We start from the raw sequence: 60,948 nt of genomic DNA on the forward strand, positions 1-60,948 counted from the left end.
AAAAAAATTCATGTACAATATTAAAATGGTAAGTAACAATAAAATGTATCTATTTGTAACTCTCGCTTCGAGCATAAACATAATCTTAATTATAATAATTTTATGCGCTCCGAGCGTAAACATTATATTTATATACTAATATCTACATTTATTTTTTCAAAAACTCAAAATTTTAAATATTAAAATTAATTAATTTCATATTTACAATAAATATTTAACACTTTCAATCCTAAATTAAATAAAATTTACATTTAACTTACAATATAATATTCTCTTCAAGAAATATAATTTATATGTGATATATATCTCTACAATTATTATTGTAAAACAAATATTAATTTTTCCTGTTAGATATTTTATTTTTTAACTTTTTATTTAAAAAATATTATTTTTAATTTACTGAGGGATTTTTCCTCGGTAATATTACCAAAGGATTATAAAGGGATATTTTCCTAGGTAAATTATTTTTTAAAAAAAATTTAAAAAATTTTACAGATGGAAAAATCCCGCGGTAAATTATTTCCTCAGTAAAATCTCTCAGTAATTTTTTAAATTTTTTTTATTTTACTGAGGGACGCAATCCCAATATTTTTAGTAGGGATATATGTGGAACTTAAGTAATAGTTGATGGTTTTTGATGTTAAGAGTTGAAGTTCGTGGTAGATTTCAAATTTCATGCAAAGTTCATGATTTTTAATGCAATTTGCCCTAATATTTTTTTTTTATCAAAATGTCACTATAAAATTTTAATACCTTCTCATTTTACTCTTCATTTTTCCCCCTTTAAAGTCCCATATTTTTAGGCATTCTACTTCCAAGCCCAAAATTCTCGCATATTTGTCTCTATCTCCTCCAAGATATATCTACCACTTTTTTGCTTCGAAAATTAAAATTATCTTTGCTTCCCTACCGAAAAAGAAAAATATATTTGTGCTAGATTACAATATTTATTCAGTTATTTCATCATCATGTTTATTGATAGTCTAGCATATGCAATTTGGCATCTGTATATTACCTTCTTGCGTTTTCCATTATTCGACGAAAAGTTTTATCGGATTTCAACTTCGTAATAATGAAATCTCTTTTGCAACCCTACTTTGAGATATCGAAGTATATAGTTCAATTATTGTTACTTGTTGGAAACATGTGGGGGTGGGTTGGTAGGGTGAGCAGGTCCAAAGAAAAAAAAAAACCACGTGCTCCCTTTTTTTGTGGTAGAAATGTATGAGCTATTTTTTTTATGTGAACCATGATATTCGGAAATTTAATTGAGTACCGACTAATCCAGTCAAGTCGGGTCGGCCTACTATGGGATAAAGCTATCTCAGTATGGATTTTCTCTATTCACAAGACTCTAACTCGAGACCTTACTTCAAAGGAACAAGCGTCGAACCGCTTGAGTCAATCCGCGTTGGTAAATGCATGAGCTAATTTAACGAGCCAAGATATATCATAGCGTTTGGTAACGAAGTTAAGTATGATTTAATTTGATCTAGTTTGATTTGAGAAGATGAAAACAAAAGTAGTTGGGAAAAATATGTGAGAGAATTTGAAAAAAAAATTAAAAAAAGTAATAATTGTATTGTTGGATTGAGAAAAAGTGTTGAATAGTTGAGAGAATTTAATATTAAAAATTAATTATAATAATAGACAAGAAAAAGTACGAGGGAAAATTTAAATGATAAAAAAATAATGATTGTGTTGTTAAATTAAAGGAAATTAAAGTTAAGTTAAGTAAAATCAAACATACCAAACATAGCAATTAATCGAGACTATAGAACAATTTAGCCAAAGATAAATTAAGTAAATTCGGTTTTTTTTTTGTTTCAAATTAAGAAAATTTCATAAAGTGTGTCAAATTCCACTAATAAATAGTTACATTGACCCTCAAGAAATTAAAGATACGCAGAACTACAGACTAAAAGTTTAAAAAGTAATGTAACCCAAAAAAATTTTAAAAATAATGAAAAATCGGATGTAGTGCAGTACTCACACCTATTAGTAGAGGTTCCATATTCTATTCTCGTGATAGGTTTAACCTTATTCTTTATTAGATTTTTTTATTTCTATATACTAAATGCATTAGCTTCCTCTGTAACAAAAAGAATTTTGAAAAATTAATGCAATTATTTCTAAATTTCTATTTTTTTAATTCCTAATTGAACAGGCAATTTGATTTAATGGCTAAGGTTGACCCCGGAGTTCTAGCTAAAATAAAAATACTATCAAGCGCTTATATTAGAGAAAACACAAGTTGGGCAGACAATTTCTAAAATTATAACAAGTGCTTCTTACAATCTATGTATGTACCACAACTCAATCGAGGAAAGTCAACCAATTTCCTCTGCTAATTAAGCATGGATCGCAATTTTGTAAACCCTAAAATTTTTCACATAAAATATAATTTTGCAAGAATGTAATAGAAGAATAAGATAAAATGCCAGAAGAAAACAAAATTATGTGCATTGCAAGATCCTAATAAGAGAAAAAAACACCTTGTGTGTCTGTCTTCTTTATATCTTTAGGTTTTCTGATGATATTATGTTTGATTAGCGGAAGGTAATTAATTAATTAATAGGAATTAGTTTCGGCCCTAAAAAATGGAATTACGCTAATTCTCTGAGCTATTGGACAGAAATCAATTAGTAACTCTCTTTTTTGTTGATAACTCATATAAAATCTCATTAAAAGGTTCAATGAAGTAAAAATCAATTAGTAACTAAGAGTTGATATACCAACAATAGTCTTGTTGACCGGGGCGAGCTCGGTTATTTTAATTTGAAAACACCCAAACTCTAAACAATAGTTTGAGATGGATCAATAGTATTAATTTGAATTTTAAGGCAGATCTAGTAAAAATCTTGTTAGATTTTTCTTTGAGTTTTATTTTTACAATTTTTATTTCTTTTAATTTAAGTTATATGATTTCTTTTCTTTTTTATCTTTTCCCTTTTTTTTTGCTTAAGGAATTTTATTTTTTTATCTTTTACATAAAGCAATATAAAAAATAAAATTTCCTTAAGCAAAAAAAAAGATAAAAGAAAGGAAATTAAAGAGCTTAAATTAAAAGAAATAAAAATTGTGATATTTCGATTTTACATATATAAAGTAATGCCCTTGAAATGAATTCCAATTCGATTTATTGGTTGTCAACATAAATAGTTTTAAAATTCAGTTTTGAAGATTACAACAAAAATTGGGAAGAAACAATTTTAATTTGTTAACTTTGAGTGCGCTTGGTTTCATTTAATAGTATATATCTGCTGGCCACATTGATCATTCTTCCCTTCGATTCTAAAAAATGTTGGAAACAATGCTCATTTATGTACTTCTTATATAAATTCTTTCTTGATATCTGATTTGGTTTCATGAGGTCCCGAGTTTCCTGTACGTTGCCGCTTCATGCTATATATACTTTGTTATCCCAAATAATTTGAATCTTTGCATGTAACACATGCATGCCAACATATGCATGGCATGGTTATGTTCTTTATATGACATGATTGCATATATGTAGATATAATGTGCTTCAATATTTTCGTAGAGAGGACAATGATTAAATACAAAACTAAAATTATACTAAAAGGTTCTTTTCTTATATTATTTTAATCGAATCAAATAACGATTTGGCAATGATTGGGCTTTCAAGGGAAGTGTGCACGTCACCACAAATTGGGATGTGTAATTAAATATTGATTCATCTAATCATTCACACGTACATTACGCTACTTTTGTCTATTATATTTCATAATTTGAAAATGACCGAGAAATTATTGGACACTTAAAAAGGAAACAATTGGGATTAAGAAGAAAAACGAAAGGAATGGCTAAGACAAGTTCTACGAAGTTTGAGTTGAAGTTTCTATCCATCAAGGAAAAGGATATATAACACTTTTCAATAGGGATCGAACCAAATGAGACATTTTTGTTGTACTATTAATTATTTGATGGCTAATATATAATAATAGATAGAACAATAATAAATGGTCTTGTGAAAACATAATATAAGGGAAAGTCTTAACAAACATTTGTGAGGACAGGAGGACCCCACATATGTTGGCCAGTCTTCTTGAAAATATCTTTGTAAACGTCATTAATTTGTAAGGTTTAGACGACTCAATTAAGGTCAATTATTTTAGAATGATTAAATATCAGTTGGAAAAGATTATAAAATGAAGTACTAAAAATAAATACTCTTCTGCATAATTTTCATCCTTATATGTTAGTTGAAGTTAACTTTTTAATTCTTCTAGGACAAAAGTTCAACTGGTATATTTGAGAATAAGGTAAATTGCACTAGTGGTTCAAAAAGTTTTACAAATGTTTCAATATGGTACAAAAAGTTTTTTTTGCTACTTGATGGTACAAAATGTTTCAAAATTGTTTCAGTATAGTACAAACCGTCATCTTGCCATTGACGCCGTCAAATCGACGCTGCCGGTGCAAAATCAATTTTTTTGGGACGTTACATGATGGTGTAAAATGTTTTGAAATTGTAACTTATTAATACAAAATGTTTTACGTAAGTTACATGATGGTGCAAAATTTACAGATATTGTAAAGGACGGCTTGACTGCATCAATAGCGAGATGACAGTTTGTACTATACTGAAATAATTTCGAAACAATTTGTACCTTCAAGTAGCAAAAAAAAATTTTGTACCACATTTAAACATTTGTAAAAAATTTTGGACTAGCAGTGCAATTTACCATTTGAGAATATGCCGTGATAAATTTCTTTTTTACTTATAAAACTTGATAATTCCTTTCGGTGAAACATAAAATTGAAGCGCCTTACTTCTTAATAATAAGATTATTAGAACAGCATGGGTTCCCTCTTCTATATATATATTGCTTGGAATGGTTCCCTCTTCTATGAATACGTAGTTGTTACAAAAGAGTATGTAAAATAAGTTGGCAAGCCAATCAACTCTATGATGACTTTTTATACCATTCACCGCCTATGAAAATCAGTTTTCCATAGGCGGCTCCTAGAATAACGACAATTGTCCTTCTAGAACTTTAACTTTAACGCTGTTAACTTTCATTTGAGGTTATATATTCTCAATTACAAATGTCGTAAATGTGAAATATTAATTTCCTAAAATAATTTAAACTTATTTGAAAAATTATCCATATCATTATGTACAAAAGCCACAATTTGGTTGAATAATGTTGTTGTTATTGTTATTATTATTACTAGTATTGTTGCCCGCACGTTGCATGGGGCAATTCTATATTTTAGTTATTTTTTTGTGAGAAATACTTTTTGGGTACACTGTGAGATATATTTTAGAAATGTACTGAAATGATAACTTGAAATATCATTAGTTTACTTTTTTTATTATAAATTATATCAAAAAATGTATTATTGATGATGAAGATCGTGAGATATATATTATTGACGGTGAAGTCTTCTAATTAGCAAGTTGTGCGAGTGCTTATATATTTCTCTGTATTTACTTTAATTTTTTAAAAATTGAATTTATGAATGTTATTTGAAGAGGTATATAAAATTTTTGAAATTCGACAATTTGTATATATTATGTGTACATTTTACATATAGCTTTTTATTTTATTATATTTCTGATTAATTAATGTGCCATGGTTTCCTAATTAGTTTACTTGTGAAGCAATGTTGAGTTGAGTGTTATTGAGAGAAATAACTAAGAGACAGCAACTATCGTGCTAATTATGTAGTGTATGTCAGTTAATGGAATGAAGTATTTGTAAAATTTTATGTATTTTTATCGATGGTATTGATTCAAAATGCACAATTCATTGCGAGCTAATAAATTGTCTGTGAAGTCTTCTATTGCAAGAAATAAAGGAGAGTTTTTATTGAGGAGTCAGAATTAACATATGGAATTAAGTCAAAACCTTAATATACTATGGGTAACCATATCAAATATATATATACCGGATACATTTCAATAACACCCCTATAATTTAGAAAATAACCAATGACATCCATTTCTTTTCAAATTAGCCACTCAGCACCCCCTCCTTCCACTGATGTGGCAACATGAATACTTAATCGTTGCCATGTGGATGTGTTGTTGTGCTTTTATAAACTGACATGATATATATGATTTTATGAACCAACCCCTAATTTGACCCCAAAAAGAAAAAGAAACTAACAAACAAGAACAACATCCAGAAACACCCAATTTGGTTTTGCAATCGAGTTTTTAAAATTTTAACTATAACTTTAATTCTACTCACTACACAATAAAAATCAACTACACAATTATTACTTTTCTCTTTTTCTTCAATTTTTTTAACCATTTAATTTAATTTTTAATACTAAATTCTCTCCATTATTCAACAACACAATCATTATTTTCTCTCTAGTATTTATTACTTTTTCACATGTTTTCTTATAATTCAACAACACAATCATTACAACTCAGTAAAAATCAAAATTCAATTCTAATTAACTCTAAAACCAAACACACCAAGCACGACACAAACGCTCATCTTCTAGTGATTGTGTGGTTTTTCTTTCTGATCCTTCATCCCGAGCTAAACTTGGTTCAATATGCTCGCTATAACATCAGTAACGTCACTGCTCCAACTTGGGTGAAAACCAGTTGGTAATATGGGATCGAAATTGTCCCAACCACTAAATCGAAAACTTTCAAATCATCAGTATGCTGATGTATTCTTAAACCAAGAAACCAGAAGACATCACCATAATTAAATCCTTCACATATGTCATGGAAAAGGCAAAACAATCAAAGGAAACAAAAGACACAAAGAAGGGAGCAGAATAAGGAAATGGGACGAATCGTTAGAAGACGAGGGTTTGTGTCGTGCTTTACTTTATGGAGATTTGGGTTTTCTTATTCGGGTCAAATCGAGGTCGGTTCATGAATTGGATAAATCATGTATATTTATGGAGCACAATCACACTGCATGCACGTGGCGACAATTCAGCAATCCTGGTGCTACATTAGCGGAATGAGGGTGGTGTGTGGCTAATTTTAAAATAAGGGGGTGTCGTTAGCTATTTATTAAATTATAGGGGGTGTCGGCAAAATTTACGATATATATATTGATTATAATATTCCTCAATTGTGGCCTAAAATTTATGGTCCTAAGTCCAAGCATTTTTTTTTTCGGTGGGCTAATTAATTTCTCTTCTCATAAAAGAAGATGCATAAAGAATAAAAAAATAATTATTTCAACAATTTGAGAAATTAGTTAAGAAATATTTTTTACGACTTATTCAAAAAAAAGAAGTAGTAAAGCATCTAATATAAATAGTTTATATTGAAATTTCTAATATTAATCATAAGTCTATCACATAATTATAAAGTAGAATAATTATTTTACTCCATGTAAGCTGAGAAAGTGAGGAATTAATGAAATAAAAATTTACACATACAAAAAAATTATTTAAAAATAATAGGATTCGAATATTTCTGAATTGTTTTTCTAGTTGAACTTACTTTTGTGCGAATCATATTCAATGTTTTCATATTCCAGCGTTTTTGTTGTTTTCGTATCTCCGTAAATGGAAACACTCATGCATGGTTTGCAGGGAAATTGATTCATTTTCTTTTATAATTATTACATTCATTATTTGTTATTTATGTACATTATTATATTAAAAAAAGTGAGTGAAGAGACACTCAACTAGGAGTCAAGGAAATAGTTTCATTATATGAGCCTTAGAAGTCAAAATTAAATACCTATAATAGATTGTTATTATTATAGATTCCTTAACTGATTGAATTACATCTTATCAATTTATTGTTTGAAGCTGTCAAAATGTTGATGCTCTTCGATGAAATAATTTGAAGAAATCAAATTTTTTGAGTATGAATAACATATTTTAATTTATATACTTTTAGCTTAACAATTATGTAGTATTTTTATTTAGTTATGATCTTATAGGAAATAACTAATAAATCATGTTTTTAATGTTAATAATCTTGTACCTTGTTTTAAACTTTTATATCCGTACGTTTCTTAGCATTAAGATACTGTTATTACTTATCAATAAAAAAATCATATCTTAAAGGGGGGAAATTTATAATAGAAAAATTATTATTGCTAGAAAGTATAAATATAAAAGGACAATCAAGGAGTGCAAGGTGATCAAAGACATATATATACATTATGAAATTCTCTTACGCCTCATAAAATTTGACCGGTTTTTTTGAACTCGGTGGATAATCATTTCTATAATACAACCATTAAAAAAATTAAAGGTAAATTATACTGGTGGTCCAAAAAATTTTATAAATATTTTAATATGGTACAAAAAGTTTTTTTTTGCTACTTGATGGTAAAAATATTTCAAAGTTGTTTTAGTATAGTACAAACCGTCATCTCGCCATTGACGCCGTCAAGCCGACGATGATAGTGCAAAATGTTTTGAAGTTGTAACTTAATAGTACAAAATGTTTTACGTAAATTACATGATGGTGCAAAATTTATAGTCTTGTAAAGGACGGCTTGACAGCGTCAATGACGAGATGACGGACTGAAACAACTTTGAAATATTTTGTACCATTAAGTAGCAAAAAAAACTTGTTGTACCATATTGAAACATTTGTAAAACTCTTTGGACCGCTAGTGCAATTTATCCAAAAATTAATCATAAGTTGCGTTATATTAATATACACTTCAATAAATTCATAAGTTGCCTTTTTAAGTTTTGTATCTTTGACATTTCTTGAATAATGAATAGAATATCATGAGATGTGGAGGCGATATAAACGATAAGTACTCAATAAGTGGAAATTGTTTAGGAACTCAATTATATATATGGCAATCTTTTATTAATTAAAAGGATATCACTAAAAATAAAAGTTAATGGTATTAGAAAAAGAATTACATACTTACACTAATTGCTATTTCAGGAGTCGTTTGTTGAAAATTAATTATCTTTTTTTTTGGTAAATAAAGTCAAAGGAGAGATGGAAAATTTATTTTTATAGGTGGTGGAAGGTATAAAAATTCTGTTATGATTGTATTCTTTGCTATGAACTCGCTGAATTTTTTTTTTCCTAAACTATGAGCGGCTAAAACACATGCATTTTTATTCTCCTTTGGAAAATATATACCTTATTTCTCTAAATAATTTTAATGAACAAAAAGAAAATAGATTCGATACAGGTACATTAAAATCTTGAAGGGACAAAAATCCTTGCATAATCCAATTGAATCATCCAAATATATATATATCATGAAATTGCCTAGAGAATGAATAGATCACATAGATTTTTCGTAATTGCATTTCTACTGTATCAGTTATCAATTACATTCGCATATTAGTTTATTTTATTTTATTTTTTTTGTATCAAGTGGCTATGAAGGTATGATTCATATGAATTGGATTAATAATGATGCTAATTAAAATTATGAGTGTTCACGAGTACATTTGGACTGCTTATAATCAAAATTAAGAGGAAATAAAAGGACAAATATCAAATTCTACAATCAATTTAATGGTTACTTTGCATTTCCTCGATGGATCAGCAAAATCAGACTAAATTCTCTTGCAAAAATTATTTTATAAACAAGACTCGAGATAATTAACTCGTAACAAGTTTGGAATTTTGATATAATTCTCTTGGTCTGGGCTGTTCAAACTCAAGCAGCAAATAATTGAAGCTTGGATAGTTCGTCCAGCTACAAATTGTGCTTTGGTTTGTTCTCCTCTTCGGGTAGCAAATTCCCTTGAGAGCCAACATGTTGTAAATGCATACATTTCCGAGCCACCCATTGATTGGCTTAACCTTCTCTGAATTAAAAAGCTAAAAGCCCCTTTTCTGTTGCTAAATTTCAGTGCAAGCTTATTAGAATTCATCTTGAATGTCACCATTCTTCAGGAGCATCAAACTACTAATTTCTATACATTTGTCCAAGAAAAGGACTTTTTAATTAATTCTAGACCGTGTACCATCTGAAGAGAGATGTGGAACTCAATCACCACGGAAAAAAAAAGGTTTTTGAAAATGCTTTTTTTTCCCTTTGAAAGAGATTTTCTTTCTTCTTCTTTTTTTCCTTTGTGAGGATTTTCATTCTTTTATTTTCTCGCTATTGATGATTAGTTCAAGATATTAACCTCCACGAGTGTTCTTGTATTAATATTGAATAATGAAACTCAAGGGTGATACCTAACAATGAAATTTATATATAGGCTTTAATAAACTCATATAAACCCCAAACCATAATTTTCTTGGCCCAAAAACCTAAACCATAATTGGATGGACCAAACTTGTCCATCTCACAAATCGAAAATTTGAAATATATAAAAACACCAACAAAGTGTTAATTGAGTGATAAACAACTTCAATCCTCATAAGGAGTAGAACATAAGTTCGAATCACAGAAAGAACACTTGTTGGGAGGGAGAATAATATTTAACGCTCAATAATCCCGAAATTGCAAGTAATGTCTCCCATAATTTCTCTACCCAATATATATATATATATATAAGAAATGTAATGTCACTATAATAAGAAGTCTTTATAATGAACCATTATAGTACATCTAGAAATAAACCTCTGTTAACATGATTCATAAATTTATTGGGTAATCGTTATTTTCAGCAATAACATAATTAATTATAACCCATAAAAGCCAAACTTTCTTCGATGTCTATATATAATTATATTTGAGTTGAATAGTTCCAGTGTCGGCATATAGTTTAAACAACAAAATAAAAAAGGAAAAAAAAACTAGATTGATATGATGTACATCATCAGAGAATTATTATATGATAATTACTTGCTTTTTTAAATGCTGTTGTATTATACCTATTATGTCACACTATGTTGTTTTTATATATGCAATATTATTTCAACTTTGAAATGCCAACTTTATCAAAAAGGAGCTTGTCTAATTCTTTTTAGAGAATACTTACACTCTCTACAAACTGTTGAGTCAATTTTTTATAGTGATGAATTTCATATCACAATAAGTTTTTTTTTGGGGGTGAATTCACATAAGTTAATTTGACAACCTAATTGCGAGCATCAAAACACTGAATTCTTAAAGGGAATAGATATTTTTGCTTTTTAGAGCATCACAATTGGTTGTGGTTGAAACTTTTATACACATCGCACACTGACAACAGCAAAGACAATTATTAGCATATAGAAACCTTTAAAATAAAAACGAAAAATCCAAGTTTCAGGGTAACAGTATAAAAAATAATAGGGTTCATAGGAGAGGAAAATGACTAACACTTATTTAGTGATATGATGATAATGAAATGATGACTGAAACAGTGCTTGGTGAAAGTTACAGTTGAATAATGATGGTGCTGATGATGATGGTAATGATGTTTAGTTAATACCATAATGTATTAAATAAATGTGGCATCTATGCATATGCACTATACTACTTCCGGAATATAATAAATTCCAAATAAACCCATTCTTTAGGCTTTAATTGGCAAATTTTCTTTTACAAATGATTGATAGTAAAACATATATATAGAAAAATATAGAGAATATTACACAATATAATTCTTCATCACTTCACTATATAGTACAAAAGGGATTTTAATATGGGATTTGAATTAGAATAAAGGGGCATAGAAACAATTCACGAACGAGATTCTTGCATTCAATTTTTTTTTAAATAAGAATAACTCTTATTCGCTTGGGTTGATCCTGAGAATCCAAACACACTTTTTTGATCAATATTATTCTCTGTCTGGACGATTGTCAAGGCTCCATAAGATTTGGGATCGCGGAAGATATTGTAGACTTTGATTTCTTAAATCATACTTATAATTATTAAAGCCAAATATATATATATATACCCACCTTTTATTCTTATTTATTGACCGGAATTTATCTGATGAAAGCACATGCCGAAAGCTTTTCATTGAGGATATGATTCGGAACCTAGATTTATTTCACGAGATACCAATTATAACATTGGACGAACAATTAAAGATTTATAGATGCTCAATTCATTTAATTAATTGACATGATGATGAGCACAATAATCTTAACGAAAACACATGATTCTCGCGAAGCTTTCGGCTTTTGCTCACAATTATTTTCTTCCCATTGAGCATGGCTTTATTTAAATATATGGATTGATTAAACGAATGATGGATTCTTATTAAGATTTGTTTTCGACATTATCAAAACGCTCAAGCTCAACCAATCAATAAGTAAGGTAGGAGCAAGCCTTTTCGGAAAAAGATACAGGATTGGAATGGGACCACAAGGTAATCTGAACACTATATTCTGCAATATTTATATTTTACATGCAAATATCACGTATGATGTCAAAGGATGAAATTTAAGATTTAAATATCGGTTTGGTCGAGAAACAAGGTATAGACATTCGACACGTATCGCATGAGAAAACTCACCATATGATAAAAAAAGAAACAACATGGGACAAAAGCAAGGACAAATGCCTCGACCCGATGGAGAGAGGGATCTTGTTCCCTTCCTTTGTAATCTATAGCTCAAACTCCGTACTAGCCCTCTAACGCCAAACCTTATTACAAATATGTCCTCACAAATAAGGTATGTCTCTTTCTTGGATTTATCACTGGGGATAAATTTTTTTTCTTTTTTGGTTTTTATATATGTGGAGATGGAGAGAGGAATCCCAACATTGAAGGGTTAAACAAAGGGCAAATGGGGCAAACATGTCCACAATGATCGTGCGACTTTGTCTTGTCTCATTGGAACTTAGAAATCCTAACATAAAGATTGTTAATTATTGGAGTAGCGTTTTCTTCTTTTGACCAAAATGGGGATGTTCTTTGAAAAGTCTCTCCTCAGAAGGAAGGGTAAACGCTTGATAAACTATATGATGAATATATAACTATATATTGTAATATATTAATTATCGTTACCCGGTTATCTGAATGCCTAGATCTCAGGGTAGCTAGCTAGCTTGCTATACCTAATAACGAGAAAGTTAAATGATAAATGCAACATTTAGTTCGTAACTGATTTTCTAAGAAGCGAGATATACTAATTGTTTATTATAATCTATTCTCATTATATAATTTCATTTGTAGTAGGTGCCAATAAAGAATTAGTTTTGTCAATGCGTGTATGTATATGTATTTTATATATATATATCATTATGATTTTTCATCTTGATAATCATTTGGTTATAGTTGTGATCCACATTATCTATATAAATAAAGTAGGGTTTTTTGAGCAAGTCGCCCCAAAGATTAGAGAAATGATGAGTGGCTCGAGGAATGATATGTGGTATTAGTTGAGAGATGTGCATGATGACCTTTTCGCACTCTTCATTATTAAGGCTTTTTTTGTGGTTTATATATTATATTCTCTGCGTGCTTTCTAGCATAATAATTAGAATTACAAAAGGGGTTCTGTCAATTTGCAAAATTGACTAATTGGGAGGGCTCCACCTATGTTTTCTTTTCAAACATTGAGACCTTCAATAAAATGTGCACTTTTTTTCTTTTTTTTTTGTTTTATGCACAAAAAGAAATGAAATTTTGCGAAGCTCAAAACGGACCCTTGTTCCCTTCTCGTTCTCCGTTACCCATTTTAAGGGTCGGTGGCACTAAAAGAGAAGAAAATCTAACCTTGACCTAAGTAAGACCCTACAAGCCCTATTTCATACATATTTTTATATATTATATACATATCGTGTCATTCCATTTTTCTTTCTCAATAGTTTATCCTATTCTATATTGCAAGCGTAAACATTTGTTTATAAACCTTTGGAAGTAATTTATTTTACATATGCAATAACGGATAATTTTTCTTAGCCATGTATTGCGTAGAAATTACTTACGGGAAAATTTTTAAAAAAAAATCTCATAATTTGTAAAATAATAACCGCGTCCTGATTCTCTTTAGCAAATTCTTTCCCATGTCAAAAACAGTCTTATTTCTCAATATGCACTTGCAGTTAACCTAGCGAGCAAATGTGTTAGTCGGGTTTCTCGAGTAACGAGATCTTAATATCTCGATGAAAATATAACATATCTATATGGTAGAATAATTGGATGAGAGTGGGGGACCAAGTTAGACACGCAGAGCTTCACATATTTATGGGGCGATTTGTTTAGGAAGGGTTACAGCTTTGAATGTTGGAGTTTGGCAGAGAGGGTTGGGTTGGGGGGATGTACGTAATTCGGGGAGAGGGCTAACCTAAGGAGCTGTCATGTCTTCGCAATATATATTGTTTTTATTTTTGTTTGGTTTCGGGGCATTTGTATGCTAAGTGTCCGACACCTATGAGAAGCCAAATCCCCAAGATTATGCTCCCATGTTCCCTCCCCCTTCTCTCTCTCTCTCTCTCTCTCTCTCTCTCTCTCGCATTATCGATATACATCGAGCATTTCATCAGATAACACATGATGCGAATATAGGACATGTCAATCATAGGCCCATGAATATATCTGGTTAATAAACAACTTATTATATATATTGCTCGAGTTGATATAGATATGTTCGGCCATCGTTTAGTGCTCATATTCATTCCAAATGAAGTTGAGGAATGATGTTCACTGTTTAGTGCTATAAAATGGCTAGATTAATTATCTCCATTTTCATTTGAAATGAAGTTGAGACGTGACATGATTCTTCAAGTAGCTACTCGTATTATATTTGATGTTAATGACACATTTCTAGTGCCATGAAAATGGAACCATCTTCTCTTTTTTTCGTGCTTCATAACAAGTTTCTTCTTCCATATGATCATGACTAGACCACTTTATTAATATGCAAGTCGGGAAGATAAATCATTCCGAACAAGTGATTGTCCCAAATTGTTCATGGACTTGATAAAGTGAAATTTAATTGCAATGGCACTGATTACCAACAGCAGCTGTATGCTCCTTTCTATGCAATACAAAGTTTACGAGGGAGCCATACTAAGCCAAAAAAAATGAAAGAGATTTTTTTTGTTGCTGAAGTAATTACGTATATACCTTTCATGCGGTCCGGATTATTCTCTATTTTTTTTAATGGATAAGTACAAGTATCAGTTCATCAACTGAACATGGATGTAATAGTCGTCTGTGATGTTTTTCTATCTATCTATCTATCTAATGACTCTTTCGATCGGTTCTATATCTATCTAATAAGGTTGCACGGTTACCTAGCTACTTGAATACATGATCACACGGACTCGGACACATCAGATATATACATAGACATGTATATGCAGAGAAGAGACAATCGAGTTAGGGTTCATGGACCCTTTGAAATGACCTATCACGCGGTCACGTTATCTAAGACAAGTGGAGAACATGCATTAAATAGAGAGTCTAGCTGATTTTGCAGTATGAAGGGCCATTCCGTTTTCCTGCAAATTCAGCTGGTGAATAGCTGTTAGACAACTTTTTAGTACTGTGGACACTCATCATATATATATATATATATATATGTATATATATATGTATGTATTACCTTCTCCCAAAATATACAAAAACCTCATTCTATATATAAATATATGTATACATATAAGGAAGAGAAAATTACTCTACATTTTTTTTTGGATACTATATATATTACCATATGAATTCTGGAACTCTCTGATTTGGGACTATGGATTGCATATGGTCTTCATAACATGTTATTTTTAATGTACTTACTTATGCATGTGCAGATGTTTGACCATGCATTAACATGTAATTAAATGCCTTTTGACCACAATAAGAGAGATGTTTGGACACCGAATCACGTTGAAGCTACTGTGCTTTGTGTATGTCTCCATACAGATTACGGTTGTTATGCTTATATCTATGGCTACATATTAAATATTCATCTCCATGTAGCCATGTTATACATGCCGCGATGCCCGCTCTTCCTCAGCTCGCATAAGTCTTTATGTATCAATGTAGCTCGAGTGCCAGCTGTAGATTAGGACAATCGTTTGTTTCCGTTCCGTTATCACTGATACCACTCATGTCTCATTTCCTAGCTTTACGATGTTATTACTTGGGATAACTGAAATTACAATGACATATATGTGATAGTCATGGCAGAAAATGTTATTTTCTTCAAATATACTTGAGCAAATGCAAATGCAAAACCAAAAAAGAAAAAAAGTAAAAGAAAAACAGAGAGAGAGATAAAAGGAAAGGCAGCCCTCTGGACTGGAGAAAAGGAAAACAAGACCATTGAGCTGATGAGAAAGAGGAATCGTGAGTTATCTTTTCAGGAGTTTTGGAATTATTAGCAGACAAAGGGACTCGTTTTGCATGTTTGACCTTTTGTGGTAGACATAGACGCACCATATTTAGAACTGTACTATGTGTGTATGGCCCCCTGCAGTGTGTGGTTTCATCTCTGCTAGTATTTTCTTTTCAAATTGGTTCTGTGCAAGGAAAAAAAAAATCACATTACCTGATACAGTGAAACCTCCTTTTCAATTCTGTTTGAATGCCAATTTTACCCCCTCCATCAACGCACAATATCGAGCATGAGCTTTCGCCCAAATTAGATCTCTTTTACAAAATATTTTCCATGATAGACTTCTTTGCAAACTAATTCCCAAAATAGACTTATGTTATTTTATTCATTTATTTAAATACCGCAAAACATTTTGATTTGTTTGATTTAAGTCATTGGCTCAATACAATATAGGTAACATTATTCTTTTATCTACACATATTCCCCGGAATATTTGTTTGATTTAAGTCATTGACCCAATAGAGGATAAGTGGGAAAAAAAACACCATTATCATTCATCCTTAATTAAAACCTTAAATGTTTGCTCTTCCTCAAATTCTCAACGGTGGATATTTTCGGGCAAAAAAAAATCGAGAATGTAGATTGAGGATCAATCTTACTTTAATTCAGTGTGTAGCCAACAACCATTATGATAAGTGTCTTACTACAATCCGTTTACTCACAGTTTATCGCCTTGTACTGCTTTGATTATAACTAGTTTTAAAAAATACATAATACTGGAGTAACTTAATCAAATTCAATAAATCATTAAAATAACTAAAATAATTGAAAATTAAATTGACAAAACTAAAACATCCACAAAAATCAGCTTCAATTTACATTTGACACTTAAAGATTATAGTTGAACCGGATGAAATTTTTATGTAGATTTCTGTTAAACGAATCAAAAAAATGAGTATAGTAAATAAGACATAGGAGTATCTTTAGGGGTACAGAAATTGGCTTCAAGTCACGCTAGACTACTAAAAATTATATTCAAAGTAGCCGAACCGGTTAATTTCGATATAGATTTTATTATTTTTTAAAATCTCGATGACTAGTTAACGGAATTGGCAAAATGACTAATTTTTTTTAATATTTATTTGGATATACATTTTTAGGGTATTTTTAAAAGAGCATAAAAGATAGGGATTTAATTGAAATGATTTCACATAAAGAAGTCTAGATTGAGAATTATCTTCAAACTAAGTCTAGTTTGAAAATAAGTTTCAAAATGAAGTGTAATCTGGGGAAAAACTCTATCGAACACCTCTCTCACTTCAGTCGCTATATATATACTCTGTCAGCTTACTTTTTCCCAATTATCTTCGAGAATTAACATACAAAAGAATGCAAAATTAATTGCTAACGAAGATTTTACTCCCTAGCTCGAGAGTGGAAGACTCTCACATCTCTTAATAAACTGTTAAATGACAATAAATTTGGAAACACATTTCACACAAGATTTTGTATTAAGAATCTAATGATAAAATTGTCATTTACGCGTAACTACATATCAAGAAATTTAAAAAGTTAATGTAAGATTATTATATTAGAAACAACCCCGACTATATAAAATGACACTGCCCTTTGATGTCCTTTATTAACCTAAAATTTTTTGATATGGAATAACAATATTGCGCATGAGATGAGATTATGCATGGTTGAGGAGTTCCACTTTTTCGTTGGTTGTTGTGATTTTGTTATTTGGGCTTTGATGCGGATTGGAAAGAGAAGTCATATCTAAAGAAAAGAGCAAGTGGTAGGTAAGCTTTGGGTTTGGGGACCCTCAGCTTTTAGCTTTAATTGAAAGTTTAAGAGCACAAGTTTTCATTTTCCTTGATTTTCTTACGTCAACCCTTAGATTTTCTTTTTTTAATTGGAAAATTAGTCGGTCGTGTAACCTGTTCTGGCCTATCATATAGGTATAGATGAAAGCTACTACACATAATTTCTTTTATTGCTGAAAAATTAATTTCTATATTAATTTCCTTAGCTACTTAATTGGTTAATACTATGATATTTCGATAATATTACTGGTATCCCTTCCTAGAAAAGTTATTACACAGAACAAAGCGCAAAGGGAAATGCGTATTACGGCATTTTGACAATATAATGGATATATCATTCCATTTCATTTTATGATGTCTCATCATACTTGAACATACCACGAGGCAAGTACCTTACCCTATCTCCATTGTTGCATGAGATACTATTATTCTAACTCAATGATTGAGTGAACCCATCTGCATTCAAAATCATCAAGACTGGTGCGTTTGATTTTAGAGTTAAGTAAAATTGAGTTCTAAATTTAATTGTATTGTAATGATTATATTATTGAATTATGAGAAAAAGTACAAAAAAAAATAAAGAATAGTTAAAAGAAAGTAATGATTGTGTTATTGAATTGTGAAAAAAAATAATGAATAGTTAAAAAAATTTAATATTAAAAATTACATTGAATGATTAAAAAAATTAAAGAAAAAATAAAAAAATAATAATTATGTTGATTTTTGTTCTGTAGTGAGTAGAGTTAAAATTCTAAAAATTTGATTACAAAACTAAACGGCAATTCTCCTTTGTTCGGATAATTTACCGACTCTTCTATAAGATCTTCTTAAATTCCACCTCGTATAAATTCACCATCAAGTTTGAGATTCTAGCTACCTATCTCTTAACAAGGAAATTTTACATTAAACAAGAAAAAGTAGCCCATGTTTCCAAATATTTGCAAACATATATATGAAACTAATGATTTTAAGGTTGTACCGACAATGGAAGAATATTAAATAGTATGATTCTGTGTCATCGTGATACGAGTCTCTCAATCGTTGAATATATGTGCGTTTTATGGCTCACTATACCATAAAGATAAAGAGATTCCGTGTCAGGAGGGGATAATATTAGAATTTTCATAAATTTGGAAAATGTAAATTATATATATTTATGCGGGTTCATCGGCTGAGGAAAGCAAAGAGAAGACGGAATGAAAAAAGTATGAATGTATATCATAATAATGTAATGTAAAACAGACAGAAAACAAATGGGGGTAGTGAAGATCGGAAGGGGCCAGGGCGATATGGGGAAATTGTCCGAATTGAAAGGGGATAAGAACAAACTCAGAAACCACTTTATGTACGTACTCTCCCCCTTTCCCCTCCACCAACTCATCATTGTGTCCTGTCCCATCAAATCAACTTGTAGTCATATACATATATACACATATAGTAGTTATATATATATATATCAACATTATATATATGTCCCCGCAGCCCATATAGCTTTCCATTTTATGTACCAATCAAGGTTGTCAGAATCGTAATTCTATCTAGCATCGGTCGAGAGTCGTGAAATCGTGAATCGTAGAATCAAATCATGAATCGTAGAATTGAATCATGAATCGTAAGATTCTACCTATAATTAAAAATATATATATATATATATATATCAAATACCTTGTCAAAAATAGTAGAAATAAACATCAAATGATAAATATTGTTACTTCCTATATCATTTGTCAAAATTAGATGGTATTTAGTCTTTACAAGAGAGCGCTCCCACTATAATAACCTCAAATGAAAATTGATATAGTATCGTGGTCACGGATCCTGTAGACGAAGCTGCTTTTCCTCCATAACTTCTTCTTGGTCTGTCACTTCTTGGAATCATCTTTGCACATAAAAAAGTTGAAAAAATTTCAGCCTAAATCATCTCAAACAAGACGGCAATAAGGAATCGGTCGGAACCCAATTCGAAGCAGTTCCAGAAACTTTACAAATCCCTATCACTAACAGTTAAGAGACAAGTTTCAAACGTTTCATAAAATAAGAGAATCGATCAACAATACTGTTGCACAATGAGAGAGATGAGGAGGGAGAGAGAGGAGCATATGACTTTGGGTTGAAATTAGAATTGTAGAATCGGTCCGATTCTACCATTCTACAATTCGAATCGCGATTCAGTCATGATTCTACTTTCCCGATTCATGTCATGAAATCAGAATCGGTAGATACCCTCGAATCGCGATTCTAACAACCATGGTACCGATTCATTCATATGCATATATGCATGCCTGTCATGGGGTTGAATTAGATGATTGACTTATCATCGACATCCATCCCTCGGCTTCTTAAGTACTCTACTTATATATCTCCGGCTAGCAAGGTACTCTTTGTTCACGTAATGATGAATTTACTATGATATAAATTATTCACTACTTAGACAAATCTTTTTTGACCGAAAGTAGTTACTCTGTGTTACGAATGATGACGTCGAGGGGAGACTGTCTCTTCCTCTAATGGCGGCGATTGACGGCGTGGAGGGAATGGTTTGATGAACCTCGAGTGGGAAAGGTCGTATATGAGAGCCAATTCCGACATTCATTGGCCGAAAATGATCAGTTGCAGAAGGAGGATCTCATTTGACTTTTGAAAGTTACGAGCGATCAACTCTGCTAATTAGTAGGGAGGGGAACAACTTCAGTAGTGCAATGACTGCATATGGATCTTCAATTTCACGATCTCGATTGTTATTAACACATTAACCGTTAAAGTTAACTGTTATTATTAGATGAACTCCATTGGTGGCAATTGGTATGATCCCAATTTACATCAAGTTGAGCACTTAGATTTCATCCAATAGGTCAATTCCTCAACTTGTCATGGAAAACACATTACTCTATGTACCAAAGAACCAAAATTCCAGTAAAAGAATAATTTGATTTAATATGAATCCATATGCAATTTGAATATTCATTATGACATTGCTTTATACAAAATCGCATGCCAAAATCAGTTTTTCTTTTCTTTTCTTTTCTTTTTCCAAAGAGCATGCTTTCTATGTTAATGGACCCGTCTTTTTACCTGGTGAATACACTAATTTTTCAAATTTAATCTCAGCCCGCCAGCAATATATGGAAAACAGTGAATTTAATGAAAAAGAGAGCGTCTTGTTCTCCTTCCATTGTAAAATCTCTTTTCTCTTGTGCTAATCTTATGATATATACTTCCATCAATAGTAATTTTTCTCGGGAATTTGCTGAATTATTGAACTTTATAAAGTCTTTCCTGGCCCACGGTTTTTAAGAATGAGACCGGTTTTAAAAGTTGAGCGTCCAAAAATTTAGCGACATGGATTATGAGAACATTATTCAGGTTAAATTTGGAAGCGATCGATCCCAACAATTCGTTGTGCATTTTAATTGAACTTGCCAAAGCCCAACGGTTTACCTATTGTATAATGCATTGTGAAGTTTGCCATTCACTGGATAAGTCGTGCTCCGAACAGGGTGCTAGAAAGGCCTAAAGCATCAATGTTTTTGCAGCAATTTTAAAAGTTGCATCCTAAAGCTTTTTGGTGTGCACCCTAATATCTAAAAGTTCAATTGAACTTGACTAATTTATTCGAGCCGGATCGACGTACTAAGGGATAGAGCTCTCATAGTATGAATTTTCTGCATTCATAAAAATTCAAACTCGAGACATTATTTAAACGGAATAAGTGCCGAATCATTTAAATCAACTCATGTTGATGGCGTCCTCAAGCTTTAATTCTCCGGTGGGTAGTGTTCTTAAGTTTCTTTTCTTGATTGATGAACCAATTGGCCTAAGATGACAACCTAAGTGGGATTGCTTGATGTTATTTGGCAAGCTTGTTTGGTTTCGAGATTTTATTTTAAAATCACAATTCTAATTTAATTCTATTCACTACAAAACAAAATAACTCATATAAAATCAAAGAGTGGGTCCCATTTATAACACTTTTTTTCACAACAAAACAACATAATTCATACAAAGTCAAAGGGTGTGCTCCATTTTTTCCACTCAAAATCAAAATCAAAATCTGATTTTAAAATCCTATTATGAAACCAAACGCAACCTAACTCTCTCTCTTTTCCCGCTCTTTTTTATTAGCCCCCATGAATATATGAGGGACCACCTGATTGGCTCAAGAATCTACCATTAAATTCGTAGATATTGGTTCCGCTTGCATTTAAAAAACAATAATAATAGTGCAATTAGAAGATTAGTTTTTGTAAAGTGCTCACATCATCTTTCATGATGAACACCGGTTTTGAATTTTATGTACAGTATGATTGCTTCGTATGAGATTGCTTTTTCGAATATAATTTTATGAGATTCCCCCGCTTTTTCTTTTTCAAAAGATCGATTCCCCCGATTCCTGCAAGTTTTCTCAATTTCTTTTCGCGCCTGCTCTCCTCGAGTCGAGTCAAGTCAAGTGCTTACTTCAGCAGCCAAAGTGACCGGCTTTGTCTGGAAATGAATTATATTTTAACTACAAATAATTATATTTATTTAAAATTATAATAATTAAATTGTTAAATTACGAAAAAAAAAGTAATGAATATTTAAAAGAAAGTAATGATATTGTTGTTGAATTGTGAAAAAAATAATGAATAGTTAAGAGAATTTAGTATTAAAAATTAAATTGAATGATTAAAAAATTTTAAGAAAATGAAAAAAAATAATTGTGTTGTTAAATTGAATATAAGTGAAGTAAAGTTAAAAAAAAATCTAACAACAATGTTTTTGGGACATCTATATATTCACAAGCTAACAACATCACATCCGAATTTAATTTAGTCACAGTAATTTCATTCTTGATGTTCTTACAAATCCTGACGATATGAAACTGGTACCGATTTAAACACATACCTGTACCAGAAGAGAGGTTTCTGAATTACAGTGTTCAAACTAGTCACCAAATTTCTAACTTATTGACTGGTACAGTCTAATATTAAAAGAAAGGTACGTGCGCGACACTCCATTTTAAATGGATATTTTATCACTATTCGAATTCTTCACTCTGGAAGGAGCATCTATGTATATGAGTGTAAGTGATTGGTTTAGTACATTAATCTTCAAATCTGAGTAGTCAAATCGAATGCTCATTAGAATCTTTGAACATATAGAGTAGCATATAACATCATCTGTCCAGGTCTATCCGTAGGATAACGTGCATGTACCCTAAAAGACTTTAAACCGAGAACTCAAGACTGCCCTTCTTAAGTTGCCACTTGCTAGTAATTGCCCGAGCAGAAGTGATCGGTTCATCAGGTCGGGCCCTTTCCAGGGTATTGAAATTTTATTTAAGACTCAGTAAAATTGACAACTCACTCACAATTGAACCGAGTTTGTGGTGTTGAGTTGCAATTACGGGCGAGTTTACTCACATGTCCGATTTTGAGCCAAGCCAACTCGGTTTCCAAGTTGTAAGTGTAGAAGTGTCCATTTTTAACAAGTTAAAAGTAGGGGTGATCGGTTCCGGATATCCTGTATTTTTCATGATACCCGGACCCTACCTTGTAAGGGACAGGTTCCAAGATTTTGAAACCGGACCCTACCCTGTTGAATCATGGAATCGGAACCTACCCGGAACCTGTATTATACCATAGGTTTCGGGTACCCTATTGGAACCTGTAAATTTTTTCTTCTCGCTAAATAAAATCGAAAATATCACATACATAATCAGTAATCATGCCAAATAGAATATCAACAAAATTTAGATTAATCAACAACAATGAAATAATAATATGTCTCATTAATCCATCAATAAAATTGAACATCCATAATACGATCTCACACAACAAAGTGCTTATATTCTTATTCATTAGAGGAGATAGTAACTTTACTCTTTCCTCTTTTTTCTGTTAATAAATAATCGGTTCCGAATACCCTGTAGGCGGGAACCGGAACCGGAACCGATTTTCACAGGTTCCTAATTTTAATACCCGGAACCTACCCTATTTTCAATACCAGTTACCCGGACCCTACCCGTTAGGGTAAGTTCCAACCGGTTTCGGGTATACCCGGTACCCGTACACACCCCTAGTTAAAAGTGCGAATTCAAAGAAAGTGGATGCAATACAGTAGCGCACGTCTTCATCTATTAATCAAAATGTTGCAGATTCGATTTTTATTGTAGGACTATCTGTGTCCTATATTAATTAATTGGGTTTATATAGTACTCAACACATTGGCCTCCTTTGTAAGAAAGACAAAAGAAAAGCGCCCATTTGACAATCTAGAGTGGAAGGTAGTTGGCAGCTTTGGGCACCCTTAACTTTTAGCTTTAATTGAAAGTTTAAAGCACAAGCTTTTCGTGAAATCTACTTTGCATAAATTTTATATTTCCTTTTCATTACTGGCTACTAATAAGCAATATATGCTGATCACAATAATATCATTTCTTGTGCTACATGGTATTATGTATACAAAATGCATATCTCGGCATTTTGATTGTCTGCCTTTTTGCGTATGTCATTAGATGATGTAGGTTCATTATATCAAAAAACATACCACAAAGGGAAGTACCTGACCTGCCACATGAGAGCAAAATCGACTGATTGCCAGTCGAAGTAGATAATCTATGATCAACTGCGTAACGTAAGGGGCTTTTTATTTCCTTTTTGATGCTTTCTTTTTCTGCATGGACTTCATAAAAAGGTTAGGGCCACTGCTCATGCTAGGCGACCATTGGGCCGCTCAGAAGGAATTGGATTTGGGCCTGACTTCTGCCCCATCCCGGCCCATGATCTGGTTCTGCTTTGCCCTGAAGGAACAATTAATTACACGTCCGGTTTTTTTTTTTTCCTAGTTTCTGTTTTATCCTGTTCTACTACTTCTTTTTCCGGTTACAAAAGTCCCGTAGTCACAATAAAAAGATGGAATAAGAGAAGGAATTTAAAAAAAAAAAAAAAAACATACGGAAAAGTCTTACAGGTGAAAATCAAAGTCAGAAGTTTTTGATTTGAGGCAAGGCTTCGTGCACACAACCTTTCTCGATCTTTCCATTCTGCTACACTTATTCATCATTTTTTCATTTGTACAATGATGAGAGACTTCTTTTCCGTTAAACCACGAGTATCCTTAGTCTAATGTCATTTTGGTATTGCCTAACCACGAGATATTTTATGTATTTTGAAACTCTACATTGCAAGTAAAGTCGTCCACTAAGAGTTCAATTTGTCATTGAATCGCATTCTCGTGTTGTGACGAGAGACTTCTTAATCATTTAAAATTGAAACTAATTAGTTTCATGCATGCCGTAGCGCTACGAAGGCCGGTTCCTCGCAGCTTTCATAGAAGCCAAACAGACAACACTAGATGTCTTGGACCAAGCTAAAGAACAGACGAGGAAAGATTCCAACTGGCAAATTATAAAGGCCTATTAAATCCAGAGCGACGTCTTCCAGTTGCTTGAATTGAGTAATTTTTGCTAATGAATTCGAATATTTTTTCCTTGGTGACTTGGTCTTTACCCTCAAAATCAAACAAAGACCACATTGACGAGTAGAACGAGTCCACACTTGAGGGGCCACATTCAATCATGTCGGACGGCCAAACACCCAACTAGCTAGGAACTCACTTTGTCTGTCAACCACTCAATGGTATGAACATGACGTATTACATCGGAGAGAAACTCGTCTCAGTCGTCACGGCAGCACGCTTAATCTACTAAAGAGTTTCATTTTCAAGGTCCTCAAATTCCATGTATAGACTAATTTAAGAGGGCGATAGACACGATCAGAACGCCTCTGTAGACCGCGCATTATTACGAGAAATTAAAGTGAACCGGACCGACCAGTGGAGGCAGACAATTAAAGCAAAAGAGAGAATTAATGGAGTTCAGATGATGAGGGAAGGTAGGATTGAGGTTTGCTTTTTTTTTTTTTTTTTTTTTTTCCTTTTCCAGGGTCCAAGGTTATAAGAGAGAATTAATGGAGTTCTCTTTGCAACGCTACTAATTGAAAGTTCAGCGGGATCTTCTCTTAACTACCGAAGCATCTAAATATACGATGAGCTGTAAGGGGATACCGTGCACGTCTTAGACTTGGTTGGGCCCCCATCAATGCTGCCACTCGCCCTACTCGGTTGGTATGTATTGACATCTTGATTTCGATTATAAAAGAGGTTCAGGCCGGGTAAAGGAATTATAAAAGAAACAAATAGATAGATACGAAAAGTTTTACTAGAAATGACTGAATTCAGAACTTTTATTTTGGAGAAGGATATGTGATACTATATTACACGCCTTTCTTGTATTGACATCTGTTTTCAAGATGGTCCAAATTGACATTAACAAGGGTCACTCCACATTCGAATATAAAATAACACTCTTGTTGTAAAGAATTAACTACGACCAGATCAGAGCATTAAATGAACTCGAATTTTTATTGGAATACACTATCATAATATCCGTATTTACAGACGGAAAATACCGACGGCATTCATCAGTAAATTTCCATTGAAAAGCCGCCGCTAATAATCAGTGATTAATTTCCCGAACTACCTATGATTTTTCGATGGTAATTACCGTAGGAAAATTTTGTTGCAAAGCTGTCGGTGACTTTAAAAATAAAAAATAAAAAGATAGAGATGGAAAATTTTCCCTCACTAAATCATCGGTAAGCTCAGAAAAATAAAAAAGATGTAATTAATTAATTTATTTTATTTTTATAAATTAATTAAAAAATTTAGGATGTAATTAATTAAAAAATGTCGCTGAGCTCAAAATAAAATTAATTAATTAAGTACATAACAAATGTAATTAGAATGTATGACGAAAATTTAGGATTAATTAATTTGCTGAATTTATAATTTATTGATAAAAATTAATGAGTTAATTTTATGAAAATTAGAATGTAATCAATAATTCGATGAAAATTTAGCAGATAATGAATTAATTTCACAAAAATTATAATTATAATGTATGATGAAAATAAGAAATAATTAATTTGATGAAAAATAATAAGTTTATTTGATGAAAATTAGAATGTAATCAATACAAATATATATATATGTATGTAAAAAGAATAGAAGAAGTTTTATTGGAAAGAATAGAAGAAATGAAATAAATAAATACAATAAGTTTTATTGGAAAGAACTGAATTTGGAACTTCTATTTTGAAGAAGTGCGTATGATATTATATGACATGCTTTTTTCGTATTGACATCTTTTTTTCAATTATGATGGTCCAAATTGTCATTAAGAAGGGTCACTCCACACTTGAATATGGAGTGGCATCGTGGTTGTAAAGAATTAACTACGGCTAGATCTGAACTTAAAATGAAATCGAAATTTTTTTGGGTAAATAAATGAAGTCGAATTCCGATTGGAATAGTTCATCCACTTGCTAGATCATATGATAAGAAAGATATCAATGGATCCAAATCTTTCTATATTGCCAACTTGATGAATTGTAGTTCACGATTAAACAAAAATCGATATTTGTCTGTCGCCAACTTGATGAACTGTAGTTCATAATTAAACAAAAATCGATACTTATCTGTACAGACAAATTATGGACCAATGATTAATGGAAACACACGACCTGATCAAACAAACTAAAGATTTAATGAGAAGTCTTATAGCCCAAAAAAGAAAAAGTCCAGTGCCAAGTCTCTCCACAACTAATCTCGATCATCTAACTGCAAGAATAGATCATTCCTCTGGGCATCGGTGATCACCGGCAGTCGCTCTCGACGACATCTTCGTCACCGGAAAGTTGACTTTTCCTAACGAAGTCAACGTCATTCGCTTCTTGTGAGTGCTCCGAGGAAGCAGGCAAGTTCAAGTCAAAACCATGGTGATGGCTGTGGCCTGAATCCACGTCTTCAGTCAGTGGCATCAAACTGCTGCCAGTTCCACCGCCCGCACTGCCGCCCTCGAAGTGGCGGCGCTTGTGGCCACCTAGGGCCTGGCCCGAAGCGAAAGTCTTGAGACAAACCGAACACTGGTGTGTCCTAGTACTATTGCTCATCGAATTCATCGAACCCAGTTTCTTTGTCGCAGAGTTGTTGTGAGAGGAGGTGGCTGGGCCAGGGGCGGTGGTGCCTGGAGATTGGTGGTCTTCCATCACAGCCTTATTCTTGTGGCTGGACTTGTGTCCCCCTAGAGCTTGGTAAGAGTGGAATTCTCGGTGGCAGACGGAGCACTTGTAACCGTTATTGGTGGCGGAAGGTGGCGGTGGAGACAGAGATGGGCGATGAGTCGTAACTGGCCTGCCTCTTCCACCGCCTTGGGCGAGCATGAGGAGGCAAAGAGCGAGGTATTCTTCTTCGGATGGGGGCATATCGGTGTCAAGATGAGACCGCTTCGTTCGCTTCCTCTTGGTCCATGTTTGGTGATCAACCATGTCTTCATGGTGCAAGAGAGGACCTGCTGAGGAAGGAGAATTGAGAGCTTCAAGAGCCATTAGAGAGAGAGGGAGAGAGGGAGAGAGAGAGAGAGAGAAGTGAGTGATGTAAGTGAGAGAGAAGTTATATATATTAGCTTGGTCTGATGGGCAGTCGCTTGATGAGGGGAAAGAAGTGGGAAGGAGGGGAGAGAGGGAGTGAGAGTGGACTAAGTCGAGATATTAGTTAGTCCACAAAGTACGACATATTTCCATTCATATATGATGACAACAATTTCGAGTAGATAAGCTCCCTATTTCGACTAACGCAATCATTTAATGATATGTTCACATTTTATTTTATTTTTATACGTTCAATTTTCAGTAATCACACCACGTATAATATGGTAATTCAGAGGTCTTTGTATCGGATACAAACCTTTTGTAATACTTGTTTCACCTTGATAAAGGGTCTTTATTGCACTACATCAACCGAATCTCACGGTCAGAAACTTTTCTATATTAAAAGTGAGACATAACTTCCTATCAAAAAAAAAAGTGATATATAACTAAATACGCCTAAAAATATCAATCGACGGGTTCAGTACGTGATAGCAGGTGAACGCGGGATCGGACTTATATTAGTCCAAAAGCATTTGGGAGGGGGGAGGTGGAGGATGAAACGGTGGGTGCACGTCTATTGTTAGGTCGTTGGGGGTGGGAGTGAAGTGTGGGCAAATACAAAAGGAGAGGGTTTGGCCATGTGGTGGGGTGTGGCTGAGACCTGGAAGAACGACATCTTCCAAGTCAACACATACCATTACTAATAAGCAGCCAGCCGCGCTGAGATCAGTGAGAAGACAATTACTTCATATTCTTCCAAGGAAAGACCGACTTGCATTATCCCTCCTTTACTTCAACCAGATTTGGACCCGCCCGAACTAAAATATTATCTCCTTTTGCTATCTCACTTTTTCAACTTCGATACAATATCGAACCGTCTTGTGGATCCCTCGCCTGCATAATACGACATAAAATATGGTGCAATACGTACGAATTTACCGGAACTCGATCAGGGTATGGATGATTGTTTATTTGTGACTCAGACACCCATTTGGCTGTTCACTTGGTTACGAGGAAGAATTCTTCACCTCTCTAGGTTGTGGAAATTTCCATGAAGACACTTTCTTTATGGAAAGACACTTTCAAGGAAAAAACTTTGCTTCTTTCAGACTGAACACGGATTCCGGATAAGATGCGACTCTCGGAAAATTCTATGATGCATTGGTTTTAAAATATATATATATATATATATATGTATTTAATGACTGAGATTTAATTTTGAAATTTTGAATGTATGGTGTGTATACATTAAATTGCATGTATTGTAGACCAATCCGTGACTCTTACCTCATTACATGTAAAAATGAGTATCTTTCAATTGCAGAAAGGCTGAAGGTGTATGTTCATGTTCACCCTCTCTCCGCCTTTTACGGCTCGAAATAAGATCGATTAAAGTCTCATTGGCTTTGGGATCGAAATGAAGATATGTATTGACATCGTCTCAATGAAGAGATGCACCGGGCGATCCTAAATCTTAGTTTCACCTTTTGTTATGACTAAATCGAGATGTACAATCGGGCTTCGGCCCCCATTTGCACCCAAAAAAGAGAGAGAAAGAGATATAAACAAGGTATCTCAGTGTCGGGTGATATTAACTGCACAGCATGTGTTACTGAGATCAGTATGTGTCTCATGGCACATCTTAAATTAATGTTTTGTCTGACTTTTTTTTATCACTGAGAAAAGCTAAAAATGAATTTATGAAATTGTCTTGTTTGGCTTACTTTGGATTAAAAAAAAGATTAATTACCTGAAAATGCACCACCTTTACGCATTTTTTTAGTTCTAACACAAACTTTTTTCATTGACCTAAAGATGCATAAACTATTCATTTGATATTAATTCTAGTACAAGATCAAATTTTCCATTAATTTAAACAAAAATTGCTATTGTATATTACTAATGACACGTGGCTAAAGATGATAGGTCGAGTGGCACTCTCTGTGGTCATCGGCGACCCCAATCGAGGGGAAGGAGCCCTTGGTTGAGATCGAGGCCCCCACTGCTGGCCGCCGACTCTTCCCTGATTTTTCTTTTTTTATTTTTTATTTGTTTCTGGAAAAATTTTTATTAAGGAATGTTCGTGGATTTCACTGGACCTATCATCTTTAGCCACGTGTCATCGGTATCATATGTTAGTAATTTCCATTCAAACGAACGGAAAATTTGACTTCGTGCTAAAATTAACATCAAATAGATAATTTGTATAGAGGTTAAGGAAAAAAGTTCGCGTTAGAATTGAAAAAAGTGTAAAGTTTGTGTATTTTTATGTAATTAACTCCTTAAAAAAAAGAGGGTAATTAGTAAAGAAATGGAATCCTTACACACCGAAAAAAATAAAAGGAATCATTTTTCATGCAGATATTAATAGCTTTTCACACACCAAGCAAAGTGATACGATCTTAAGGCTACAGGATTTAATCATGTGGCCGACCAACATTAATAGTTCTAAGAGACCCTTGACCTAATTAGATCTAGTTGGCTCATAATATTACTATAACCTAACACGACTTAATTTCATTGAATTAAGAACAAAAAAAAAGTACCACACCTATTCTTTAGATAAACGTGGGAATGTTTACCTTCCCAACTGAATAAGGGAAGACTCGTCAAACGGTGATAAGGCCACAGACACCATCCATCAACGAGACGGCATAATTTCTCGAATAAACAAGCATCGTACTCTTGTTTTCAAACTAAGGTTTTGCCATCTTTTATTAAAATCCATTAGCAAGTTCTTTTTTCTCTTCAATTTTTAAGAGAGTACATAAATGTACAGTTTCATGTTTAATTTTATCCCCAAAAAAATTCCACCGAAAATATATATATAGTAAGTTTCGCCAATGATTTTGTCTCGTTTTGATCCAAAAAGAGAAAAATAGAAAAGTCAAGCGATGAATAAAATCAAGAATTGCGAAAACAAAGAGTCAGCTTACGCTGGGTCCGTATTACAGCCACTTTGTACCCCAAATTCACCGGAGAAAAACCAACTACAGTCTCCATTGACCTAAACTTCTAAACACAGGAAAACATCATCATTAAAGCCGTATTCTCACCATGAAAATCGAACTCCCGTTCCGTCAAGAAACCGGTCCGTGTGCCACCCTCTATTATGGAGTTCCTCCAGAAATGAGGTGAACACCTGATTCACCTTCTCATAAGCTTCTTGCACAATTTCGGGTCTTAAATCAGGTGACGAATTCCCCATGCGCACCGAATAAGCAGCAACAAGCCAGCCCTTCAATGCATCTGCACCCGTTGCATCTTGCTCTAAGACCATGTCGACCCATTTCTCACCTTGACTCAGGACAAACTTTTCATCGGGAAGAATTTCTTTCCACTTGTAAAGTTTCGAAGGTCTAAGAACGTCCCGCAAAGGTCTTCCAACTTTAACGTTCCCAGCATCGGCTAACACTCGCCCCGGGAATAGAAGATCTTCATGGTATCGTAGGTCAGCCGGGCTTGCTACCTTTCCCGTCTACATTTGCAGGAAATAGATATGAAGCAAACCTTGAGAAAATACTTGGGAATTAGTTCGACAAATTAGCAGCTTTTTTTTATTAGTTCTTGAAGCAAACCTTGAGAAAATCCTCTACAATCATAGCAGTTCTCTGAGGGTTTAACGTGTTGACAGGGACAGCCCTCATCTCTTTCACAACGCAGTACACATGCATGACCGAAAGAAGAGGCCCGGCAACTAACTGCAAGAAAAGTATTAGACCTTGTAAAATTTGAATTGTAGAAACTCGGAAGAGGAAAACAGAAAGAGCTAACTATTTGGGAAGTGATTAATGCATTGTTAGTCACTGTTTTCTGTCTAGCAAATGTCATAAATCAAACCCAAGTTAATGCATACTACGTGCTGGATTGGAGTAATTACTAATACATGTACGATTTTGTCATACCCTCCCCTGCATGGATGAACAGACTGTTGACGCCAGCTGAATCCCGACACCAATACCGAGAACATTGAAGAGAGTGGAAATGGCTTCCCCTTTTGCAAATAGGTCACTAAGATTGCCCTCTTTGGCAAATGAAGAATATATTGGTAATCTCGTTGCTCTTGCCGCAACAACTGCCATTCCCTGTCAAATGTGAAAGCTGAAAAAAGTGATCTTCAACTGGAACTTTACTTGCTTTCTTTATCTTTTTTTTTAATAATATTAGTTCAGTTGAATCTCATCTGCACTATGATGTCAAAGGGTAAGATGGGAAGAAACAAATACCTTCGCGAAATTGCCAATCCCTGCCATTTCAAGAAATAGTTGTGGACACAAGGGGGAAAGGACTTCCAAGCCAGTTCCCAAATCATAAAGCACATCCGCTGAAGAAAGAAGGGGGGAAAGCAAAATTTTCAGCTGTCTCTAATGCAATCTAAGAAATATTTAAGAGAGATGGCCGCATGAAGAAGCTCAAATCAGTTGTGCTACCAATAAAGTCAAATCATAATAATGAAACCAGGGAAGAGCAAAAGTATGAAAGAGTAAAAATGCTACATCATAGATGCAAACCTATAATTCTCCACCTCTTAGGTTCGGAATCCATTCTAGCACCTAAATTGCTGCAGATGATCTTTCCTACATGCTGCATTCCATCTTTCAAAATCTGCACAGCACAAGTACAAGGGGGGAATCTTTTAAAAAGGAACTCAATGGGGCAAAATGAGTGGATTTGGAACCCAATTATAACTTACCCAACTAACAACTGTCGCCTGTGCAGGTGTAGGTCGTAAGCCTGCAGCAGATAGTAAGGACTGCAAAGGAGTAAGCATGCAGAAAAAGTGCCACCACTCAAGGATATCAATTTAAAAGGAACATATTCATTGAACCTGCTTTTTGCATTCAAGGAACCCTCTATCTATAACCCACTCCTTTATACCCCTCTGTCCCCACAATCCAAATAAACAAAAGGAAAACACCAATAACCTACTATGTCCAACCGGTTATATTTTGCAAAATTACATTTTAGATTGGGAGGGAGGTGGCATGGAGTTTTTAAAAATGAAATGCGTAGGTTTAAGAAGGAGACCTGAGTTGATAATACAGAGAGTGTAGCACTAGTAAAGTGTTGCATTGCCCGAAATTGTGTATATGTTAGATAACCCTCGTGCACACTGTATCAATGAAGAATCACATGACAATCATGGAAGACATAATTAGCTTGATGCAAAACTGAATGATTCATGGATTTGAAGCAGCCAGATAGACCCGAGCAATGTACCCTGAAGTCCAAACTTTTCTGTGGTGAATAAACATGTAAGAAAAGGTCATATTACCTATAGGGATATCCCGAAGGGAAAAATTTATTGAGGAAGGAATCAACCACCCTATGAACTACAGGTCTCGAGTCATCAAGTACCTTCATCTGCAAATAACAATAACCACACAACTAAGGTCAAATTCACATCCATTACGCATTTATAAACCACTTGATAATTTCTCTAGAAGTAGAAATTCTTAGCTGGATGCTTGTTCTTGTGTTCATAATTTAACACACTCTCTCACATCACAGTCATATGATCAAGTCCCAACACATATAACCAAACTAAACTGGGAAGAAACCGGAGAAACACTGGACATTTAAACATGGACATTTGTATCACGATCAAGCGTGAGTGGCATTGACTGCAAACTTTAAAATGCTGCAAAAACTTAACAATAGCTAATCGAACAGAGAAGCGAGTTAACCTGATTGATGAAAAACTACCAGTTAACATATTGATCATGCTATATTATATAGACCGAATCGATTCCACTTGTGCCTCAGATTTCTACCAATTTTATGATACACAATTTTGCGCACTCTTCATGTTGTTCAAATACTTCTAGGCAGATCAAAAACAGGTTTTTTCTATGCCATCAGAGCCTTAAGTTCGATTCCCCTTAGAGCCTCATTTGCAATTCCATCGACCTCAAGCTCAGTCATTCCTCCAGTCCACAGGCAATGGAAGCATCAGATATGTATATACTGAAGTAACAGAACTACTCATTCAACCCACGTGATGCAACACTACTCATTCATGATATGAACATAACCGAGAGGAAGAAGAGAGAACAATAGATGGGATAACAGCAAACTTACTGAGAGAAGACCATCGGATTCGAACTGGAACTGACGGGAGACGGAGTTAGAGGTCTCGACCCACTGAAATGGCCCTTCATAGGGTTTGGAATCGAGTTGAGCCGCCGCCTCCTCCTTCCTCTTCATCCCCAACATCCTCATCCTCTCCTGATCAATTTCCGAACATGCAAAGATCAACACTGAGCTCAGAACGAGCACAAATTTCAGCAGTGGGAACCGAAACTCGGAGATCGTACGTGGAAATTCATGGCGTATCGCCTTCCCACGCCCAACCCGTCGTTACAGAGTCATTGGAATTGACTTGTGCGCGAAAATGGAGCGAAAAGACCAGGAAGGGGGAAGGAGGAGGAGGAGGAGGGGCTCGTTGAAGGCGAAGGTTAAGAAATTCATAATTTCTGTCAGGATCGGGTCGGGCCGGCCCAGGCCATTTTCTGGCCCAATAATAACCCTACGGGCCTTAGCTCTTTCGGGCTCGGCCGGTTTTTTAGGAGTCTCGTCTGGTCAGTCTGTTTCTTCGGCCCGAGTATAGGCAAGCTCGAGCTCGGCTCGTGATATAAACAAGCATCTCCAAACCCGAGCTCGACATGCTCGGTTTGTAGCTTCTTAATGGAGCAAGCTGGAGCTCAAGATCGAGTAGTGCTAGAGGAAGCCAGAGCTCGAGATCGAACTTGAATGGGGAGCATATTTATTTCAAATCTTTTGTATTTGTTTAGTTTCGTTGTTAGACTACTGCAGTGTGATCCAAGGCATTAGTTTAGCTCTAGTAGGCTGGAGCGAGCCGGAGCCCGAGATCGAGCTTAAAATGGTGAGAGCATATTACCTTTATGCAGCTGAGTGTAATTATTTATTTCGTTGTTAGACTATTGTAGCGTGATCGAAGGTTTCGGTTAAAGTCGTATAGGTTGGAACAGCAAGCACCCATTACGATGCAAAGAAAGATAATCGACCTTTTGGGATCGGAAACACGGAGCTAGAGCCGGGGAACCTTTAGCTAGGGCGAGCGAGCTAAAGGCAGCAGAGAGGCTAGCCAAATTCACACATTCGCTGGCTCGACTCAGTTGCATCCCCGGTCTCATGGCACAAATTAATAATTGATTAGTGAACCTGAGCCGCTGTTCGAGCCAAAACGATTTGTCGAGGAGGGCGAACAAAAATATTGTTTGTCAAGAATGGGATTCGAACCCATGCCCTTTCGGACCAGTACCTGAAACTGGCGCCTTAGACCAACTCGGCCATCTTGACCTTGGTAGCACCAAACTTTCTACAAGAATCCTTTAGCAAGGCACACTTACACAAAGGGAACGGTACAAAAGGCTGCCACATGATATGGACATAACGGAAGGAAAAACAAGAACAATAAAAAAGACCGGAAAATGCGCAATTCACAAGGGAAAAAGAAACAAAGATGAAAAGAACTTGTCCCTGCACAAAAGCAGAAGGGAGTGTCAACATTTTACTAGATCAAGAGTCTTCTCATCAGCTCACAGATGTCTAAAAGTGGGTTGAATTAACAAAGCAATTTTAACGTCCTTGCCTTCTACATTTTTGCATGCCTACCGTTAATCTCCTAATAGCAGAAATTAAATTTAAGCAGATGAACCACTAGTACTCTCATCCCACGCCCAAAAGAGACGGCCATCCACCATTCTCGATCTCGATGCCATTCCAGGTGATCAGCTAAGCACAAACCTACAGTGAAGGAAACCTGCCCAAACAAAGAAGAGCATTCCCTGGTCAGTACATCAGCATTCCAAGAACACGGCCATCTATTCGTTCTGTAATCGCTGTATTGAAATCGTATCTAGCTCCGACATTAGAAGAAGATTTGATTTTTCCTAACCAGAGGAGCAATGCGATCCATTTTTCTGCTGAGGTTGTCCTTTCTACTTGTTCATAGATAAATATCCATATTGACAAGACGCAAAACATCACATATAGACTAGCATTGTGGTCCTAGATTAAATATAAACCGACTGTTAAAGCTGCCACTTTTTCCCCCCCTTGGTGAAATGTTCGATATGGTATCACAAACAATCCACACTTACCAGTAAACCATATGAGATCAACACATGATACCGCCTCTCCAAATGTTTCGGATTTAGTAAGTTCAAAAGGAAAGGACAAATGAAAGGGAATTCCAAAGAAATGATCAGTAAATGGACTGATGTCCGATGAAGAAGAGAACAAGAAAGACTCACTCGGGTCGGCATTGATCAACATTGCGGTCCCACCAAAGGAGCAGGTCCCGCCGTTCCCCTTGTTCTTCTGCCAGTAGCTGTTGAAAGCATAGGACGCATGAGCAATCACAGTGTTGGGGTAGTAACAGCTCCCACTTGGCATAATCTCCCCACAGTCCCCTCCTCCCTCCCCGCAGGCGTAGTCCATCGCCTCCTGCAGCGTGTCCTCGGGGACGGTCGGCTTAGCGACGCACCACAGCCTCTGCCTGCCCCTCTCAGCCGTCCCTGACGACGGGGCAGACCCAAATCGACCATCATCAGCTGGTGGAGCGCAGGGTGGCAGTGTGAAAGCGAGGGGTGGCATCACGGGCACGAACACCGGGGGCTGCTCCGGAGCGAAAGGGAAGGTTAAAGGAGGCAGGGGAGGTAGAGGAGGAGGGGAAGTCAGTCTCGAACCCGAGGGTGCTGGGTGAGGGCTTTTGGCTATGTGGGCAGGGATGGAGAAGCCAACTGAGGAGTGGAGAGGGGTTCCCCGCGGTATTTCCGGCAACGGACTCGGTCTTGCCGGGTACGGCTTCACAAGCTTGGAGTCGGACTCCACAGAGGAAAGCTTCCTGCTCATGGTCATGGGTTTCCCTCCCAACAGCCAACTTAAACTTAAAGATCCAAACTTGCTCGTCTCCACCGGTAAAGGTGACGACTTTAAGGGTGCAGAGTCCACAATGTGGGTGGAATTTACGCTTTCAAGGAACTTCAGCACTGATCTCACAGCACCCACATCAGAACCAGAGGTCAAGCAGTCCTGAGAGAGTGAAACCGAGACCTTGATGTCTCTCTCTAGGCCCCACCTCGTGAGAGAGTGGTGGATGTTCTTCAGAGAGGGAAGGACCAGACCCAACTTGGGCTCTTGATCTCCGGTGCAAGAAATGGTGTCCCCCACGACTATGGTGGAGGTTCCAGAAGCAGGATAGCGTGACAGGACATGGGCTCTGAGCCAAGCTTCGGCCTTTAGAACATTGCCGGAGACGTCTCCGAGGTAGGAGTCGGAGAGGGTAGCCGTCTCACGGGAACTCGGTAGCCCTCCTTGACCTGCAGCTGAAGAAACAGGAGAGAAGGAGGCGTACGTAAGTGATATGGAAAAAGTGAAATGAAGAAACTCAAGAAGCGTCCCGACAGTCTTCCAATTACCAGCAAGACCTTGAATGTGGAAGCAATGGAGAGCGAGAAGGAGAAGCAGGAGCTTCAGCATTGTGGCGGAGAGGAGAGAAAATTTGAAGAAGGGAACCGTGGGAGAAGTGAACAGAGGAGCAAGAGCTGAGCTGCTGGTTCAGTCTGCCCCTTGCATGGAGCCGATAAAAAGCCCTCTTCTTTTCCTTCTCCCTCTCTGAGTCTGAGAGTGCAAAAGTGACAGAACAGTACAGTAAGAAGAGGAAGAGAGAGGGGTTTGGGCCCTTTGGGGTTAGGTTTAGTTTAGTGTGCAAGACAAGCCACTGGGTGGTACTAAGCGATCCTCAGGGAAATTCGTAATAGATTTCGTGACTGAATTTTTAATCACGGACTAAATACAAAATAAAACTCTTATTATAAAAAAAAAAAAAAATTGGATTTTGTACAGCTGATACAAATAGTTCTTGTACGAAATTTAAAATTTTTATATAACAAGAGTAAGTGTTTTTATATATAGTCTATGACTGAAAATACAGCCACGAGACCCCAAGCATCGTGCATCGTGGAAATCTAATAAACCAATTGGGCTCCCAACCAAGAACAAGGGCATTTCATGTCGACTACTATCCAAGGGGAGGGCATAACACCTGGTAGTCTTCAACTGGAGATTGTCATTATATTGTTGTACACCGTGTAATTCCTTCTCTAATAAAAATTTATTGCCTTTCGAAGGAATGATGTTTGATACAGTTGAGTTCGATTTTTATCGATAAAACTCCTTGTGTTCTTTTTATTCTCGCTTCATTACCTATTATATTTTAAGTTCATAGGTCTCGTAATACACGTGAAAAAAAAAATTAATAGAGAGAAGCTCCTGTGGACTATTTTTTATTTGAAATCAAGAGTTTTCAAGTTACACTATTTTATAAATGATAATACTAGGCGTGATGATAATTATCGATTTTTTTTAGAGATTAATTATGAGTTAAGATTTATGTGCAGCGAAGAAACAAACAAGAAGAGGTCAAGGGCTCCTACCAAGAACCAAAAAAAAAAAATGGAGGTGGTCAGGGGCAATTTTATATAGGGCGAGGAGGCCCAAGGTTGCCAGGGAATAAAAGGGCTGTTGTCCTAATCACAGAGAGATTTTGGGACCCCGAAATATGGTGTGGGAAGCGTGAAACTTGTGAAAAGCCCCAATACATTATACCGAGCTCGAAAACCTGAAAACCACTCCGACAGTATCCAGTACACCAAGAGAAAATAATAAAAATATATTAGATTTTTCTTTTCTTTTCTTCTTATTTTGTTCTTCTACATTATTTATAAGCACCCGTAGGAATGTTTGCTTGATGCAGTTTATACACTTCTTCTCGCATTCTTAATTTTTTTTATCTTTTTTTTTAATACCCTGCGTTCTTAATTCATAAGTAGGATTGAGCACGGGACGGTTCGCTATGATTTCTAGTATGAATCGTAACCATTCCGAATTTTGGGGACAAGAATCTTATGAACCACAATCGAAACCGAATTAGAAAAAAAAAATCGTCTCGAAAACGAATTGATTTTACAGTTTGGTTCACTTAGCCAAACCGATATTGAAAAAAATCTTTTCAAAAGGATCTAAAATTATGATTGCATTAAATTCCGTTCTTCCACACACAGCAAACGCTAAAAAAAAAAAAGAGGTCAATTAAACAAACATCTATTCATATATATAAAGAGAAGAAGTTTAAAAAGAGTCCATCTAAAATTGGAATAAATAATTTATTCTCTTTTACCTCACTTTTTGACTTTCTATTAGGTTGAAATTTCCATATATATATATATATTATATAAATTTGACCACATGACAATAAATATGATCATAAAAGTAAATGTAGTAATATCATGAGGTTAGAAAGGTTATCTACTATCTATCTATGTATATAAAGTTGATTACAATATAATAAATAGTGGCACAATATTAAGTATATACCAATAGGATTAAATTAATAAATGCATATAAATTAATTTAGAAAAAAATGCAAGTAAGTTCTTGATTTTGAAAAGAAAAGAATTTCCCAAAATTGATTTGGAAAAAAAATCGATTTCTAGAAATTACATATCTATATAAAAAAATTTCTATATAATTAGTAACTAAAAGAAAATTTTACTAATATGCGATAAGCATGTTCAAATATTGTCTACTTTTGACATGGTAAAAGATAAATCTATTTAAATTTTTAAAAGAATTTTGCAAACAGAATTATGGTAATAGATACAATTTTTTATAGTTCGATATTTAAAAAAACGCATTATGTTTTGCAAATAATATTATTTTGTTAATCCATATTTGGTATTATAATTTTCTTTGAATTATTCTTAGCTTTTTATTATATGCACTAATATTTGAATTGTTTCAGTTTAAGAATATATGATGTGAAATTTTTAAAAATCCTCCTAAAATAACTGCTCTAACCAAAATTCGTGCGTAGCACGGGCGAACAACTAGTTTCACATATAATATTTATAATAATGTTACAAATATATATAGTCCGGATTGGATGGTTAACCGCGGTTTTATAATTTTGAAAATAGAAACCGTCTTGTAACCAATTTTCGTTTTGAAATTCCAAACCGAATATTTTTCGAAATCGATTAATTTTGGTTTTCGGTTTAGAACAGAACGGTTTTTTCCGTGACGGTTCGTTAATTTTTTATTTTTATTTTTTGGCACAGCCCCATTCATGCATGCAATAATATGTCATTGTTCTTCTTAATCATCTTTATCTGAAAGAAGCCTGCAGGAGCAGTACAGATGTCAAAAGACTTTAGAGCTATAAGTCGGATCGAGTCTACTAGACCGATATTCTTCGCTGATCAACTGTTTCACCATCATCTTAAATGGCAGCATGATTTACGCAGTAGTTGTCATTTCATACTCTATTGCACAAACCATAACCACTGTATTGACTAACCCAACCACCTATACAAATCGACCAAGGTCCGACTATGTTGGCCGTCCAGAGAAACTCTCTTGCTCGAGACCTCGGGCTCGTTCGCAAGCCTAATAAAACGGCCGTCTAGTCACTAAATTTTGGCAGAGAATATTTGTTTGACCAGTAACAAGTGAGATTTGGAAAAAGCTGCTAAATTTCAGTGTGGTCATTATTGGGCCTTTTTCGTATTGTGTACGGACTAATAATAGGCCGAGATTGCATTCCAAATCTGCTTTCTAATTTTCCAGCAAATATTTTGTCGGTACAGTCCGGCCCAACAGAAGATATCTTTTCTTTCTACTTATTTCTTTTGTCTACAAAAATATATGTCGGTGGTGGTACAATCTTGCATATTGCGGGTCGACATGCGTAATAGTACATGTTTGACCAATCTCCAAGGTATCCTAGGAAAGCATGTGATAGTATTCGATGCCATGAATGCCAGCTGGTTTCGATATATTCTTGCTGGATCATACTCGGTATGCCAAAAACAAAAACTAAATAGCACAAACTTTGCTTATCCAATACTCTCTACCAAACACGGCACGAGTTTCTTTGATTTAGGGAAGAAATGATGACTTAGGATTCCCAAATAATAAAAATAATCGCATATTGTAATTCATATGATCATGTACGTATCTCCTCTAAAATACGAGCGAAAGAAGACCCATAAAGAGAGCTAATTAGTAAAGCAAGATCTTGAGTTGATCTATATGTGCATACTTGACTTGCACAAGAGGAGAAGGAGATGCCCCCAAAAGCATGCATTATAATTGCAAAAGCAAGCATTTGCGTACTTTCTACTTCAACGACGAGACAGAAACCCAATTTTCAGGTTTTTCCATAGATGGGTCTTTCCTTCTCTTGTGTGTTTAATTCACGCTTTTTGCATGGTTTGCATTGTCAATGGCTCAAGCCAATCAACTTTTTTTTCTTTTTTTTTGGGGGGCAGTTCTTTGAGGGTTTCAAGTGTGGGGAATGAGCAAGAAAAGAGATAATATATCCTCAAAAAGAAAGTTGTTTTATTGATATGAAAAGATATTGGACCATCTTTTGGACCATTCTAAGGTGGATGTGGTGAAATTGAGAAGTATCTTGATAAGTTTTAGGCATAATGTAGAATCACATGCGTACACATATATCTTGAGAAGTATCGTTCTTCATGACTTGGGCCATTACAGTTCAATGTCATACTTTTCCCCGCTTTGTATGTTTGAAAGGTATCCGTGCCTAAATCCTACAGACTCTGTACTCGCTTTTCATTAATGATATTTATTATTCAGCGAAAAAAGGGTACCTATGTAGAAGATGCTTTAATTGTTCATAGTTTATCGCATGAAAATTAAGTTGAGGCCATAGTTTGCTTTGACTAGTACGAGAGAAGTAAACAAAGCCATAGGTCCAAGTGGGCCAAGCAAAAATTAGGAGAAATGGTCTTTTTTTTATTTTTCTTTTCTTTGGCAGTGCAAGTACTCGACCGGTGTGGTAATAAGAATAAGTCCAAGCAAGAATATAGACCAAGTTTAATTAACCAAATAAAAAAACCAATTTCACTAAAATACAAGAAGTATACCATGGGTGATATTCCCTTTATATGAGCATCATCAGTGAGGATCGAGGGAAATTCGGCCTTTTTCTGATTTGAAGATCTGTCACGTAATTTTTAATTAATAAATCGGATTTCGACATAACCAAAAAAACACACGCTAAAAGTTAAAACTGTTATGTTGAAATGATTCAGCAACATTATATTCTCTTAGGTCTGACCTTTGATATTGAGTTAAGCTAATATAAATTGCTCCGATATGTATTTCTTCAGTTAAAGATTGTTGTCTGGCCTCGTGATTTTATGAGGTCGGGAGGAAAAGAAGAAAAAAAAAACAGAAAGAGAATGAGACAAGAGAGACAAAATGGAACGACCAAAAAGGTAGGAGAATATGCTAGCCAACGCTTGAATTAATACAATATAAATACATTAATTGTTACCCAAAAAAATAAGAATAAATACATTAATGAGCAATCACTGTATTTTCAATTTCAGTAGGATGTTATTTATATGAGCGGATTAATTACTTCGTTTTGTGATATACATATACCATAAGAATACTTACATACAGAAATGCTTCAACATTTTCACCGGAAAAAAAGAGTCCTTTCACATTCCAATTCTCGAACGTATTTAATTTATAATTATTTGATTTGTACTTCTCAAAGTATTGACAAGATGAGTCTGAGGTGGCGTTTGATAATTATTTTTTTGGTCGATTAAGGTGATGTTTTATAGATTAAGACGGTATTTGATAAATTAAGTGTTTAAAAATTAAGTATTTAATGAGTCAAAGAAAGAAATGTATAGGAAGACAGGAAGGAATAATAAGGATGATAAGATATTTATGAGCGACAAAGAGCACCAACAAATAAAAAATGACTTATTTCTTTAAATTAAATTTTTTACTTACTTATGAAGTGATTTTTTACTTAATAATTAAGTATTTTAGACTCTCATATCTCATCTTTTCCTCTTTTTTCAATTCATTTTTTCTTATGATTAATTTGTAATTAACTTTTAAGCACTTATTTAGTTATAAAAATACAGAAAAAGGAGAAGAACGATAAGGGTGAGGAAATATTTTAAGAGGGTTTAAGGACACTAATAAATGAAAAATACCTTATTCCATTAACTCAAATTTTGTTACCTCATTAAGCGATTTTTTGCTAAATGATTAAGTAGATTAGTTCCTCATTTCATATTTCCCTAATTCCTCTCATCTATTTTCTTAGATAACTAACTTTAACTAACCTTTATACACTTAATCGATTAAATTATTATCAAACACAAAGTTGCATTGAAAGCGCTTACTGAAATCTATTGTTAAAGAACTGTCTAGAGATAAAGGATTAAGAATATAGTTTAAGTCCTGTTTAGAGGGCAATCAGTACCCTGATCATGGTGGTAACTGTGAACTAACTGTCTTAGTTGTAACGCGCCTATTAATCAAGTTCGTCTTTACAACTCATTCATCTCATGGCAAGTTAACTATTAGTTTTATGTAATAAAGCTTCCAAGCGAAGGTCTCCTTGAGTAGAATTTGAGCCATCAATAATATAGATTTTTCTAGCCATTAACAATGAAACATGAAAACTGAATTTTAATACTTATCAGATGACCTAGTGGCGTATGACTGGTTTTTATATTGTCAGAGTCATCTTTTTTATGCCAGTGAAATTTTCTACAACCGATATAATTCCATATACTGAGGAACGACCACGTTGGACACCATAATAATCTGGTTACAAATCTGAACACATCAGTCGTACATAGATCACCTGTTTATAGTAATAGAAAATTTACTATCTGAATTAAACAAAAAGTGATAAAGACATCCTACAAATTAAAAGTTGAGGGACTAGGGGATGAAAGTGAAATAGATCGAGTAAAAAGAAAGTATGTATAGTATAGCGTTCCAACGGCTAATTGCATGCGATTCTTTTCTTCAAATTTGATGCGCTCTTTCATTTTTGATATATAAAATACACACAATCGTAAGGGATGAACAAAATGAGTGGCATTGAATATTGATTATCTGCTAATGACAGTTTTCCTGTAATGATACAAACAATAATGCATGATGTGTCACATTTTGCTTTTTGATGATTTGAGGAGACACCATTGCGCCCTTTCCATGATTCACCCTCGAAATACCCCACAAAAAGATATTGGGATCCTTTTAATTTATTTTCATCCAAAAAAAAAGGTATGGTTTCTTGTCATAAATTATTGAACCTCCAATAGGAAAGGTGACTAATTAGCTAAAACCAGCAGTCTATCGCACTATTGACTTGGCTATGTATTGCGGAAAACCTTAGATTAAAGCAAATTATTTGAAGACATTTCCAGTGTATACTGAATTTCGATCGTTATATCTCTTCCAACGATATGCTCTATTTCACCTATACCTGCAAATTCTAATGATCATAATAATTATGAAGCTAATAATATACGGAGAGACAAATCTATGTGAATTAGTTGGGAATGAAGATCGGTTACCGGCTGCTTGGTAGACACTGATAAAGACTAAATAAGACGTGTGATTTGGCCATGTATATGCATAACCTTTTCTTATTTCAATTATATATATCGTACATAGCCAAAAACTATATCAAACATATTGGATCTTGAGACTATAATTAACTCTCATCGATGGGTGACTTGTGTAAAATGTAGTTTCTTCATGGAGATTGTCGGTGTTTAGAATTTCTCATGAGAACCAATATATGGGGGGTCAATCTTTTTCTTTTCTCCTCTTTATTTTTTTAATTCAATAAATAAATGTGGGAAAAGGAATAGAACACTCTTACTGATCTCAAATTAATTAGTAGATTATTGGTCCGGTCCAAAGGCGGGTTAACGTGGGTTGGACTCCGATGGCAGCACAAATTGTCTGCGACACAAAGAAAGATCTGAAACGAAAGGGAAAGGCCATTTGACCCTCTTGATTTCGTCATCTGCCAAAATGCTATCTTCACTATTCAGAAAATGATTGCTAGTATTCTCATTCAAAGGGAAAGAAGGGTACTCTTTCGATCTTCGATTTTGTCATGAACTTCCAAGCCCGTAATATCGATTTCTCCGTCCTATTTCCTACAACCCGGTTTTTACTTTATATTGAGTCGTTTCTCTAATGCAATCCTCTATCAGATATGCTTGCCTTATGTATTAAGTCTTTGGTTGAAGATGTACTTGCAAAGGGAAGACAATTGATATCGAATTCCTTAATATACAAAAGCAAGGATGTTATATCACTGTCGTGATCCCGGAGCGATTAGAAATTTAAGTAGCAATTCCTTATCAGGGAATTTAATCGGATTTATCGACTTTGTAAGAGTGCCGAAGCAAAGAATATAAGTACTGAGGAGTTGGAATAACATTCTTTTGCTAGAGAATAAAGCAAAGCATCAAACTCTCTTTTGCTATAACAAATCTTTTGGTCTACTTTTTTTTTTATGGGAAATTCCAGTACAATAGGATGTCCCGTAACGCTATTAAGTATTTCAGTTCAAGTGTTTAATATTTTTTAAATATTTAGTATTTTAATTTAAATGTTTAGTACGTTAAATCGGTGCAAAATTCGTGAATTAAAGTATTGATAATTTGATAAAAAGTACGAAAGAATTGAACCAAAATATTAAATGGTGTGATATGGCACCATCTCATGCTAGCAAGACCAAAAAAGAAAAATGATAGAATTTAGAGAAAAAAAAAAGATAACTAAAGAAATGGAAGGAAAAGCAGGGAAAAAAAAGGATAAGAATGTCTTTGCAGTGCTGGCAATGCCCCCACATAAGAACTTGGAGCGTCCAACGAAGGAGAAAAAGGATAAAAGGAAAAATCGGAAAGGCATTATATGCAAATTAATTAATGGGCGAGTGCAATATTTCCTTTCAATTGAGTGCAGGAATGTAATTTTCTTAATTACTGTTCTCTTGACGACAAAATCAACTCATATTGTTTGTTTAATTAAGTACGTCTTTTAAAAGGTGGAATTCGGTCCATTCAACATAAAACATAGCCAAGAGAAGACGCGGATAAGAAGATTTCCGAAACCAGAGTATATACTATTATTTTTACAAAGTATCGCCATATTTATTTACAATAAATCATTGTAATTAAAGTATAGAATCCGTGCATAATTAATTTTTACCTAGAAAAGAAAGAAAAATTTTGTATATCAAATATATTTACTGAGGTTTTCGAATTTGCTTTTCAAGATCGATACAATTGCTAAGAACTCTAATTCTAATATATAATTATTATAGCAATCATCGGAGAGGAAGTGCATTGTACTTTCAATACTGAGTACCAAGAAAAATTTTACTGTTCAGATCATGAGGACTTATTAATTGCTACATTAAAAACTTGGTGGTAGATTCCACATTAATCAAATGGCCAAGAGTAAATAGATTCATTAACAATTACATCAACATTTGGTGGTAGATCCAACATTTATCATATGGCTAATTTAAATTATCATTTAGATCATAGCTGTTCATAAGGACGGATAGAATTTCCCAAAGTAATAATCATGAAATTGATATAAATTACGTTAATTTATCTTTTTTACCAAAAAAGACAGTCGGTGGATCGAGCCAGCAGGAAAAGAAAAGACGGAACAAGAAAACGTTTATTTTATTTAGCCACATCAGCTTTTCGATAAAATTACACATACGCCCTTGGAATCCAAAAATTGGCCCATAATACGTATTATTTATTTATTTATTTACAATTCATCATCAATTAATAATATGGCAACTATCAAGCAAGGGAAAATTCTACCATTCTGACGAGGGCTGTTCGAGCCTGCTCTCAAACATTCCTAACTCAACCTTTCCAGGTTCTTGCATAATTTCACGATTTAATACCCTTGAGAGAACTTTTTTTTTTTTATAAATATCTATTGATAACAAAAATGAGTACAAGAGGATAAATTAAAAAGAGAAAATACAGCAGCATATTCCCCTAGATCACTGCAAAAAAAAAAAGTGATTGGAACACATCAAATACATAAAAATACAATTGCAGAAATCATTATAGTTTCATTATCAATCTTTTGTAACTAAACTCTATATGGATTCTAGTAAAAATCGAGAAACAGAGTATAACGCAATCCATATAGAGACGACTACTACTCTAGACAATTCAATCAACCAAATTCTAAACAACTGAATCTCTAGACAATCAAACCAATTCAACGAGGTAACCTTAATCGGTTCAAACCATGGACAATTATACCAAAAAAAGCATTCGAACTGTCAAATCAATTTACCAAGCATCCTTGATCGATTCAAATCAACGATTGTCGACCGGGAGCCGAGACCGATAAAAACCTGCAAATCAATACCCTTGACAGAACTAGGACATGTTAATATACGTTAAACGATACATGCTCAGTACGAGAGCAAGGAAATGGACAACACATATTCATCATCATATTACGTATGTATTTTACATATGAGCATGTAGGATTCCGAAGTGGGCCTTGGATCGAAATCTGTTTTAGCAGGGACTGACTCTCCCAATCCAAGGAGCCCTAGCGAAAGTCTTCGATTGCAGCACCACATGTTTTTTTTTTTTTCATGAGATCGTATATATTTTCAACCTATTAGCTAAACTAATTTTATTTGGACATTGATTTGTAATATCTGAATGTATATGTATATAAATGTAAGAAATATTGAAGCCTCCGTCTGAAGGGTGTATTTATTTTTTAAAAAATTTTCAATTCAACCCAACTCAACTCCATTTATTTTCAATTCAACAATACAATCATTATTAATTTTTTTAATAATTCAATTCAATTCAATTTTTAATATTAAATTCTCTTAACTATTTATTACTTTTTCATAATTCAACAATACAATCATTACTTAATTATTACTTTCTCTCAACTATTTATTACTTTTTCACACTTTTTCTCATAATTCAATAATACAATCATTACAAATTAATTAAAATCAAAACTCAACTCAACTCAACTGTAAATCTAAACGCACTCTAAGGAATCTAGTCCTGTTTTCTTGATAAGGAAAAGGGAATACGGTCAATTTTATAACAGTAAACTGTACGTAATTTATAACGGTAGGTATATATGTATATATAATGTCTATTAGAAAAGTACGCGGTCTTGCCGCTTTGTATAAAAGAATTTCCACTACGTTGTCATCATCGTCCATCTCCTATTTAAAAAAAGTGGCATTGGTGCGTTGGCATTAATTCTAACCACGTGGCATTCCTTTATTAATTACACTCCACATAGTTTTCCCATTGGATTGGAATACACAAAAAGAAAAAACGGAATCCTCCATTCCTATTTGGCCCCTAAACTTATTTTCTTTCTCCATTTACAGTCCCTAGTGCCATTAGTGAGGTACATGCCCCGCATTCAAGGGATCTAACCACTCTTTTTCGGCACGTCCTTTATCTCAAGCGATCTGCTTCTAACAACTATTTTTCCACAAGCCAACGTTTGTTCATAAATGGGTTATATCAATTGTATATTCTATCATTTTAGACCTTTCACATAATATGAAATTAATATGTGCACGTCAGATTACGTGTGAAGCTTTTTCACGAACCATTCTTGTTCAAACTATCACGTATATCTCATTTGACCAGTATGTAAAATATCTTGTGAGATCTGTTTTGAGGAATGACAGTAAGATGATATGTAATATGAGCTCTCATTGTATATAGAGTTGGTTTCATATAGAAGGTTGCAATTTTATCGTTGCAAATAATTCGAGGATGCTAGCAAGTAGGTATTTCAGACACATCGAGAAGCCACGGTGGGCAAACGGAGAAAGCCGTAAAGTAAGCATACCAACTGAGATTTAGTGTAAAGTTCTGGGGTAAATTAGAATGAACCCAAAATACAACAATAGTAGTAGTAATTAAAAAAAATTACAAAAGAAGATAGAAAATAATATGAATGGGGAGTGTAGTGATGATGTCACCAAGTGGGAGCATCCAGATCTTGCAGACAAAAGAAGTTTCCCCTCACAACACTCCCTCCATCCCTCTCTCTATCCTGCATTCCTCTCCTTTTTTATCCCTTTTTCTCTCAGGACAGCCAGAACAGTTGAATTGGGATTCATATTGTGAATGAGTAAACCCAGAAGAAGACATGAATTGGGTTGAAGAAGAAGAAGGAGGAGGAGGAGGAGGCCAAGCAACACCATCACAGTCCCAACACAATTCACCATGAAAGCTTCCAACTTGAGCTTCAGCCTCTTCTTGACACTCACCTTCCTCCTCTCATTGCCACTCCAGTCCCCTTCCCAACTCCTCCTTCTCCCTCAGAGGAGAATTCTCCACCAGCCTCTGTTTCCGGCGACCTCGGCCCCGCCCCCCGAGTCCCCTCCCCCACCCCCGCCAACCCCACAGAGCCCCGAGTTCCCCGACCCGGACCAGCCCTTCTTTCCAGAGGTCCCCGGCGGCTCTACCAATCCGCAGCAGAGCCAACCGCCGCCGTCGCCGCCGACATCGGTCGCCGCTAATGGGACCGCGGCGCCAATCCCGACCGCCACGCAGCCCACTAAGCCCACCAAGAAAGTGGCCATTGCGATCTCGGTCGGGATCGTCACGCTCGGGATGCTCTCCGCGTTAGCATTCTTCTTGTACCGGCACCGGTCGAGGCAGCCCATCGAGACCCAGAAGCTGGTGGGGCCCCATGACTCGGGCCGTTTCGATCATGACTCGAGGGCGATGGGCGCGTCATCGCAGCCCTCGAACTTCCTGTATATCGGCACGGTGGAGCCTGCCAATGGAGGGACCAGATCAATGGGTGATGGGAATGGGAATGGGAGTGGGAGTGGGACTTCTAGTGGAGCAAAGGGGTCGCCGTACCGGAAGCTGAACTCGATCAAGAGATCGGAAAGGTACCGTCCCAGCCCCGAGCTGCAGCCTCTGCCGCCACTGCCTAGGCCTCCAGTGGAAAACCCGGACCCCTCTCCAATCTCGCCGCGTTCCTCATCCGAGGATGGTGAGGAGAGTCGTGACACCGGGTTCTACACTCCGAATGGCTCCTCCGTGAGCAATGAAGAGAGCTATTACACTCCGATTTCTCGGCAGAATTATCTAAACAATGCGAGTACTAACAATAATTCTAGTACATCGACTCTGGTTCCTCATTCTAAGAGAACGTCTCCGAGATCAAGGCTCTCAGCTTCTTCACCGGAGATGAAACACGTCATAATTCCGTCTATAAAGCAGGTCATGCAACCGCCGGTGCCACCAGTTCCTCCACCAGCAGCTGCCACGCAGCGGGCCAAGGCACAGGAAAGCCCACAGAGCATGCCAAGCCCGCCAAAAAAGCCGAAGTTCGCATCCCCACCGCCACCTCCTAACCGGGAACTTCTCCAGTCAATAAGCTCCTCATCACCACGAACAAACATAGCTCGACCACCGCCGCCGCTAACTCCTACTCCGCCACCGCCACCACCTCCACCTCCACCTCCACCTCCACGCCCGCCGCCACCTCCACCAGCTGCAGTGGCAGCTTCAGCTATTCCTAGGAAAGTGGCAAATCCGGAGGCCAATGGTTCCATCAAACTTCCACAAGAATCAGCAGGTTCAAGATCATGGACTTCCAATACCAAAACTCCCATCACCAGGACTTCACCAGGAGCTCAGAAGGTGAGCCCTGGGGAAGAAACCAGTAGAAGCGGCAGTTCATCGGAGAGGCAAAACGGAGACGATAGTAATGAAGGTAGACCCAAGCTAAAGCCTCTTCACTGGGACAAAGTCCGGGCGACTTCAGACAGAGCCACGGTGTGGGATCAGCTGAAGTCGAGCTCGTTCCAGTAAGTGCTGCCTCGAAATCAAGTTCCACATTGCTAAATGTGTATCAAGAATCAGACTTCCTGATCATAACATCTCGCAATCTTATGTCAGGTTGAACGAAGATATGATGGAGACACTTTTTGGATGCAATTCCACGAGCTCGGTCCCGAAAGAAGCAACCAGAAGGTCAGTGTTGCCCCCAGTTGAGCAGGAGAACAGGGTGTTGGATCCCAAGAAGTCACAGAACATAGCAATCCTGCTGAGAGCATTGAACGTAACGTGGGATGAAGTGTCCGAAGCCCTTCTCGATGGTAAATTTTTACAACAATACTTGCAAATTAACTGCACTAAAGAACAAGCTCCCCTGTTTCTCGTTGTTCGAACAATGAAATATGCTATTTTTAGTGCTCTGGGCTTTTCTGGCAGTTGGTCAATATTTTACCGTTTGTTCATCCAATTTTCGGAATACTGTGCTTACTATAAGGCATTATTCAGGTGAAGTAAGCACAAAGTCATCCAATTTAGCAGCAGTTTTGCTGCATTATAACCTATTGCTTCCGCGTGAAGACTGACCGACATTAATCCGAACATAGGAATCTAAACTAAATAGTCATTTTTATTTAAATTGAAATCGTCTGGAGGGGTTTCCTCAAATATGAGAAAAAAAGACGCAGAATACCTTGAGTGGTTGAAGTAACCCGATAATCAAGAAAGGGAAGAAGACAGAACAACCTTATCAAACAGGATTTTTCTTTTCGAATGGCAACAAGAATTCACTCAACATCCATCATTATCTGCACTAGTTAATGCCTTCCAGCACTTCCTTGCCAACACATTCACATGTATTCTTCATCTTTTGTTTGCTTATTTTTTCGCTTATCATTTCATTACCTTCCGAGGAAGACTTCTAAGAATGATGGGCAATCATTGTATTGGTGCATCTCTAAGAATGATGCACAATCATAAATATTTTGAACAAAAGTAAATGTTGATGCTTGATACGATAATGTCCGCGCAAGTTGTTTTCTCATAATTGATTGCACTGATTATTACCGAAACTGAAGGCTCCTGTATGCGTATTGCAACAGGCAACCCAGAAGGCTTAGGTCCTGAGCTTCTAGAAACACTGGTAAAGATGGCCCCGACAAAGGAGGAAGAGATAAAGCTTCAAGCATACGATGGGGATATATCGAAGCTGGGATCTGCAGAACGGTTTCTCAAGGCAATCCTTGATATCCCGTTTGCCTTCAAAAGAGTCGAAGCAATGCTATACAGAGCTAATTTTGACGCAGAAGTCAAATATTTGAGGAAGTCCTTCCAGACACTAGAGGTAAAAACACTACAGGAAATCCCGTTTACCTTTTGATTTATCAGCTCCCAAGATGATGTTTGTGATTTCTTTCTGTCTTTGAAAATTGCAGACAGCCAGTGAAGAGTTGAGGAACAGCCGGTTATTTCTTAAACTCCTTGAGGCTGTACTGAGGACAGGAAACAGAATGAATGTCGGGACAAACCGTGGTGATGCCAAAGCTTTCAAGCTTGACACACTCTTAAAACTCGTAGATATCAAGGGAACAGATGGCAAAACGACTCTTCTTCACTTTGTGGTTCAAGAAATCATCAGATCGGAGGGCGAAAATGCAAACTCCAATGTTGAAAACCTTTCTAAACTGAAGGACGATGACTTCAGGAAGCAAGGACTACAGGTGGTGGCGGGTTTGAGCCGGGACCTTGGAAACGTCAAAAAGGCTGCAGGAATGGACTCTGATGTCTTAAACAGCTACGTACTAAAGCTCGAGATGGGGCTGGAGAAAGTGAGAAATGTATTGCAATATGAGAAGCCTGAGATGCAGGGGAAGTTCTTTGATTCGACTAAGCTGTTCCTCAGTGAAGCAGAGGACGACATAACGAGGATTAAGGAAGATGAGAGGAAAGCTCTTTTACTAGTGAAAGAGGTGACGGAGTATTTCCATGGGGATACTGCGAAGGAAGAGGCTCACCCTTTTAGGATCTTTGTGATTGTGAGGGATTTCCTGTCGGTACTGGATCATGTGTGCAAGGATGTGGGAAGTATGCAAGAAAGGAGCGTGATGGGTTCCGCAAGGTCATTCCGGATATCTTCAACCGCTTCACTGCCGGTACTGAACCGATACAATGTCAGAGACACCAGGAGCTCCGATGAGGAAAGTTTATCCCCTTAAGAAAATTTTTCCGTCCTATAATCGAGCCACAAAATGGACTGGGAACTCCTAGTTTCTTCCACCACAAAGCATGTTAGACAGAGTAGGAAACTAGAAAGTTTGGCTTCACAACACAAGATCTTATCTCCACACGACGATCAAAGATCCGAACCTCTTCCGGGTCATTTTGGGCTCGGGTAGCAACATCAGATCAGTCCACAGGTGAATAAGAAAGATGCAAACCGTGACAGGACGAGAGCTGTAATATAGACTACAGATGAAGGGCAAACAAAAAGAACCGCTTTTACATCGCAGTCCCAGCACGTCTCCTAAACAGCATAGTAAATTTTTTGTTTTGATTAGAATCCCATACGGAGTTTGAAAGCCGAATGTCTTGATCTTTGCTTTGTAATGGTCAAGATTAGCATTTGTTTTTTATAATTACAAATAAGAAAGTAGATGCTTATTCTTTTGATGAACTTGTCGGCTTTAAAGGCACTAACTTGGTGCTTTTCCCACTCAGAAAGAATCCCCCTTTATCCTTTCTTTTGGTAGAAGAATAGCGAAAGCAGCACACAGTTACTTTCAGAAATCAGAATAGCCATAAATGTGAGATACACAAAGTATTCCGTCTGGGCTGCTACAACTGCAACAACTGGGGCCAACGGTCAAATATTACCTAAAGATGTTCTTGGGTAGAGTGGCTTCACAAATATGACCGGCGGTGGCCGACCATCAACGGTAATGGTCTGAGCAGAGAGGAAGGCTGGGGAATGGAAGATAAAAAAGTAATGAGCAGCGCTCGACTCCTAAAATGCCCGTGAGAGAAAAGTGAAGAATAGCGACTTAAAGCCATACAATGATGCCCACTTGGCTGAAGTTAAAGTAGAAATCAGCGTGTGCGATGATCGAATTTCTTTCGGTGCCAGACACTGTTTGAGAACATCCCATGATTTTTCTGGACGAGGTTCGCAGTCGGGATCCTGGAAATATACCTCAGCCGGAGTAAGGCTAAAGTTAAAAACAGCAGAGAGAACGACATACCAAAGTGGGTGCTGAAGTAAAGCTTCGCCTTCGTGCAACTTAAATGGCGATAATTTCAACGGTCACCGGAGGTTGGGAAAAGAAAAATGGCGCGCGACAGAGCAATTTTGTGCCTTAAGCTGTTTTTATTAACAGAGCGGTTCAAATGGAAGCTTTTCCTTCAATTTTTGGACCTGTTCAAAGCCATAATTGTTTCTAACAAAAAACATGTACACGGGTATGTACGTAAAAATAATCGTCCGTCAGGTCTTAGGCGTATCCCCGAATGCACCCTAATAAAACCATTCTCGTGCTCTCATGTTTCATAAAATTCTCTTGTATGTTTACCTTGCGTCGTTAATACAACTCGTGGTTTGTCCAGTCTTGCGTGTGAATTGGGTTAGACCCCATGCCATTGGATGGGTAGGTACTAGGCTGTGCAGTGATTCTCCTCGAGGATCAGTAGGTTCTAGTCCAAGAATTACGAACGCTATTCATAGGTTACATTTCCAGTCCCTTCAACCTATAGTCGCCCAACCATATGAGAACCTCAACCATAACCTGGAGGATGTTGAGCACATATTTTTCGGTTCAATAAACGGGATAGTACCTGTGGTATATTACATTTGGCATTGTGGAATAGTTTAACTTCAATGGAGCAACCAACAAGGATTGATTAAAGTGTTTCGGCGCTTGTTCCCCTTAAATAAGAGCTTGAATTTGAATATCGTAAATGGAGAAAATTCTTGATTGAGTTTTATTCTTTAGTGGGCCTACTCGTCTCGAACTGGATTAGTTGGAACCATTGGGCTTTCAAATGTCAGGGTACACACCGAAAAACTTCAATATGAGTAAACAGACTTCCTCAGGACTGCTGTACAAAAGGAATAGAGAACCTCCTATCCTTAGTCCAGAAGATGGCTTGGGCCACCGACATGGAGGAACACTCTAGAGGAATTTGTGGTACAGCCAGGATTGTTGCTTTTGCTATTCAGTTGCCTCTGGTGTAATGGATTGAAAACGACTTAAATGGAATCATCACATACTGAAATCAAACCAATCTTCTATACCAGCGTGACATTGCAATATCTGTTCGATTTTTTTTTTTTCCCCTAGTGTCCCTTGGAATCTGCCCTTGATGAAATTCCAGGGGAAAAAGGACAATTCAAGGTAAGACAGAAACAGATTCCACGAGGTAAAGATTGTTGAAGGAATAAATGCGTGGTGAGAGCTGGGCTTTGTTTCGGAAAGCAGTGTCGATATTCTGTTTTCGTGTGTCAAGTAATCGTGATCTCAAGTGAGACTCTTTGTCCACATATATATATATATATATATATATATATATATATTACATTACAACAAGAAGTGGGATTGGTACACTTATTTATAACATGGGACTGCTGATCTTCACATGTTGCCCGATCTAACTATAATTCACATTTGATACAATGGGATGCAGAAAGGGATCCCGTTGGATTTCTTTCCTTCTCCACGCCGAGTGTGGCCATGATGTATCTATTTTTAGCTGAAGTTAAGTAATACGAGGTTCTTAGATTGAAATTTTCTATAAGAATATATATGCCGGACGAGGAAATGATTGCATCGAAGCTGCAGGTCCAAGAGCTAATTGCTAAGGTGTATCTATGGATCCGGTGTTACGAGGTGGAAGATTCCGATTCTGATTGGAGGAAATGTGCCCAGCTTATGCCCTTGGTTCTCAGGATATTCCTCACCAGCATCTTCCACTTGATCTCGTCCTTCTTATTCTGCTTCTTCAACCTCTCCTTGAAATTCCTGCAATGTCAAACTGATCGATAAGCGCATTGTACAAATTCTGGAGACTGTAAAACTTTTGATTAAAAACCGTGCTAAGATGCGTAATAGTTTTGTTCTATATGCTTCCGTTTCATGTCATTCCTGGTTTAATCTGCACATATCGGCTTTCTCGTGGAATTTTAGGAACGTCAATTCACATTGCTGTTGTACTATGTTTCGTTCCATATAACTGTAGCCAAATTCATATGGACTAAATTCTTATGGACTACTAACTCCGCGGGTCAATACCTGAATAGCTAACAGGTGAAATGAAGAACTGAAATAGAAGAGAAACGAGTTGAACCTGCACAAGGGGACCCTGCATGAGCTCGAATCCCGGCACAGGCGGGAGTGGAGCTCGAACAGCTGCCACATCCGGCGACAATGGAGGCAGCCCCCGGGGACTCTCAGCTTGCAGCTGGCAAAGTGGCGGAGGAGAAGCTCGAGCCCCTTGCAGGCCTCAAAACTGCAGGGCGGTTGGTCCTCCCTGAAGGCCTTGTCAAAGGGGCCAATCGTCCGGCACCCTTCTCGGCAGATGTGGACCAGGGCATCCATGGCTTCGAAGAGCTGAGAGTAGACCTTCCTCTCATTCCGTTTCTGAACTCTCTCCTTTTCCCTCTGTGGAAAGAAGAGCGCGCCAGTTTAGAAACAGTAATCTGTACAACTTGAAATGTTCTAGAACTATAGGAAAGAGAGTAGAATTCTTCAGATTATCCTTACATTATCGTCTTCTATGACCGATTCCAGCAGCTCCTTTTCGAGGATTGGGTGGCTCTTCTTCATTGCCCTCCAACCCTCGGTGGCGGAAACATCCTCAAAGTTCCTCATGATCATGCGGTGGCAGATGAGGCTCAGCCTCGGGGCATCACAGAGCAGCGCGAGCTGAATGATATCGATCACGTTCTCCAGATTGATCAACCCCTTCTCTAAGTACCACTCGCATTTCTGCTTCAGCTGCGGGACCACAAACGCGTGGGAAAGGACCAAGAGAAGCAAAACGAACTCTTCCATCTCTTGTCTCTCATAGCTACATACATGTGAAGACAGAGTAAACCTCATCAGAAATCATTCAAGTAGTTTCCTGTTTGTGGTGCACTGTTCTATAGTTGAAGAACTACTTACCAAGAAGAGTACAAGAACCGAACAAAAACACGAACTGCCTTAGGTTGAACTCCACGGATTGAGATAGATCTCCAGCGGCCATGCTTCTTCGATCTCTTCAACATGTTTTTTAGCACAGCAGAAGCCAGGCCCTGTGGAAAACATTCATTCCAAGAAACATGAAACTTTTTAGGATCCGATACAACATTGATTGATATTTTTACAGCTGAATACAGTCTCGATGCAAATTTATCTATAGAGATCTTCTGTAGATCATAGCTTGATATACTATCAGTAATATGAAGAGTTGGACTAGAATATCGAAGAGGAAACCATAGAACTGCTATTAAGCGATCGATTCTCATTGCAATGTTACTTAGCAGATACATGTGCCACTATCGTAGAAGACGGCTTAGACATATATGTGCAGATAGCCTGCAAATAATACAGAGAAAAACACAAAAGTTTACTGAATCGGAATCGAGAAATTCTTACGAGAACACTAGCATGTGCATATATAATTCCACCCCCATCAGTGTTGATTTGAACATCTGCCTTGTATCCTTCGTCAAAGAGACGATCCCACAGGTCACTCGAGGAAGCCGAGATGGAGGTTACTACTCCCGAAGCCGACCGGTCCGTTGACGTCCGACTGTTCCAATAGCAGCTTCGAGCCTGCGAGCCAGGCAATGGAGGCGGCGCAGGAGTAGGGAGAAGAGATCTCTCAATGTCTATATTTCCCATCTCTGTTGAGAATGCTCCTGAATGAATCACACGCATGGTCAGACACATTGATTCAATTGAATTCCGTGCAGCCTAAGATGATCATTTACCCGGTTGATTTACGAGGCTAGCATAGAGCTTTTGTACTATAACATTCCTGAACTCGTTAGGACCCTTTGATATTTTTTTGGTAAAATATCAGCAGAACGGACAAGTTGGAAAACAACCTCTGGTGGAGCCCAAAAATGAATTTCCAATCAAATCTCAAGAAGAAATGTGTGAATTTCAGGGGAAGTAAATGTGGCTTTCGGTGAACATTCACAAAAGTTTCAACAAGATATTTGTCACCTTTCAATTCCCAATAGAGCAAAAAACAAAAACAACACAAATATAAGGAGAAAAAGTGATTTTTTTTTTATTTCTTTTTTTCCCCCCCGATAGCAACTTGACATGGCACAGTTGCCACTAGCCACCATTGTTGAGAAACAAAAAATTTGATACCTACAATAACCATGCAAGGTTCTTTTCAATAATCACAGTCTGTGGTGAACGAACAAACAAACCGAACACAAAGATAACGTCTTCTTACAGGACAATTCTCAACTTTCGGTTTTCATTTTCCATGGAAGAGGACCAACTTTATTCCGTGATTTTTACGACCAAAAATTCCAACGAAGCTTTCCATTGCGTTTTCTTGTTTTCCTACTGGGCGGAGAAAAGAGCGCACATCCCCCATCACTGGGATTCTTAGGAACTGTCACTGGAAAAAGTGAAGACAGGAGACCTTCAGGACATTGAACACTTACCCTTCTATTAAGTCTCGATCTTAGAGGAGAGCCAATGAGAAGTCAGAATCAGAAAGAGAAGCTGATGAATCAGAACCTCTGGTGCCCTGTCTCCCCTCCTCGGATCAATCAAACCCAACTCAGCTCCAAAAATGGCCTAAAAGCTGATTTCTTTATGACTATTGCAGAAGGCAGCAGCAAAGTTTTTTTTTTTTTTTTTGGGTTGGGTTTTAAATGGGAGTGGAACTGGGCACGAAAGACTTGCAGGTACGGCTCTTGAGCTTTATATAAGAGGAATGGAGACACTTCCTTTACCCGGCCATTAAATTTCTAATTTGTGAGGGGGGAAAAAATGTAAATGAGAGGTTTTCTAGCTGTCAGTCACTCTGTTGGGTGTCTGTTTGGCTTTGTCTTTGGCTTTGGCTGCTGCAACATCGGAAGGTCAGAGTTTCAGAAGTCAGAGGCTGCTCAAGAATTTGCAGCTCGACAGAACGAATCCAACGGCGCTTCGATTGTTTTCGATCTTTGTTACGGTGACCTTCATATGAAACCATTGTGATAATTCAATGCAGCATTCCAAATCCACGCGTTAGAGATGGATTATGCTCGTGGTGGTGCAAAGCGAAAGGATGCAATACTCTTAGTAATGTTAAACATAACAAGTAATGGGCCATAGGATATGCAATTGCAGAGCTCGTGCAACGTCTCGAGCTGAAAGTCATCGTCTTGAGTTGCGCACTTGACGACAAATATCACGTCAGCATCAACTTGACCGGACTGCAAACCTGTAGACGAGGATTAGAGTGTGAGTGTCTCCATTGATGTCCTTGTCAATGATCTAAGGAACACGAGGATTGGCTGAAACCACAAGTGCACCGTATGTAAGAACAGGACTACGACGATCGACCACCTTCCCCTCACAGGTGACAGCTCCTTTTAGGTTGTCTCTTTCCACTTTAGCTGGCCACATTTACTCAGGACCGTGAACTTTCAATCGCAAACTCCGTCTCAATCAAGAGACACAGAGATATTGAAGATCATGTCGCCCATTTTAACACAGCTAAGTTCCCAATATACGTTAAAATCCGAACTGTCAGGTTGGCCTCTCAGTGCACTGGCATGTCATGGAGTAGGCAGCTACATAGGCATCTCCTTTCCTGCTCCGGCGGCGATCAAATATCCCAGAAAATATTATCAAAATCCATGTGGTTTTAGGTGTTCTCTGTCCCAATTTCCCGGTCCTAGAAATAGAAAAAGAGAAGATAGGTTGTAACTTGATAATGAATAGGCTTGGAAGAGGGGCTAGCTGAGAAGGCGGCGCATTCATAGAATTTGTTGATTACTACGTGCTGGAAAATTCGATTGCTCTTACAGGTCCCACGAGGTGATAAAATCCTTATCTGGCCCGATAATCCTGTTCACTGGACTATTGGTTGATATAGCCACCTACAACACGAGATTCCTAGAAATATCCTTTCGTCCACGGGCGCGAGGTTCTTTGGGATCCGGATCTCAAAGAGTCTAAACTGAAGATCCCAGCTCAGCAGGGAGAAACTCATGCCATTAGAAGGGCAGATGAAATTGAATCAGAGGAATGTTTGGTTTGAACACGTGCAAATATGGATGTCAGATCTCACTTTCCCTCAAATATACGGGAACGTGCAATATATATCAAGTCAGCTGATCATGTTTCTCCTTGCATCAAGTTGGCCATTATTTAATCAATTACGGTCCAAATTATGTATATTACCAATATATCACTTCAGGACGGACTACATATCCAAATCATGACTCGGGTCGGAATGTGTGAAACGATATTAGATAATCACTTGGGAGCTCGATCAGACCCACGGCCATGTCGAGGACTATTCGGTCCTCCTGGGACCCGACTTCCGGCTCTTATAAGCCCGCGTCGCATTAATTTCAATTTCGTCATTCTAAACTTATGGTGAGTGTGAGTGGAATATTGGTCAAACTTGAATCGACCGTGATTCAATTGTTGTAATTTGTATTTATTTCATAGCACATCGCGAGGCATTTACTTGTATATTCATTCATGTAATGATCCCGGTTGGCAAGCACGAGGTCCGAGAGTCAAAACCGGTCGAGTCGATTTACGAGTCCCCTAGACGAGTGGGACCACACAAGTCAAGGGTCCGAT

General features: G+C 36.3%; 5 protein-coding genes and 1 non-coding gene across 7 annotated transcripts; 1 reads left to right on the forward strand and 5 right to left on the reverse strand.

Annotated features, from left to right (window-relative positions):
- Positions 1 to 27,331: 27,331 nt before the first annotated feature.
- On the reverse strand, positions 27,332 to 28,505 carry LOC116206961 (zinc finger protein AZF1-like). Its single transcript, XM_031539801.1, has one exon. It carries the CDS (start codon positions 28,371 to 28,373, stop codon positions 27,642 to 27,644), a length of 732 nt encoding a protein of 243 aa, XP_031395661.1. The 5' UTR covers positions 28,374 to 28,505; the 3' UTR covers positions 27,332 to 27,641.
- A 2,789-nt stretch (positions 28,506 to 31,294) lies between these two features.
- On the reverse strand, positions 31,295 to 34,850 carry LOC116209472 (protein root UVB sensitive 2, chloroplastic). Its single transcript, XM_031543116.1, has 10 exons — positions 34,733 to 34,850; positions 34,497 to 34,643; positions 33,691 to 33,779; positions 33,444 to 33,528; positions 33,109 to 33,168; positions 32,927 to 33,020; positions 32,642 to 32,739; positions 32,321 to 32,500; positions 31,994 to 32,116; positions 31,295 to 31,893 (listed from the first exon to the last, which is right to left on the reverse strand). The coding sequence occupies exons 1-10, from the start codon at positions 34,742 to 34,744 to the stop codon at positions 31,468 to 31,470; spliced, it is 1,314 nt and encodes a 437-aa protein (XP_031398976.1). The 5' UTR covers positions 34,745 to 34,850; the 3' UTR covers positions 31,295 to 31,467.
- Positions 34,851 to 35,657: 807 nt separating this feature from the next.
- TRNAL-CAG lies at positions 35,658 to 35,738 on the reverse strand. The gene has a single exon. It is a non-coding gene; the product is annotated as a tRNA-Leu (tRNA).
- A 154-nt stretch (positions 35,739 to 35,892) lies between these two features.
- Positions 35,893 to 38,125, reverse strand: LOC116206979 (glucan endo-1,3-beta-glucosidase 12). 2 transcript variants are annotated; one of them, XM_031539826.1, is made up of 3 exons: positions 37,871 to 38,125; positions 36,695 to 37,768; positions 35,893 to 36,201 (listed from the first exon to the last, which is right to left on the reverse strand). In XM_031539826.1, the coding sequence occupies exons 1-3, from the start codon at positions 37,920 to 37,922 to the stop codon at positions 36,170 to 36,172; spliced, it is 1,158 nt and encodes a 385-aa protein (XP_031395686.1). In that variant the 5' UTR covers positions 37,923 to 38,125; the 3' UTR covers positions 35,893 to 36,169. The 2 variants fall into 2 exon arrangements, with proteins under 2 accessions (XP_031395686.1, XP_031395685.1); XM_031539825.1 differs by having other exon boundaries at positions 37,862 to 38,121.
- An 11,218-nt stretch (positions 38,126 to 49,343) lies between these two features.
- On the forward strand, positions 49,344 to 53,858 carry LOC116206980 (formin-like protein 6). Its single transcript, XM_031539827.1, has 4 exons — positions 49,344 to 51,180; positions 51,272 to 51,471; positions 52,249 to 52,490; positions 52,582 to 53,858. Exons 1-4 carry the CDS (start codon positions 49,580 to 49,582, stop codon positions 53,359 to 53,361), a joined length of 2,823 nt encoding a protein of 940 aa, XP_031395687.1. The 5' UTR covers positions 49,344 to 49,579; the 3' UTR covers positions 53,362 to 53,858.
- A 1,825-nt stretch (positions 53,859 to 55,683) lies between these two features.
- On the reverse strand, positions 55,684 to 59,047 carry LOC116206981 (BTB/POZ and TAZ domain-containing protein 4). Its single transcript, XM_031539828.1, has 6 exons — positions 58,809 to 59,047; positions 57,775 to 58,040; positions 57,301 to 57,431; positions 56,899 to 57,205; positions 56,483 to 56,796; positions 55,684 to 56,157 (listed from the first exon to the last, which is right to left on the reverse strand). Exons 2-6 carry the CDS (start codon positions 58,021 to 58,023, stop codon positions 56,019 to 56,021), a joined length of 1,140 nt encoding a protein of 379 aa, XP_031395688.1. The 5' UTR covers positions 58,024 to 58,040; positions 58,809 to 59,047; the 3' UTR covers positions 55,684 to 56,018.
- Between the last annotated feature and the right edge of the window lie 1,901 nt (positions 59,048 to 60,948).

The sequence above is a fragment of the Punica granatum genome, chromosome 5 (genome assembly GCF_007655135.1).
Source record: "Punica granatum isolate Tunisia-2019 chromosome 5, ASM765513v2, whole genome shotgun sequence".
In the NCBI taxonomy this organism is placed as follows: domain Eukaryota; kingdom Viridiplantae; phylum Streptophyta; class Magnoliopsida; order Myrtales; family Lythraceae; genus Punica; species Punica granatum.

Excerpts from the sequence above, each read along its gene's own strand:
- LOC116206961 (XM_031539801.1), bottom strand. The coding sequence starts at position 28,373 with ATGGCTCTTGAAGCTCTCAATTCTCCTTCCTCAGCAGGTCCTCTCTTG.
- LOC116209472 (XM_031543116.1), bottom strand. Across the intron at positions 33,529-33,690 it reads CCTTCGGGATATCCCTATAG|TGTGCACGAGGGTTATCTAA; the intron begins GTAATATGACCT and ends TCATTGATACAG. Across the intron at positions 33,169-33,443 it reads TCTCTGTATTATCAACTCAG|TCCTTACTATCTGCTGCAGG; the intron begins GTCTCCTTCTTA and ends ACTCCTTTGCAG.
- LOC116206979 (XM_031539825.1), bottom strand. The coding sequence starts at position 37,922 with ATGCTGAAGCTCCTGCTTCTCCTTCTCGCTCTCCATTGCTTCCACATT. Across the intron at positions 37,769-37,861 it reads CCACATTCAAGGTCTTGCTG|CTGCAGGTCAAGGAGGGCTA; the intron begins GTAATTGGAAGA and ends CTGTTTCTTCAG. Across the intron at positions 36,202-36,694 it reads GTTGATCAATGCCGACCCGA|GTTTCCTTCACTGTAGGTTT; the intron begins GTGAGTCTTTCT and ends TTGTTTGGGCAG.
- LOC116206980 (XM_031539827.1), top strand. The coding sequence starts at position 49,580 with ATGAAAGCTTCCAACTTGAGCTTCAGCCTCTTCTTGACACTCACCTTC. Across the intron at positions 51,472-52,248 it reads GTCCGAAGCCCTTCTCGATG|GCAACCCAGAAGGCTTAGGT; the intron begins GTAAATTTTTAC and ends GTATTGCAACAG. Across the intron at positions 52,491-52,581 it reads AGTCCTTCCAGACACTAGAG|ACAGCCAGTGAAGAGTTGAG; the intron begins GTAAAAACACTA and ends TGAAAATTGCAG.
- LOC116206981 (XM_031539828.1), bottom strand. The coding sequence starts at position 58,023 with ATGGGAAATATAGACATTGAGAGATCTCTTCTCCCTACTCCTGCGCCG. Across the intron at positions 57,432-57,774 it reads ATGCACATGCTAGTGTTCTC|GGCCTGGCTTCTGCTGTGCT; the intron begins GTAAGAATTTCT and ends TGTTTTCCACAG. Across the intron at positions 56,158-56,482 it reads TGCAGGGTCCCCTTGTGCAG|GAATTTCAAGGAGAGGTTGA; the intron begins GTTCAACTCGTT and ends TTGACATTGCAG.